General features: G+C 36.3%; 1 protein-coding gene across 6 annotated transcripts; it reads left to right on the forward strand.

Annotated features, from left to right (window-relative positions):
* The first annotated feature begins 12,034 nt into the window (after positions 1 to 12,034).
* Positions 12,035 to 58,025, forward strand: ZBTB21 (zinc finger and BTB domain containing 21). 6 transcript variants are annotated; one of them, XM_027843579.1, is made up of 5 exons: positions 12,035 to 12,125; positions 26,970 to 27,021; positions 30,118 to 30,177; positions 33,066 to 33,113; positions 54,436 to 58,025. In XM_027843579.1, the coding sequence occupies exon 5, from the start codon at positions 54,449 to 54,451 to the stop codon at positions 57,605 to 57,607; it is 3,159 nt and encodes a 1,052-aa protein (XP_027699380.1). In that variant the 5' UTR covers positions 12,035 to 12,125; positions 26,970 to 27,021; positions 30,118 to 30,177; positions 33,066 to 33,113; positions 54,436 to 54,448; the 3' UTR covers positions 57,608 to 58,025. The 6 variants fall into 6 exon arrangements, with proteins under 6 accessions (XP_027699380.1, XP_027699382.1, XP_027699381.1 ...); XM_027843581.1 differs by having other exon boundaries at positions 12,035 to 12,121; XM_027843580.1 differs by lacking the exon at positions 33,066 to 33,113.
* Positions 58,026 to 72,089: the final 14,064 nt, after the last annotated feature.

A 72,089-nucleotide genomic window follows, 5' to 3' on the forward strand; every position in this document is an offset into this window, starting at 1 on the left:
ACAGAGAGTTGGACACAACTGAAAAACAAGTGCATCTTTTATTCTCTGTCATAGAGTTAAAGCTTTGACTGTACCTATTTTAAATAATTTTTGTTATTGTCTTATAGACCTTGTCCTCTGACCCCCTTTTTCTCTAAGAAATACCAATTCCTGTAGGTGATAGAGAGGATCCTATCCCCTGGTAGGATTCTTCATGTGTCCCTGATTATGTTATTGCCTTCCCCTCAGTCATTTTATCCCATTTGTCTTAAAATCTTCTCCCTGCATCCATGCCCCATCACTCTTCTGGTGTCAACTGCTTTCAGCTCTGATTCCTTTTCTTCTGAGTCTGAATGAGTGGTCTCTCTTGGCCCAGCAGATAATAATCATTGTAAGATTCTCGTTTATCTCTTCCCCAAAGAAGAATTCATCAGTGGTCTTTCCTTCCACCACTGAAATAAGATGCCACTTTCTGTTTCATTCCCTCCCTTGCCTCCTCACTCATTCTCCTATATACTCTCTTCCTCCTGAGAGACTACAGAAATTATTGTTAGCCATTAATTTGATTAGGTTACATTTGATATTCTCCTGTTCTTCCTTCCCCCTGACTTTTGTGTGCTCTCCTATTCTGTAATTTTGTTGTTGTTGTTGAGTCATTTTTCAGTTGTGTCCAACTCTTCACAACCCCATTTGGGTTTTCTTGGCAAAGATGTTGGAATGGTTTGCCATTTCCTTTTCCAGCTCATTTTACAGAAGAGGAACTGAAGCAAACCCCATTAAGTGACTTGCCCAGGGTAACACAGTTAGTAAATGTCTGAGGCTAGGTTTGAATTCATGAAGATAAATCTTCCTGATTCTAAGGCCAGTGCTCTATGTACCGTACCACCTACCTGCTCTAGTTATTCCCATAAAAATAAAACAAAACAAAACAAAAAACACCCACAGATTTTCATGTAGGTGTGGTATCATGAGTTTTCAGGCCTGTTTCTCCACCATCAACTTTTATTTGATTTCTGCTTTCATTCTCATCACTTTGTGTGCATTTCAAAAGAAATCTGTATTTGGTACCTCATATTTCTATTATCTGGAGCATCTGTGAAAAAAATAATTTCTTCAGATCTGGTTTTCTTTTTAGGAATGTTCTGCACACTTTTTTTTTTTTTTACTTAAATCTCCATCTTCTTTTATTTATGGTTAGATTTAGACTTTCAGGGTAGGTCATCTTGGGCTAAATTTTGACCTTTACTCTTCAGAATATTCCATTTCTTTATATTTGAAGGCATTTCTAACTCATTCACTTGGAGAATTTGTTGTTTTTCATTGGAACTCTTAAATTTAACCCTTTGTATCTTGAAGTTTGTGGCATAGTGTTTTGTGTTGTTTTGGTTTTCTAAAGATGATCTATGGATTCTTTCAACTTTATTTTCTGTGTTCAAAACTTCTGGGCAGTTTTCTTATATTCTTGCTTATGTTATAATGTTTAGGTTTTTTTTTTTTTTTAACTTGTCATGATCTTCTGGGAGAACTATATGTCTTAGATTGTCTCTGCATTCTGTCTTTGACACCAGTATGTTTACTTGTATGGATATTGTGCTCTCTTTTAATGTTAGTGATTTTTGTTTCTCTTCTTCCAGATTGTCCTTCACTTCTGTGTATTTATATTCCCAATCAGTTATACTCTCTTTTGTTTCTTTGGTGAGACTTGCTATCATGGATTCAGATTTTTCTATTCTCCAATTAATGTTGTTGTGCAGACCATAAATTCTCTTTTAATCACTCGGCAACAGTGTGTTGTGATTTCATGTTCTCCTCAGATTCCAAGGGGTACATGAATTTTCCTTTCAGGATTCTTATTTATCTTTGTCTTTGTTCAAAAGGGGCACAATGATGTTCCCAACTATTATGCTCTATATTTATCCCTGTAATCCAATTAATATTTCCTATAAATACACTGATGCTATGCCATGAAGTGCATATATATTAAGTGCATATGTGGCAGGCAAAAACTAGCCTATCAGAGCTGAAGAGCCCAGTAAATGGAGTTCAGTTTCTAAGTGAATAGATGAGGATCCAAGTAGAGGATGAAAAGGTAGGTGAAGCTTGAAGTGACTGCCCTGGCAAAATAAGGCAAAAGTTAACTTTTCAGAGGTGAAGGAGTAGGATTGGATTCCAGGTTACCAAACAGGAGGTTATCATCTTCCCAGAGGGCAGCATGGCTGAAGCAGACAAGAAGTAGAATGGAGATCTAGGTATTGGCAAATAAGGCAAAAGCTGATTTATAAGAGTAAAGAGACATATTGTCTGAGTTCAAGTTACCAGCTGACTAGTAGTAGTACAAATTGAAGTAGCATGGCTGTTGCAGCTTGAACCCAATGGCAGAGTCCAAGTGACTGAGAGTTGACAGTACAAATATATTTGGCACCATGATTATTGTAAACCAAAAACAGCATGAAGGCCTGGGCTTCAGCATATGGAGCTAAAAACTAACCTATCAGAGCTAAAAGTCTGAGGGATGATTTCCAGGTAATGAGGTGTCCAAGTACAGGGAGCATGGTTAGAGTAGCTTCAGGTAGCTCAACCCATTTTCCATCTACAACTCTGGTCTAACCCCATGGAATAAGATTCCTCTCCCAGGAAGAGCTGATCACTAGAAACCTCCCCATTATGCAGTTTAACTCAACTTTGGATACTCAACAATTCTCTCAGCCTCCTCTCCCTTCTCCCTTCATCCAAAGCCTTTCATATTTATGGAGGGCTGGACCTGAATTTGCAGCTCATGCCACTTTCCATCTGAAAAAGTCTCAACTCTGAGGTAAAGGTGTCCCTTAGCACCTTCCTCCTTGTTCCTCCATCTCTCTTCACCTGGGCTTTCCAGCTTCCTTTTGTGTGTTGTCTTCCAGCACTAGATGTAAGCTCCTTGAGGGCATGGACTGTTTTTTTAAAAATTTATATCCCCAGTGCTTAACACAGTGCCTGACAAATGGCAGTCACTTAATAAATGTTTACTGAATTGAATAGAGTGAGCCTGAAAAGTAGAGGAAGCCTGGTCCTGGGAGACAAAGTGAAAAATCAGAGACAAAGGACCTTGTGGTCTGAGTATAGGTGTCATGCCTGGAGCAAGTGGGAAGCGCAGAGGAAGCCTGGGCACTGACACATATAGCAAAAACTAACCAGTCAGAGATGAAAGACTCATGGGAAATAGAAAGACAAGCATTTATTAAGCTACTTTTGTTGTAATTGTTGTTCAGGTTGTTCAGTTATGTCTGGCTCTTTGTGACCCTTGGCAAAGATACTAAATGGTTTGCCATTTCCTTCTCCAGTGGACTAAGGCAAACAGGGTTAAGTGACTTGCCCAGGTTCACACAGCTAGTGTATGTCTGAGACTGGATTTGAACTCAGGTCTTCCTGACTCCAGACCCAGCACTCTATCCACTGAGCTATTTACCTGCCTCTACTTATTATGCTGCCAACTATGTGTCAGGCACTGCACTAAGTACTTTTTTTTTTTTTTTTACAAATAGTTTATCCTCACAACAATCCTGGGATGTAGATGCTATCATTATCCCTATTTTACCACTAAGGAATCTGAAGTACACAGAGATTAAGTGAATTGTCAGGGTCACACAGCTAGTATATGTGTATGCGATTTGAACTCAGGTATTCTTAATTTCAGGCCCATTGCTCTATCCACTAAACCACATAGGGGCGATTTCCAGGTACTAGTTGCAAAATTTTATTCTAAGTAGAGGTGGCATTGGTGGTATGTGCTGCAAAGTGTTATGAATGACTGGTTACCAGCCAGAATAGGCAAAAACTGGGGAGATGATGATCTGAATAGGTGTCATGAATTGATTCTGCGGAAGTGATTTGGTGGACTGGACCACATCAAGTAAGAGAAAAATTGAATCAGTATGAGCTGAGGGACACAGGTAGAATCTAGGTTACCAAAAGGGAAGGGTTGGTACCAGTAAAGATAGCATTGTTAAAATGATCCAGAAAAGTAAAGAGGCACGGAAAGATAAAAGAGACCAGGAAAGATACAACAGAAAGTGATCTATCAGAAATGAAGTTGCCAAGGTCAAATTCCAAACTTTCAGTGGGTCCAAGTAGAGATGGAATGGCTGGAGACAGTCCAGAAATATATTGTAGACCCAAGCTCCAGCAACATAAAGCAAAAGCTTACCTATTAAAGCTAAGGGAACTAGGAGAAGAATCCAGTTTACCAGAGGAGTGGTTATGAGCTGAATACATGATGGCCGATTAGATAAGGTCAGAAGGGGCTTAAAGGACTTGACTCTATCAAGATAAAACAAAATTAGGCTAAGAAAGTGAGGAAGTGAGGGGCAGAGTTCAAGTTAACAGTGGGAAAAAAAAACATCCAGTAGAGACATCATGGTTGGATATATGGTGGTAAAAGAAGTGGAGACCTGGGTCCCAACAAGATAAGAAGATGATGATCTAATTTGATATGGAATGGCTAGAGAAAGACAGGAAGTGGAGTGTAGGCCTGAGCTCCAGCAAGACAAAGTAAAAGCTGACCTATCAGAGCCAAGGGATCTAGTGGAGATCTGATGGTCTGTATAGAAGCAGCATGACTGGAGGGGGCCAGGAGATGGCATAGGGTATTGATAAGGCAAAAACTGACATATCAGACCAAACAGACTCCTGGGTTAGAGTTTACAGTTTGAGTGAAGGATGCTTGACTGGAATAGGCAGTAAATAATGTGGAGGCATAGGCTATGTCAAGATGAGGCAAAAACTGACATATAAGGCCTGAGAGAGCCAGGTGTGGAATACAGATTACCAGTGTAGAGGTCTCAACAGCTGTCCCAATCAGAGCTGAGGGAATGAATGTCAGAATCCAAGGTTCAGATGGGGAAGTGATGGTCAGATAAAAGGTACCATGGCTTAGTGATCAAGGAAGTAGAATGGAGATCTAGACTCTGCCAAGATACAGTGAAAGACAACCTGCCACTGAGAGAGACCCAGGGGCAAAGTTCAGATTTTCAGTGAGGAAGTAACAGTCTAAGCAGAAGCAGTATGGCCAAAATAGTCCTGGAGGCTTGAAAAAGGTAAAAATTTGACTATTGGATATAAGAGACCTAAGGAAGAATTCAGGTTAACAGTGGCAAAGTAATGCTCTGAGTACAGGCAGAGGGGTGTGGGGTGGGCCTAAAAGTTGAGTGGAGGAATGGGCCGTCAGTGGCTGAACTATCACAGGTGAGGTACCTAGCCTAGAGTCCAGTTTAAAAGGTAGGGAGGTGACAGCCTGAATAGAGGTGGTACAGTGTGAAGCGAGCAGAGAAGTAGTGTGGAGGCTTGGGTTCAAGCAAAATAAGGGACCTAGTTGCAGAGGTCAGATTACCAATGGAGAGGAGATAATCTGAGTAGAGATGGTATGTCTAGAATAAGAGACAGGATAGCTCAATTTTAGTCTAAGATGATGAAATAGTTCAACTAAAAACCAAGATATCTAATTTCATTACTGTTCTTCTAGGATTCTAATCCATTAGGGATTAGACCACTTCACTCACATTAGATTGTTTCTTATAGGAAGATTCTGCAAGAAAAATTCAGATGATTTTTTAGGAACCTATATATGTAAGTTCTCTGAGAATAACACATAGTCTCTGGTTTATGCTCATTTGGTTTATATTGCTCTAAAATGATTACTCTGTTTCAAACTAAGGAAAAGAAATGTATCAAGAAGAAATCTAGATTCTTAATTCCAATAGTTTCCCTAGGATGCTGATCTGCTAGGAAATGAAGAGCTCCGGTTCATATTAGCTTGTTATCTATCAGAGGAATCCCAACAAATCAGCAGGAAAAATACGAGAAGGCAGACATGCAACTATTATGATGGAAATTTCCTGTGTAAAATACATAAGCTAGAATAATCTAAATTACTTTTATTTGACTTGAATTGCTTTCAATAAAAAAAATTTTAAATTAAAGGTTATGACATTTTTAAATTAGGAAAAGATATATTTGATTCTACTACAGTTCTTGCAGAACACTGATCCAAACTGTTAGATTCCTGCCTATCAGAAGAAAACTTAAAATCTTTCAGGAAAAACATAACCCAATCTTTAAGAGCTGTGGAAAGTGTGGTTGGGGATATTGCTTCTGCATATCACTCATCAGGGTGTAGACACCTATGTGACAGCACACTTGAGAGCACTGGAGTCAGTTTAAATTGGGATTGATGTCTGTGAGAAATAGCTATTTTTCATTTTCACAAAAGTCCCTAAAAAATGCAATCTAGGGGTTAGGTGGAAGTTGAACAAAGGAAGCCATAAATTGGAATACAAAAATGCTATTGGTAGGTGAATAGACTAACTGGCCTGAAAACTGGGTTCTGAGGTTAGGTATAGATTAACATCAAAACGGGTGTTCCCAAATGAGAGCCTGGATCCCTGAATTGTGGGGAGTGGGAGATGTAATTAGGTGCAGAGACTCAACTGGGGAAATTAGGTGCTTTGGATAAGCTGTAACCTCTATAGTACCCAGACAATGGGGAAACGGGAGAGAAATTAGAATGGGGAATAGGGAATAAAAAGGTGTGTATATGTTAGAAAAGTGTGCTCCCACATGTGGGATGCCCGGTCATCCCAGGCCATTAATAATGTTTCTTCCTGGTTCAAACAATGGCTTTGTGGAATTCATGGTAAAGCTAACAGAACCAACATATGGAACTAGGAATTTGGGAAAATCCTCAAATTAAATATGTGGTGCACAAATGAACTGACTGAATCTCATTTGATGTCAAAGGGTTTTGATATGAAGGGGAGAAGAGAAAATTCATAAAGAATGTTTTTAAAAACACACTTGCCATTTTTCAGCATTAGCTAATTTAAACAAATCAGTGTGAATTTGCCTTAGTTGTGCATCATAGTTTCTCATTGTTATCCTCAAACATTCCCTCCATGTTCAAAACTGATCTCAATTATTTACATTATATTTTCAAGCAAAAATAAATTTCCAAGTCAAGCCTCTTGTCTGAAATGCAAATTCATTTGTATTTGAGGAACTTGCACTCCAAACGGTTTTTGTGAATTTGAGGGATGGGCATCTCATTTTATCATATAGTCTAGAAGCTTTTAAGGAAGTTTACAAGGCAGTTTTCCAGTTTGTAATGTCCCAAATAGATAAGAAAAACTCTCTGCATTTCATATTAAATAACTTTGGTGCATCTGTTCTGTCAAATTCCAATAAATTACAGTCTATTATAAGAAAGAGACAAACAAAATTAGGGTGCATGTGTCCACGTTTTAATTTATCTCAAGCTGGCTTAACATGCATTGCATGGGCGTTCAATACAAAACTGGGCCCCCCTAGGAGGGCCAGTTCACAACTGACTCAATTTGTGATTTGGGGGTACAGGGTTATATGCCCTTCAAAGAGCAGGTGTTTCTAGTGGGTGCCAATCAACACTGATTGATCAACACACTGATATTAAATTGGGCACCTAATTTCCCCACATGAGTCTCTGTCCCTAATTACATCTCCCACTCCCCACAATTCAGGGACCCAGGCTCTTCTTTGGGAACACCCCTTTTGATGTTAATCTATACCTAACCTCAGAACCAGTTTATTCACCTACCAATAGCGTTTTCCCATTCTAATTTATGGCTTCCTTTGTTCAACTTTCACCTAACCCCTAGATTGCATTTTTCAGGGGAGTTTTGGGAAAATGAAAAACAGCTATTTCTCACAGACCTCAATCCCAATTAAAATGATGTCTTGATTACTTGACTTAGGTCACTTATTCCTGACCTGTTCTATTACACCACCTACAGTCTCGTCTCGGGCTATCTAGGCAGAAGAATCTGTCTCCAACCAAACTGGAGCAAATTCAGGCCTGGGTTGGAGTTTGACCGGGATAAGATTATCAGTCATGTTCTTGTGAAGAACTTTAGAGAAGTGGCACTGGCTGGGGGAAGCTCTGACAATCATTTTTCACAGGTCTTATGCAGAATCTTATTCTCATGAGCATTTACAATAAAAAGCTGAAATTATTCTAATTAGTAGTAACTATAATAATTCAATGAATTCAATGCAAAACTTATTAAATTTTTTTGTATAAAAACCTAAGAAAGTCAATTGTTTTAATCAGAAAATAATAAATGTATATTGATTTAATATTAATTTAGTTGTCAAAGAAAATGCCTAGATCCTGTATAATACATTGTTGGTGAAGCTGTAAATTGGTCTAATCATTCTGGAAAGAATTTTGGAACTATACTCTGGTTCCAAATTTACTAACCTGCATACTCTTTGACTCAGTGATAGCACTACTAAGTCTATACTCCAAAAAGATTTTTTTAAAAAAGCACAAACAGGGGCAGCTAGGTGGTGCAGTGGAATAGAGCACTGGCCCTGAAGTCAGGAGGATCTGAGTTCAAATCTGGCTTCAGACCAAACACTTGACACTTACTAGCTGTGTGACCCTGGGCAAGTCACTTAACCCCAATTGCCTGAAAAAAAATAAAATAAATAAAAAAGCACAAACAAACCTATATGTATTAAAATATTTTTAGTAACTCTTGTGGCAAAAAACTGGAAAACTAAGGAGATGCCCATCACTTGGAGAATGGTGGGAGAAATTATGGTATATGAATGAATGGTATACTATTGTGCTAAAAGATTACTGCTGTTTGTCCCTCATTCTTGAAGAGGGCGACGACATCAAGGAAGTGATGCCATGACATGCAAGTGAATTGGATTTAAGTGAGAGAGGGCTCTGCAAAGTCACCAGCCATCTGGGTCCAGTGGCCAGATGTGGATCAGGACAATTGGAGATGGCCCAGGATGCAGTGGGGTACCTTGGTCTTTTCAAACTAAAGTCTTCAGAATGTCTCAGTTTTACTGAGGCAATGTCTATTCAGTGATTAAAGTTTAATAAAAATGAGGCAAAGAATGGCCTCTGGAAAAAAAATAGATCTGGGAGAGGAAGACCCTCAGGGTTTCTGGCCAAAACAGAAACAATTGTTATTTACATTCATTCTGAGCCAATCAGGGCCCAAGCAGTGACTAAGTAGGGCTTGCTCTGGGGCTGGAGTGATCTGGGGTTAAGGCTGGTCTTTAAGAGAAAAAATCAAAACAACAATAACAAAAAAAGTTTCAGAGATTAAAATTTACATTCCCTATGGGCAGAGCACTTACCCAAAAGAGGACCATGATGTCAGGGAAATTGACTGTTCTAAAAAGAAAAGAGGAAGGGGTTAGGTGCTGAATGAAATGAGCAGAATCAGGAAAATAATTCATACAATAACAACTCTGATCAGTGCAATGACCAATGTTGATTCCAGAAGACTGTGATCAAACCTGCTACCTATTTTCTGATAGAAAAGTGATGGGCTTAGGGTATACACTATGACATATTCTTGATATGGCCAAAGGAGAATTAGTTTTGCTTTATTATGCTTATTTGTTACAAGGGCTTTGTTGTTCTTTTTTCTTTTTCCAATGGGAGAGGGAAAGGAAATGTGAGTGGGAAAGAAAATTGATCTTTCTTAATTGAAAAAATAAATTTTAAAAATTCAGCTTTTAAAAAAGTAGTAATTAATTGCATTGGCTAGGCAGAAATGAGCCAATCCAGAATGTTAGCAAAATAACTTTGTAATATATCCTTAATTTTTTACACATTTTTACATTCAGCAAGTACGTAAGAGTTATGAATATAATATTTCCATGATATATTAGCAAAGTGCTTTGCTTTCATTTACTAATTTTCAACATGCAGATCATTAAAATTCTAATATTTTCATGCTGAGGAATAGTTGTAGTAAGGAAAATTGTTTTTTAAAGGGAAATGGCTAAAGTGGAATCTACCCTCCTTAGTTGCAGTATATACACATATTCAAAGCAATTAAACCTTTCTCATGATACACTCGATTGCAGATGTATAATCAAACACCCTGTAGATGTTAAATTTCCTTGTCTTCTGCCCATCTTTAACATCCATAACATCTCTTGCATCCTAATCTTTCTTTCTACTCACACAAGTATCATCTTAACTCAGGCCCACATCACCTCTAACCCAGATTATTGCTATTCCTCCTAACTGGACTCCTTGCCTTAAGTTCCCTCAATTCAGTCTATCTTTAACATTGATACCAAAGTGATTTTCCTTAAGCACAGATCTGACTATATGACTTGCCTATTCCATAAGTGCCAGTGGTCTCTATTTCCTCTAGAATAAAATAGAGTAAAAATGCCTCTGTCCCCAACTTGCCCCAACCTATTGTACATTCTTCTTTTTTCCTCCACCCCCAATCCTGCCAAATCAGCCTTCTCTGTTTTCCACACATTTCATTTCCCAACTGCTGTACCTACCCTTTGCCTCCAAAGCACCTTACTCCCCTATGCCTCACTGAATCCCTCACTTTTTTCCAGACTCAACTCAAATACCACCTTTCAGGTGAAGCCTTATTTGATCCGCCAACTTCCAGTGACCTCCCTTCTCCAATTCCTTTGCATTTTATTACTTTGTGTTGGCACATTGCAGAGCACTGGACCTGAATTTACGATAGATTGGAGTTCAAATTCAAAACTTCAGACACTTAATAGGTAGGGGGCACAATGGATCGAGTACCAGGCTTTCTGGAGTAAGGAATATTTCCTCTTCCAAAGTTCAAATCTGGCCTCAGATACTTACTAGCTGTGTGACCCTGGGCAAGTCATTTAACCTCTACCTCAGTTTCCTCATCTGGAAAATGGGGATAATACTAGTACCTACCTCCCAGGGTTGTAGTGAGAACAAAATGAGATATTTGTAAATCATTTCACAATCCTTAAAGCAATGTATAAAATTGAGTTGTCATAATTACTACTTGTGTCCTAGTTGTCTCCCCTTAGCCATAGGGACTGTTTCAACGATTACGTTTGTAACAGTGGCAATGTATTGTAGACTTGTACAAATCACTTAACACCTCAGTGCTCTAATGCTAATTCTCCAAGATTATTAATTGAAGGTATGCTTTACTTGCACTGGTAGAGAGAATTGCTACAGTATGCCTGCCAAGTACTTAATAAGAACTTTTTGGTTAACTACCCATTCAGGTTAGTCTCATTCTAATCTTTGAACAAACCCGAAAATATTCCTATAAAGGTTTGAATATTTTTGTGTAGGAGGTAACCTAGAAAGTTGTCAACCCGTGCAATCTAACAAGAACTGGAAATCTTTCCTTCTCCCACCCCAATCCACCCTTCACGGGGGTGGGGGCAGTGGGACACGGTAGCTGTACTTTACTCTGTGGTTCAGGAAGTGCATCTGCATGTTACACGTACTCAGGCTGCTCAAAACTATTCTGAAAGCCTCAGATTTCTCAGTTTTTCTTTTTAAACAGCCTGAGAGGCTTCATCTGTTTTTGGTGTGGGGCAAGGGAGAGGACCTCTAGGAGCAGCTTTTCCACTCCAGTAGGATCATAGATTTAAAGCTGGAAGGGACCTCGAAGGTCACTTCCCCCCCCCCGCCCTTTTTTAAACAGATGAGAAAACTGAGGTTGTGAGACCTTGTTTAAAGTGGCAGGGAAAGGATTTGAACCCAGGTCTTCGTGTTTCCGTCTGACACAATATTCAATATATCGTACCGTGGGTCCAGCTGCTTATCAGGAAAAGAGCAAAAGTTACCCCAATCCTCCAGAAGGAGAGCGCGGCCTTTTTCCGCTTTGAAAAACGGGTTCAGGGGCGGAAGCCGCGGGGGAAGGGGAGATAGGGGAGGATACACGGACCCAAAACGTGCAGCAAGCAGCGGCAGGAGGAGGAGGGCGAGGGCCAGGGCCAGGGCCAGGGTCCAGCCACTAACTTCAGCACACGCTGCCCCCTCTCGTCTCTTTCCTCAAGTTTAGGAAACTCCAGCACGGACCGTTTCCAGTGCCCCGACCCCCCTCATCCCCCGCCCCCAATCCCTCAAATCCTAAGGCTGCGAGCCAAGGGGCCTTAGCCACAGTCCCCTTCCCTCCCCCCGGGCGTGCGGCGGCCAATGGGAACGCTGCGCACGTGACGAGCTCTGCCTGCGATGACCTCATCCCTGGTGTGGGATGACGTCAAATTCAAGATGGATGGAATCACAGCGGCGGCGGCGCCCGCGAGCTAAGCGTCAGCGGACCTAGGCCTGTGGTCCGACTCCGAGCTAAGGGTCGGTGAGTAACCGCCAAATCTCTCGCTCTCTGAAAACTTCTGGGGTCTGTAGTCGGTATTAGCCTCCCAGTAAAACACGGCCTTTCCTGACGTAACTCTGAGGTGATCTCTCTCCTCTTTCTCCCCCCCCACCAGAGGGTTGCGGTCCCTCAGTGCGCGTGCGTCCTGTTCTGGGTCACGCTGCGCATGCCCGTTGTCCTCTCACACTCGATTTTTGTCTCCGTGCTGCGCACGTTCTGTACTATTAACCTCGTTCTCCTTACTGCGCATGCTCTGTTCCCTGACTGAGTTTATACTTTTTTTTTTTTTTTTTTTTTTTAACGAAGGCCGTTAACTAACATTCCCTCACCCTCTCCACCTTGTTTAAATGAACGCAAGAGCGTTCAGATGTCAGCGCGCGTCCTTTGCGTAGAGCAGTTGAAACGCCGTCATGTAAAGAGCGCGTGGTCCCGTTCAGGGCTAGAGTTAATGTGTAATTGTGTCACCGCCTCCTCCCTAAACCACGGTCCTCTGCGGGGTTGGGCTATGGGGGCGTGGGAGAGAACCTGGGAAATAACAAGCATGCGCCCAGGCCCGGAGCTGGGACTCCTTGCCCCGGCTCCCGGTTTCATCTCCCTCCTCAGCTGCTGCTTAGCCCGCCCTGGTCCTGAGGCTGCTGGGTAGGGCTGCCTCCGTCCTCCGGGGCCGTCCGAGGCCGCCCCCGCCCTCCCCCCCAGAGGGAACCCGCTTCGTTGTAAAGACCTCAGACACCCCAAATCCCGTGGTATCCCCGGCGCCCCGAGCGAAACACCTCCTCCGTCTAAGCAGTTCCAAATCCCGGAAAAAGAGACACCTTCAGACTCTGCTGAGAGGGATGCCTGTCTCTTGTTTAAATTCCCAGAGCCTAGAATTTTATTCCCTGGAGAATCAGAGGAGAATATTTGTAAAGCGTTTAGCATAATGCCCCATAGCAGGCTCTTAATAAATGCTCGTTCCCCTCCCTTGCTGCCTCAGGGAGGGAGTGGGGGGGCGGGAGGAGAGAGAGAGAGAGAGAGAGAGAGGAGTGTGAGTGTGTGTGTGTGGAGAGACAGAGAGGAGTGTGTGTGTGTGTGTGTGGAGAGACAGAGAGGAGTGTGTGTGTGTGAGACAGAGGAGTATGTGTGTGGAGAGACAGGAGCGTGTGTGTGTGTGTGTGTGGAGAGACAGGAGTGTGTGTGTGGAGAGACAGAGAGGAGAGTGTGTGTGGAGAGACAGAGAGAGAGGAGTGTGAGTATGTGTGTGGAGAGACAGAGACAGAGGAGGTGTGAGTGTGAGGGAGATCTGAGACACACAGATTTCCTACTGAGGGCCAAAGTAAAGTAAACCTCAGATACAAGGTGTATCAAAAGTACTTATTCCTAAACGACAGGCGAGTATTTGGTTGGGTTGATGCAGACATCACCCTGCAGTCTGACTCTGCAGCCTCACAAGGAAGTGGTCCACAGGATTCCCCCAGGAGCCGCAGTTCTGGCAGGTCCCACATAGGGGAACAGTAATGCAGTGCCTCTGCCATTGGTAGATTATCTCCTTGGGGTATGAAGATCAGCCTGGCAAAGTTTGGAGGGGCTCTTGAAGAAGTTGGTCACAAGGCAGTGAAATTTTTAGCTCCTGCAGCCATTGATGGTTTATGGTTTCTGTAAGTGTGGTGAAATCAAAGGAAATCAAAGATCCTTGAAACAATTAGGTATTATATCTGGAATTGTTAGAGCCTACCTTAGTTTCAACATAGGATGTTTAAGATGGAGATAATATAGGAATCTATTTTTAAGGGAAAAAAATTTTTTTAAAGGTCTAAAATACAGAAAAGCAATGAAATAAATCACCTACATTATGTAAGGATTGTGGAAGGAAACTCCTTATGTCTTTTTATTAAGTTTATAGTTTAAATTTTCTGATATCTGATATCTGCAATCAGAACAGGAAAGATGAAGGTGAGGATTTGACTTTGAGTAAGGAATCTAAATATCAAGGGCTTCAGATTTCCCAGGACAATTATGATGAATTCATTGTTGTTGTTTTTTTAATATAATATCTTGACTTTGGCCATCAAATCAATGCCCAAATCTTCAGAAGTTTATGTAAAGAGTTACAATTAAATTAGTTCAGTTCTTTGGTGGGTTTTTTTGGGGGGGATTATTTTATTACTTGGAGGCAGTTTTTCACCAAAACTTGATTTTACTTCTATTAATGCTTAAATAGTTATGAGTATAGTAGCAGTCAGTTTAGAAATAATGCTTGTAAGTTGTAAGCTTATTTATAGTTTGTGATCACAGCCAATTTAAGCACACAGAAAAAATCAGTATCTTAATTTTAAGTACTTTCATGTACTGCTTTTCAGGAAATGGACATATTTGGGTTTTTTTCCTGCCTTTTCACTAATGATATTAGGCAATGTTAGGAAATACAGTGATTAGCATTATTGGCTATAATGAAGGCCTCATACATGTGGGTCAGTATTTTAAAATTTCACTCCACTAATGGTTGCTGGGGGAAGGGAACCTACCATTTCCTCCTAGATTTTGTGATAGAGGACAGGAAAGTTGACTTAGACCTTATAATTGTGGAGAGCAAAATTTTTTAAATTATTATTAATTTATTTTGCTTTAACAGCAATCACTTCCATAAGCTTTTGGGTTTTAAATTTTTCTCCCCCTCCTTCCCAACCTTAATCCCCAAGACGGCTCACAATCTAATATAGGCTATACATATACATTCCTATTAAACATATTTTCACCTTAGTGATATTGTAAGTAAGAATTAGAACCAATAGGAGGAACCACCGGAAAGAGGAAACAAAACACACCAGAAGAAAAAAAATAGCAAATAGAATGCTTTGATCTGCATTTCAAACTCCATAGTTCTTTCTTTGGATGTGGATAGCATTTTCCATTATGAGGCCTTTGGAGATGTCTTAGATCCTTGTATTGCTGAGAAGGGCTAAGTCTATCAATATTAGTCATTGCACAATGTGGCTATTATTGTGTACAGCATTCTCCTGGTTCTGCTCATTTCACTCAGCATCAGTCCATACAAGTCTTTCCAGGTTTTTCTGAAGTCAGCCTGCTCATCATTTCATATAGCACAATAGTACTCCATTACATTCATGTACCACAACTTGTTCAGCCATTCCCCAATTGATGAGCATCTTCTCAATTTCCAATTCTTTGCCACCACAGAAAGAGCTGCTATAAATATTTTTGTACACGGGGTCCATTTCCTATTTGTATGATCTCTTTGAGATACAGCCCTAGAAGTAGTATTGCTGGGTCAAAGGGTATGCACATTTTTATAGCCCTTTGGGCATAGTTCCAAATTGCTGGGAGAGCAAGTGTTAAAAGATTCAGAGGAAGCATAGGAGGACCTCTTGGTCCAAAATTCCAAAGGGCAAGGCAGCCCAGGATGGATAAAGAATTTTTCAAGAAGGAAATTCTGAAGATACAAAGAAAAGCAGTTCCCATCAAGAGAAAAAAGGGAATTGTCTTAAGCAGGAATTCTTAATTTTTCTTGTGTTATCAATCTTTTTGGCTGTCTAGTGAAGCCTAATTTTATTGTGTTTTGTCACCTACATTCATAATTGAAGGAAAATTTAAATTTCAGTTAGAAGTTAGTAAAAATAAAAATGTGATTATTATTGCCCATTAAAGTTTACCAACCCCAGATTAAAACCTGTGGTCCAAAGGGACCTATGTGGATGTAGAAGGAACTCATAGTATCAGTTAAAAGTGGCACAGTGAACAGTGTGGTTCAACTCACACCTGTGGCCTAGGCCTCCATTTCCTCATCTGTAAAACAGAAAAGTTAGACTAAATATCTCTTCCATCTCTAAATTTATAATACTTTGTATAAATTCACTCTCCAATTCAAACATTTATTAAGTGCCTACACTGTACTAGGTATTGTTCTAGGTTATGAGAATAAAAAAGATAAACACAAAACAAACCCTGTCTTCTAGGAGTTTGCCTTCTGCTTGGAGAGAAACCATGTACACCGATAAGTAAATATAGAATATATGTAAAATACACATAAAGTAACATTCACTGGGAGGTCATTAGCAACTGTGGCAATAGAGATACGCCTCCCATATGAGGAGATACTGAGTTGAATTTGAAGGAAGCTAGAGATTGTATGAAGAAGTAGGGTGGGTATACGTTTAAGATATGAACACAGACATAGGAGGTGGAATGTTGTGTATGATGACCAGCAGGCAGGTCAGTTTCAACCAACTAATTTAGTATTTTAAAAAGACACATAGCATGGAAAACAAGGTCAGGTAACAGAGGACAAATACATAAATGCTTAGTAAAATCCTATGAAAATAGTGTTAGAAATACTAAAGCTTGAATGAACTGTGGCTGGTAAGGAAAATTAAGAAGAAAAAACATTTGAATATAACAATAAAAGAAAAGATAGGACTGCTGCTCAACTTGGATGAGACAATGATAACTGACAAGGGGGAAGGCAGAGCTGTTTACTTCTATTTTCTCTGCTAAAGAGAATGTTCTTTGATTTAGAAAAGACAAATATGTGTAGACTAATAAAGAGTTAAAACCCTGTAAAAGTAAGGAGACTAGTAAGAAAGTACTTCTTTTTTTTTGGGTGAGGCAATAGGGATTAAGTGACTTGCCTGGAGTCACACAGCTAGTGAGTATCATGTGCCTGAGGCTGGATTTGTACTCAGGTCCTCCTTACTCCAGGGCAGGTGTTCTATCCACTGTGCCACCTAGCTGCCTCTAAGAAAGTACTTCTTAACTAGTTCAAATCAAATGGCCCTGATGAACTACATCCTTAGGTACTGAAGGAACTGATAGATATGATTGTTGAACTAGAAAGAACCTTAATATTAAAGATCATACTGTTAAAAAATTAGCAGAGGAGCAGGTCATATACTTCTCACAGCTATGGGTAGGAGCTTTATTCTTTTTTTTTAATGATATTTTCCCAGTTATATGTAAAGACAGTTTTAACATATATATGTATTTTCCATTAACATTATTTTTAATTAAATCTAAAGATAGTTTTCAACATTCATTTTTTATAAGATTTTGAGTTCCAAATTTTTCTCCTTCTCTCCTATCTTTCCCCCTCCCCAAGGCAGCAAGCAATCTGATATAGGTTATAAATGCGCAATCATGTTAAACATATTTCCACATTAATCATGTTGTGAAACAAATCAGAAAAAAAGAAAAGCCATGAGAAAGAAAAAAACAAAAAAAAATGAAAATAGTCTGCTTCAATCTGCATTCAGACTCCATAGTTCTTTCTCTGGAGGTGGAGAGCGTTTTCCATCATAAGTCGTTTGAAATTATCTTGGATCCTTGCATTGCTGAGAAGAGCCGAGTCTATCATAGTTGATCATCGCACAGTGTTGCTGTTTAACATGTATTTTAAACAAATTTTGAGCTCCAAATTTTTTCTCTCCTTCCTTCATCTCTCCCTTCCCTGAGACAATAAGCAATTTGATATAGATTATACATTTTCAATCATGTAAGACATATTACCATATTAGTCATGTTGTGAAAGAAGACGCAGATCCATATGAAAAAGAACCATGAAAAAAATACAGAAAGTGAAAAATAGTATGCTTTGACCTGCATTCAGATGCCATCGATTCTTTCTCTGGGGATGGGTAGGATTTTTCACCATGACTTTTTTGGAATTGTCTTGGATCATTGTATTGCTTATAAGAACTAAGTCATTTCATAGTTGATCATAGTGCAGTAGCTGAGAATAGCTAAGTCATTCACAGTTGATCATGGTACAGTGTTGCTGTTACTGTGTACAATGTTCTGCTGGTTCTGCTCCCTTCACTGCATCAGTTCATATAAGTCTGTTCAGGTTTTTCTGAAACCATTCATCTCATCATTTTTTATAGTACAATAATGTTCCATTACAGTCATATACTACAGCTTGTTTAGCCATTCCCCAATTGATGGACATCCCCTCATTTTCTGCTTCTTTGACACTACAAAAACAGCTTCTATAAATATCTTTTTGTACAAATAGGTCCTTTCCCCCCCACTCCCTACCCCCTTTGTAAAAAAAAATCTCTTTGGGATACAGATCTAGTAGTAGTATTGCTGGGTCAAAGGGTATGCACAATTTGATTGCCCTTTGGACATAGTTCCAAATTGCTCTGCAGAACAGTTGGATCAGTTCACAACTCCAGTAGCGGTGCATCAGTGTCTCAATTTTCCCATATCCCTTTGAACTTTTATTATTTTCCTTTTCTGTCATATTAGCCAATCTGATAGGTGTGAGGTGGTAACTCAGAGTTGTTTTAATTTGCATTCCTCTAATCAATAGTGATTTAGAGCATTTTTTCATATGATTATAAATAGCTTTGATTTTTTTATTTGAAAACTTCCTGTTCATAACCTTTGACAGTTTATCAATTGGGGAATGATTTGTATTCTTATAAATTTGACTCAGTTCTCTATGTATTTAAGACATGAAGCCTTTATCATAAACACGTGCTGTAAAAATTGTTTACCAGCTTTTTGCTTTTCTTCTTGGTTGCATTGGTTTTGTTTGTGCACAACCTTTTAAAATTAATATAATCAAAATTGTCCATTTTACATCATGTAATGCTCTCTTTCTCTTGCTTGGTTATAAATTCTTCCCTTCTCCATAGATCTGAGAGGTAACCAGTTCCATGATTTCTTATTTCAAGTAGTTTTTTACTTGATTCTCTAGGATTCTCTAAGTATATCATCATATCATCTGCAAAGCGTGATAGCTTTGTTTCTTCTTTCCATCTACTAATACCTTCAATTTCTTTTTTTTCTCTTATTGCTAAAGCTAATGTTTCCAGTACAATATTGAACGGCAGTGGTGATAATGAACGTCCTTATTTCCCCCCCAATCTTATTGGAAATGCTTCTAGCTTGTCCCTATTACATATGATGCTTGCTGAAGATTTTAGGTAGATGCTATTTATTATTTTAAGGAAGACTTCATTTATTCTTATGCTCTCTAATTTTTTAATAGGAATGGGTGTTGTATTTTGTCAAAAGCTTTTTCTGCATCTATTGAGATGATCATGTGGTTTCTGTTAGTTTTGTTGTTGATACGATCAATTATGCTGATAGTTTTCCTAATATTGAACCAGCCCTTCATTCCTGGTATAAATCCTACCTGGTCATAGTGTATTATTCTTGTGATAAGTTGCTGTAATCTATTTGCTAATATTTTATTTAAAATTTTTGCATTTGTATTCATTAGGGAAATTGATCTATAATTTTCTTTTTCTGTTTTGACTCTTCCCAGTTTAGGTAGTAGCACCATATTTGTATCATAAAACCTTGATTTCTTGATATGCTTATGGTATTACCCTTTATGTTTAAATCATTGCTAATTTTGATCTTATATTGGTATACATTGTAAGATGTTCTATACTTAGTTTCTGCCATACTGTTTTCTAGTTTTCCCAGCAGTTTTTGTTAAATAGTTCTTGTCCCAAAAGCTGGGATCTTTGGGTTTCTAAAACACTAGATTACTATGGTCATTTATAGGTGCTTTATTCGTAACCAAACAAAGGATAGAGGCAATTACAAAAGATAAAATAGTTAACTTTGATTAAATGAAACTGTGAAAAGCTTCTACAGAGACAGAATTAATGCCTCTAGGAAAAGAAAAGGAAGCAGTTAAATGGGGAAAAGAATCTTTGTCATCAAATTTCTCTAATAGGTTTGGTATCCAATATAATATAAACAATTAACGTGTGTATGTGTATGTATATGCACACACACATATAAATATATGACCAAAAGCCATTTGCCAGTAGATAAGTGGAAAAGGGATATGAACAGTTCTCAAAAGAATGTGAAACTTTAACAATGATATGAAATGCTTTCAGTCACATATAATAATAGAAATGCAAATCAAAACAATGTTGAGGTTTCACTTCACATCCTGCGAATTGGCAAAGCTGACAAAATGTGGGAATAGTCCATGCTTAGCATTGTGAGTATACTACCTCCACAGATTCAGATTATAACCCATTTATTAGAAACTTTTGAGTTTTGGTTAATGGAAGAATTGTTTTTGTTATTGTTTTTTCTTTTAACATAATTTTTTAAAAAATTAACAGTAATCATTGACTCCTGAATATGTACTGTGTACAGGACTGAGTGATGTGGGAGAGATGTTATAGGAGATATGATCTCTGCTTGAAGAGCTTATAGCCTAGGGAGTATAAACAGATGGTTATTGAACATCTGTAATGTACCAAGGCGCTGTGTTAACTGCTGTGGGAATGACAAGTTTTGGAGACAGACTCTACTATGTTTTAAGAATATATAATCTTACTAGAAAGATGTGTCATCTTTTTATTAAAAATAATATCACAAAGTACAAGTGAGAAGCACCAAATAAGTGATCTCCAGAAGTGCTTGGGGATTTCAGAAAAAAAGAGAGCTCTCTGTGGAATGGAGCTAGGGTACTATTAATTTTTTGTTTCTCTTTTACCTTAATTTATATAGATGCAGATGTGTATAGATATCCATTTTATATAGCCATATTTATATATTTTGCCCATATGTGGATACACATAAATATATATATACAAATATGGCCAATAAGGAAATATGTTTTGCAAGACTTCACATATTGATATCATTGCTTGTCTTCTCAAGGGATAGAAGAGGGGCAAGAGGGAGGAAGAATATTTGGTACTTAAAATTTTTTTAAATGAATGTTAATTTTTTACATGTAATTGGGAAATATTTAATCAAATAAATAAAAATATATTTTAAAAACCAAATGTACGCAGAAAGCTATCACCTGTAACAAAGAATGAGAAAAAAAAATTTTTTTTAGCAAAACTGACCAGCCCATCTCATTTTGATGTGTTATGCACACCCATAGTTTCCTACAGCTAAGAAGGGAAGGAGATATATTTTTTCATCTCTTCTTCAGTGCTAAGCTTGGTAAAACACAGTAAAAAGTTTTGGTTTTGAGTTTTTTGTTCCTTCCATTTACTTTATTTAATTGTAATGTATATTTTCCTTTCTGCTTATTTTACTTTGCATCATTTCATAGAATTCTATCTATGCTTCTTTACTTTTCATATTCACTATTTCTTTTTAAAAAATTTATATATGTGTATATGTATGTATGCACACACACACACATATATTTTAAATCAGCCAAAATCTGCCTTCTCTCCTTCCTACCTTAAATACCACCGTCCCCATTGAGAACAAAAGAAAAACAAAACCCCCATCAAAAATATGCACAGGCAAGCAAAACAAGTGCATTGCCCCTCTCCAAAATAATTAAATGTCATATTCTGCACTCTGAGTCTCTCACCTCTCTATCATAAGGTGAGTGGTATGTTTTAACTTTAGTCCTCTGGAATCATGGTTGGCCATTTCAATGACTGGAGCTCCTAAGTCTTAAAATTGTTTTTCTTTACCATGTTGTTGTCATTATATAAATTGTTCTGCTGGTTTCATTCACTTCATTCCACATCAATTCATGTAGGTCTTCCCCAGCTTTCTCATGAAACCATCTCTTTCATAATTTCTTTCAACAATAGAATTCCATCACATTTATATGCCGTAACTGGTTCGGCCATTATATAGATATTCCCTTAGATTATCGTTCTTTGCCATCTCCAAAAGAACTATGAATATTTTTTATGTATCCTTAGAGTTTGTTTTACTTAGGACTTATCCCTCCCTTAATCTACCCTACATCTATTTCCCCATTCCCCCTTCTCCCATTTCCTTCCTATTTTACTGTTGAATGAAATTTACTTCTACACCCAGCTCTGTGTGTGTGTGTGTATGTGTGTATGTGTGTGTATATTTGTGTATGTGTGTGTGTATGTGTATTCTTCCCTCCATTACCAGTTCAGATGAGAATGAGGTACTCTTAAGGTGAGCAAGACATAGCAAAACTATTCCCAGGCCTTCTAATTATACTCCTTCTATGATTTCTGATGATGACAGAATTCAAAAATTCAGAGAGGAGTCATGTTTCATCTCCTCATATTTGAATGTAAGCAGTTTATCTTTGTTTCATCTTTTATTATTCATTCATGTTTACTATTGTAAGTTTCTCTTAACTCCTATGTTTGAACTTGGAAGTTTCAGTGCAGCTCTAGTCTTTTCATCATGAATGCTTGGAAATCCTCTATTTCATTAAAGGTTCATTTTCCGATCTAGCATTATACTCAGTTTTGCCAAGTAAGTTATTATTGGCTGTATGATTATATCCTTTGCCTTGCAGACTGCCGTATTCCAAGTTCTCAGCTCTTTTATTGTGGTGGCTGCTAAATCTTATGTGGCTTCTTGGTACTTTCTGGATGCTTGCCATATTCATTAATTCATCCATTCTGGGTTTTTTTTAATTCATTTATTTATTTAACCTGGGAACTCTGGATTTTGGCTCTAATGTACCTGGGAGTTTTCATTTCAGGAGATGTCTAATTATATTGCGCTTTGCCCTCTGGCTGTAAGAGGCTGTAAGTTTTCTTTGAAGATTTCTTTAAATATGATGTCTCTCTCCCTTTTTTTGGTCATGGTGTTTAAGTAATTCAGTTCTTAATTTTTTCCTGTTGATCTGTTTTCTTCCACTTTTTCAGTCTTTAATATTTCTTGTTGTCTCCTGGAATCATTTACTTTCATTTCGTCCATTCTGATTTTTCAGAGACTTTGTTACTTTTGCAAGGATTTGTAACTTTGTGCCAAGTTGTTAATTTCCTTTCCAATTCTTTCTTCTGTACCTCCCAATTCTTCTCCAAAATTTTCCTTGAGCATTCTTATTTCATTTATAAAAGCATTTTTTACCTCTAAAAAAGAGTTGACCTCTTAAAAAAAACTTTTGGTTTATCTCTTCCAGGAATTCTAGTTGAATTTGTTCACAAGTTGTGTTTTTTTCAGAGGCTTGCTTGTGGATATATTGGAATGATTCTTTTCTTCTTTATTTCTGTTCTAGAAACCCTTGCCACTGTAATTGTTCATTCTTTCAGCCAGCTTCTTGGCCTCAGATTTGATATTAGCGCTAGGCTTAGAACACTTCTGTAGGGAAAGACTGGGCTGGTTCTGGTGCTGCTTTCTTGGGATATTGAGTATTGTGTTATTCAAGGATCTTAGGGACAGACTAAGGACCTGTAAGTTTTCAGTGTTTCCCATTATGATCCGACTGCTTTCCTCTTGGTCTGAGTTCTGCAAGTTTCTGATCTCACTTTCAGTCTGATTAACAGTATGCTGCTGTTTGACTCGGCCCCTATCAGCCAACTTGAAAACTGCTGTCCAGAGTGAAAGAGTTGTAGATTTGCCTCTGGTTTGAGATTCCTACCCTGGCTGTTCCTTTGTCAGCTTCAGACTGTGGCTAGATGCTGAAACTGAGACCTTACTCTTTTCAGAGCCCTGTCCAACGTTGACATCCCATGTTTTGTTCTTTGCCAGTTTATTTAAGCATTTTAAAATGTTTTCATTGATCTATTTTGTTTTTTATGTCAGCGTTTTTTTCCCAGAATCTGCCCTTTTTTCCCAGAACGCTTTCCCTTTATAACAAATAATATTTTTTAAATTAAAAAAAAGAACTAAAGAAAAAGGGAAAAAATCAGCACAACTGATCAATATTTTGAAAAAAGTCCAAAACCATGTGCAATGTGCAATACCATGTACAATGTGCAATACCTCCCACTTCCTCAAATGATTAGTTTGGGATTGGCCTCTCATATCTCTTCTTTCAAGCTGTGCTTATTCTTTATAATTTTATAAGATTCATATTTTATTTTGTGCATATGTGGATCTTTCCACTTACCTTGTAGTTATTGTCATATTGTTTGTTTTACTCATTGTTTTCTTGATTCTTCTTACTCAATTCTTTATGAGTTCATAGAGATTTTTTCACATTTCTCTATATTCATCATATTCACCATTTCTTATAGCACCAAAATACTCCCATTAAATTCATATCATAATTTCTCTAGCCATTATTTAATCTATGAGCATCTGCTTTGTTTCCAATAATTTGATATCACCAAAAATGCTATTATAAATATTTTGGTATAGATGGGGACTTTCTTATCAATGGTTTCCTTGAGGTGTAAAACTAGTAATAAAATCTCTGGGTCAAAGGGACCTTTTCACCACTTCACTTTTCAATTTCGTGTAATCAAAGTTATCTGATGCTTCTATTTTTTGTTAGGTTAAGAATACCTCTTCTACCAGTTGTTGTAACTGGTATATGATCTGCTACTATTCCAATTTTTTTAATAGTATTAACTTTAATATTAAGTTCACATATCCATTTATAGTGTTTTGTAGAATATCATGTAAGGTGTTTGTTGGTCTAAGTCTAATTTTTACCAGACTTCTTTATTGTTTGACCAGAAGGTTTTTTTAAGCAAATAGGGAGAACTTTTCTAAATAATTTGTTTTCCGCTTTATCAGATACTGAGTTATTACCTTACATTGTTTTTTTATTTTTCCTTATCTAGTCTGTTCTTTTGATCTACCCTCTATTTTTTAACTAGTAATAGATAGTTTGGATTACATACTGCTTTATGATATGGATTGAAGTCTAGAAAGTGCTAATCAACCTTTGTGTTTATCTCTTTTCCTCCTTTCCTTTGACAATCTAGATTTTTGTTTTTCCAAATATATTTTATTATTATTTCATTAAGTTCTATAAAGTATCCTTTTGATAATTTGGTTGGTATGTCTTTGAAAGTACAAACTTTGGCACTATTTTAATTTTTTATTATATTGGCACTGGCCCAGCCACAAGCATTGAATATTCCTCTAGCAATTTTAGTTGTTCTTTGTTTCTTTAAGTAACACTTTGTAAGTAAATCTGTGTGTCTTTTGTGTATTTTGGTAGATTGACCCCAAGATACTTTATGCATTTTGTAGTTATTTGGAATGGGATTTCTTTTTCTTTTATTGCCTCTTGAATTTTATTTATTACATAGAAATGTAGTCAATTTTTGAAGGTTGATTTGGTAGCCTGAAATTTAGCTGAAGCTCCCAGTTGTTTTAATTAGCATCTTTCTTGATTCTCTAGGATTTTTCAAGTATACTATCATATTATCTATCAGCCAACAGGGATAGTTTTATCTCTTCTTTACCTGTCTTTTTGGGTGTAATTTCTTTCTTTTGGTTTACTGCTATTGCTAGAATTTCCACAACTATAATCAAATAATAGTAGGGATAGTAGACATCCTTGCTTTACTTCTGTATTTATTGGAAAAGGTTCTAGTGTATCCCCATTTCCTGTGATACTTGCTTTTCGTTTTTGAAGTCCCTCTATTCCTATACTTTGTAGTTTTTTGTTTTTTGTTTTTTTTAACAAAAATGAGTGTTGTACTTTGTCAAGGGCTTTTTCTGTATTTATTGAAATAAATACATCAGGAGTCAATAGTAAGCATTAAATGCCCACCATGTTCCAGGCACTTTATTAATTGTTGGGGATAAAAATATAACAAAGAAAGATGGTCCCTGACCTCAAGGAGCAAAAAGAAAGCAGAAAAGGGGGTTAGGAGGAGATGCCTGTTGGGACCTTCATGGAAAAGTCAAGGAAGTCCAAAACAAGTGCTACTGGAGAAGTTAAAGCAGTCCAAAATGAGTGCAGCCAGGGGTGGGAAATGAGATGTCTCTCATTTCCCCCCTCCATAGATGGAGGAGTTTTGACTGTCTTACAATCAAGGGGGCAGAAAGCATTGATGAGGTATAAGTAACAAGGCTGATTCAACCTTTCAAGATCATGAGATTTCTCAGTGATGAGTTTACTAGGGGCTTGGTGGAGAAGTCAGAAATCTAAAATGAGTGTAACTCCGGTGGGAAATAAGATGTCTGGATAGGTTAATCATGACTTTGGATGTTTTTGTTTTTAATATGATTTATTATATTGATTGTTTTCCTAATGTTGAAGCATTCTTTCATTGCTGATATTACTCTGACTTGGCTGTAATGAATTATTTCTTGGATAAATTGCTGTAGTCTGTTTGACAGAATTGTTTAAAAAATTTTAATTGGTATTCATTAATGATATTGTCTGTAGTTTTCCTTCTGTGTTTTATCCTTCCCTAGTTTTTAGTTATTAGGATTGTGTTTGTTACAGAAAAGGATTCTTTATAGGATACTTTTTTAATTAAAAAAAAATGTGTGGTGTGGATACTATTTGTCCTTTAAAAGTTTGATTGAATTCTCCTTGTGAATTCATCAGGACTAGCAAGGTTTTTTGGTTTGTTTTTTTTGGTTTGTCTTTTTTGTTTTTTTGTTTTTTGGCTAGGCAGTGGGGTTAATTGACTTGCCCAGGGTCACACAGCTAGTAAGTGTTTGTTATGTGTCTGAGGTCAGATTTGAACTTAGGTCCTCCTGAATTCAGGGTCAGTGCTCTATCCACTGCGCCACCTAGCTGCCCGTTTTGTTTTTTTTAGTAGTGCCTTTGCAGCTATTTAAATTTCCTTTTCTGAGATAGGGTTATTTAAGATCTTTGTTTCATCTTGTGTCAGCATAGGAATTTTTAGATTTGAAGATGTTCCTCTGTTCCTTTTTTTTTTCCCCAATTTTGTTAGCCTAGGGTGTATCTGTGCATAATCTGTTATGATTTATTTCTCCCGATTCTTCTTATAATTTCATCTTATTTGCTATTTTATTGATTATATTTCCTGCCTTCTAATTTTTAGTCAGATTGGCTTAACATACATCATTTTATCAGTCTTTTTTAAAGAACCAGCTTTGTTTCTCTAATTTTCAACATGTCCTCCTTTGTGCATATTTTAGGTTTATTTGTTAGCTTTAGAATTTTTTAAACTGCAAATTCAGTTAATTAATCCTCTCTTTTTCTATCTTCTTAATATATATTTATAGGGATATGGTTTTTTTCCCTGAGGACCTCTTTTGCTGCATCACAGAAATTTTGGTATGTTTCATCATTATCATTTTCTTTCACATAATTATTAATTGTTTCTATGATTTGTTCTTTGACTCAGGTATTATTTGGGATTTTATTATTGAGTGTGAGTCTCATTTTGGGTCTTTGTCTTTTTTTTTCAAGTCTCTGAATCAGTTACTCTGTTTATTGTGCTAAGGATGTGTTTACTATTTCTACCATTTTACATTTGTTTGCACTGTCTCTGTGGCTGAATACGTGGTCAATTTTCATAAAAAGTTCTATATGATGCTAAGAAATGTGTATAATTGCAGTCCCATTTAAAAGATGCGTAAGCTATTATCTCTAGTTTTTCCAGCAATTTGTTTAATTCTGTATTTTTTCTTTAGTTTATTTTTATGTTAGATGTATCCAAAAATGAGAGAGGGACACTGAAATCTCCTGGCATTACCGTGTTACTGTCTTTGTATTCTTGTAGCTCCATTACTGTTTTCTTTATAAATTTAGATACCAAGGTATTTGGAGCATGTAAGTTTAATACTAATAGTGGTTGCTGTCTTTGGCTCCTTTCAGCATAATGTAGATAATGTAGTTTCCTCATTTATTTCCCATTTCCGCCCCCTTTTTTCTGAATATTTGTTTTTGGTTTGATTGTATGTTGCAACTCCTGGCTTTTTGGATTCACTTAATGCATAGCAACATTTTTTTTCCATTTCCTCATTTTTATTCTATGTGTACCTTTGTTTTTAAAATGTGTTTCTTATAAGCAACAGATTCTGGGGTTTTGTTTTCTTATCCAGACAGTCATTTTGAAAAATTGGATTGTTTAATCCATTCACATTTTAAGATGTGAGAATTAGGTTTATATTTTCATCCATTTATTTCTAATTTTTTTAAGTAATGGTTTTTTCTCTTGTATTATGGAAACAGTACTGTGTCTCTTTAGTTATTTTAGCTTAATCTTTTTCATTTCTTTTCCTTTTTTTTTTTTTTTTTAAGACAGTTGGGGTTAAGTGACTTGTCCAGGATCACATCACAGAGCTAGCAAGTGTCAAGTGTTTGGTCTGAGGCCACATTTGAACTCAGGTCCTCCAGACTTCATATCCACTGCGCCACCTAGCTGCTCCCCAGCTCAATCTTTTTCAATGTGACCCTACTGATACTGTCCCTTCCCCTCACCCTTGAGCTCTACCCCTTTCCCATTTGTTACTCCTTACCCTTTGAAGTTTTGATTATTTGTTTATTTTATCTGTTTATTTAAATATTCTTTTATTTTTTCTCTCTCAATTATATAGGATTAATATAGAATTAAGTAGAATTCCCCTTCTCTGCTTCCCTTCGATTTCTTTTTGTTGGTTAATTTTAAAAATTTCATTTTCTGCACCTTTTTCTTTCCCTTACTCTCCTCATTATTTATCTTCCCTTTCTTTTCATTCTAGAATTATATTCTTTGATTTGTGGCCCTTATCCTTACTTAGTTCTTAATCTTTGTATTCCTCATGGAATTAAAACTTTTAATATACCTATTTTGAGTTGTCCTTTATAAACGTTTTGCTTTTGCTTTCTTGAGTTGGTCCCTTTTTTCTCGTGTGCCTCACTCTTCAAAAAATACCAATTCCTGCAGGTAATAGAAAGGATATTGACTTTTGGTAGGATTCTTCCTTTGTCTCTGATTATGCAGTTCATTAATGACCTTTGCCCTTCTCTTAGCCGTTTTTCCCCTTCCATTTGCCTTGATCTTCCCTGAGTCCATGCTCTCAACTCTTCTGCATGTTGGTTGCTCGCAGGGGCTCTGATTCCCCTTTTCCTGGAGCATGATGAGTGGTCTGTAGAAGGTACCAAATCTCTGCAGATAATAACCTTTGTAAGGTCCTTATCTCTTTTTATACAAGATCTTTCTTTACCCATAAGAACATTCATCAGTGGTATCCCCCTCCCACCATTTAATAACATTTCTCCTTTTCTTTTCCCAGTTTTAATCTCTCCTTTTCCTTTACTTCTTCTCCTTTAGTCTCTTTTCCCCAAGAGACTACAGGAATTATTTTCCCTTCATTAACAGTCTTTGACTTGATTAAGGCACATCACATACTATTTGCTATCTTCTTTCCCTCCTTGTTTTTACACACCCTCACATTTTGTAATTTAGTCCCACAAAAAATATTGATGCACTTGTAGATAGGGTATTGTGCAGGCCAGTCCATGATGACTGTGGCCTGTTTCTCTACTCTCACTTGTATTTGATTTCTGCTTTCACCCTTGTCTCTTTGTGTATATTTCAAAAGAAGTCTCTTAATGGCCTTTGTTATTATTTTGTTATTGTTGTCCCTTTTGTTCTGTTAGTTTACTCTTCTTGAATTTTCTGTTATTTAGGGCATTTGTGAAGCAAATAATTCTTTTCTTGTTTGGTTTTCTTTCTATTAATTTTTTAAATGCCTCTATTTTTGAGGTCCATCTTTTTTCGCATATGGTTAAGCTCAGATTTGCAGAGTAAGTCACCTTGAGCTGCATGTTGAGGTCCATTGCTCTTCAGAACACATTATTCCATAATGTCCTGTGTTTACTAGATGCTGTAGAAGAATCTTTTGTTACTTAAATTTCCTTTCCTTTTTATTTGAAAGTCCTTCTCCTGGTCTCTTGCAGAATCTGTCATTTCTCAAAATAATTTTAAAATTTAACCACGATATGTCTTAGAGTTTGCAGCCTTGGATTTTTTTTTTTTTCTGGAGACAGCCTTTGGATTCTTTTGATTAGCATTTTACTTGTGTGTGCTGAAGTTCTGGACAGTATTTCTTGTGTTTTCTGAGTTATGCTGTTCAGGTTTCTTGACTTGTCATGTTCTTTTAGGAGACCTGTAATTCTTAAGTTGTCTTTATGCTTCCTCTCTTTGAGATCAATATGTTTTGTTTGTATGAAAAGCATACTTTTTTTTAATGTTACTGCTTTTTTCTTCTCTTCTTCCTGATTGTTTTTCACTTCTATGTATTTGCATTCCTAATGAGTTGTCTTATGTGTATTTTGTGAGATATGGCATTACAGAGTAAAGTTTTTCCGTTCTGCCAATTATTTCCATTTTGCAACCCATAAATTCTGCTCAAATAATTCTAACTTCTCTTTTGAACTACTCAGGAACAGCATTCTGTGGTTTCGTGCTCTCTTCAAAATCTACTGGGTCCCCTGCTTCACCAGGTATTCAATCATTTTCTTTTATTTTGCACTATTTATTTATAGATGCCAGAACTCATTTACTGGAACTGGAGGCCTTTATTTCCTTATTCTGTTAATGTTTTCTCTGTCAGTTTATCTTTTTATATTCAAGGTCATTTTCTTCCTCCTGAGATTTTTTAGTAATTTTAGTCTTTTTTCCTTATTTTCTCCAGTTGTTCTCCTCCTGAGTCCCTCCCCTCTGATGCTAGTTTCCCTGGAGGCTGGTTTCTGAAGCATCACAGCCTCTTGCCACACTGGGAAACTCATGGATCAGTAGCCTTGGTCTCTGCCCCAACTGACTTCTGGGAGGACAAAACTGGCCCCAGCTGGATGCTGGGCTCTTTCTCCCTCTAGTTTAGTGGATTGCCTCATAGCTCTCCACACATATATCCTGTCCTTATGCCCTCTGTTCCTCAGTTGTCTGGCCCAGTGGCATGGAACCCTGCTACACTGCTACTATTACAGCCTAAGCAAATGTCTATCGTTTGGAGTTTGTGTCTCTCCAGCCCTGGGAATTGGGTGGGTTCAGGTGTACAATTGAGCTATATTTTCCGTGCAGATTCTGGATCTGCGCTTCTTTCCTCCACTCTGGCCAGGTACAGAAGGTTGTCATGGTGTTGGCTATTTTGGCCTGAACAAGTTTCTGCCATTTAGAGTTGGCATCTCTGAGGCACTGGGAGGAGAGAGGAGGCCTGAGTGGAATTCTATTGCAAGCCTATATGTTGGGTCAGGTGCAGCCTTGCTAGTGGAAGTGTGGTAGGAGTTGGGGAAGAGGGGTGCAGGGCTGAGTGAGTTCAAGTTAGGTATTTGTTCATAAAGGTTTTATCTTTTTCGGGTTCTTGGTATCCTAGATTGTGGAGACTGCTAAAATTGTTTTATCTCCAGCACAGATTTTCTATTTTAGAGAGGCTTGAGAGTTAATGAGGATTAGACAAATTGATTCCATCTAATTGCAGCTGAACGTTTAAAATAGGCAGTATTTGAATGGGAGAATGGACTTCCAGAATGGGAGAATGACATGAACAGAAGACAGAATTGTAAAGGTGTGTTTGGGGAACACTTGGGAGTATAGGTTTTAAGTATGAAAATAGTGAGAAGGAAGGTAAAAAATAAGTTAGGAGCAAATTGTAGAGTGCCTTTAATGTCAAGCCTTTAATTACTTTACTGTTCTTTAATTTATGGGTAGTGGATATCCATTTTTGACCTGAGGAGTGACCTGATAGTATATATTCATTTTAAAAATAATTTTGTTCATTCATTTTTACAAGTATTTATTGTATCTCTTCAGTCCCCCACCTCTAATGAATAATTTTTTTTAATAATGAACATTTTCATAACAAATATGTATAATTCCTCAAAACAAATTCCCACATTAGCTATGTTCAAAAGTATGTCTCAGTCTGCATTTTAAGTCCTTCACTTCTGGCAGGATGTGGATAACATGTTTCATTTTAATTTGTCTGGAATCATGGCTTATCAGTGTATTGATTATCGTTCTGAAGTCTTTCAGAATTGTTTTTCTTTATTATGTTATATAAATTGTTCTCCTAGTTCTGCTCATTTCATTCTGCTTCTGTTCATAGAAGTCTTCCCAATTTTTTCTAAAACTGTCCATTTTGTCAATTTTTAATGGTTCAATACTTCATTATATTCATTTCAATAATTTGTTTGGTCAGTTCCCAATAGGTAAGCTCCCTCTTAATTTCCAGGTTTGTTTGTTTTTTTTGCTGCAGTAGGCATTGATTTTGTCAAATAGTGATTTTTGCCCAAGTAGTTAGAAACTTTGGGTTTATCGAGCACTAGGTTACTGTGCTCATTTTTTCCCTGTATATTGTGTACCTACTCTGTTTCACTGATAAGCCTCTCTATTTCTTACCCAGTACCAAATTGTTTTGATGATTACAGCTTCGTAATATAGTCATTGCTTAACATTCATGGGGATTAGGGGTGCAGGACCCCACGAATGTGAAAACCTCCGTGTAGGCTCCACCCCACACATTTATTTTTAATAATTTTGATCATACTTATTTAACACAAAAACAAGTAAAACAATGTACTTCATCCATAAAAAAGTTGCAGTTTCTGCATGAGATTAGTGTCTTATACACTATGCAGAATCTTTGCAGCCTCCAATGTAGCTTCAGCAAATGCTTCACAGATTTCATGCAAGATACAAAGATCATTGTGGGATGAATAACATGACTGAGTCTGGATGGTAGAGAGACAAAGAGGATGTGTTCCCCAAAAGTACACAACATGTTTTTTAGCGCACTGAAACTTTTAACAAAATTTAACTATTCATAATACATTTATTTATATTTTTTATAAATTTATTTATAAAAATCTTTATATTTTTATAAATTTATTTATATACTTTATAAATAAATTTATTGCTACTTATAGTAGTAAATGATAAAATAGATTAATAACATACAATATGCATTCTTGACTTGATAAATTGTTTTTACATTTGTACTTTGTCTAATGATCTTCCACAGTATGCTGTAAATCTCCAAAAATTTCCATTTAATTAGTTATGGCCAGCCTGCTAATAAACAAAACCACAAATGTGAAACCTGCAAATGCCAAGGAATAACTGTAGTTTGAGATCTGGTACTGGTAGGCTTCCATTTTCCATTCTCCCTCTCCCCCCCCTTTTTTTTTCATTTATTTTATTGTTATTCTTTACCTTTTGTTCTTCTATGTGAATTTGGTTATTATTTTTTCCAACTCTATAAAGTAATTCATTGATAATTTGATTGGAATGCTACTGAATAAGCAAATTAGTTTAGGAAGTATTGTCATTTTTATTATATTGGCTTGGCCTACTCATGAGCAATTAATACTTGGCCTTTTCTGTTGTTTTTCAGTGGCACAACAATTGAAGTTCTAAGACTACTAATAGAATTACAGTTATCGTGAGTCCTTTAAGTATATTTTTATATCATATAGAAAATACTTGAAAGTCAATTATATATGTCCTAGTTCCCAAGTAGAAATAGTTTAATCTTGTTACTTTTCCCAAAAATGAAGTTTCTCGTCATTGTTGTTCAATCGTGTCTGACTCTGTGATGCCATTTTTAGTTTTCTTGACAAGTATACTGGAGTACTTTGCCATTTCCTTCTCCAACTCATTTTACAGATGAGAAAATTGAGGCAAACATGTTAAATAAGTTGTTCAAGGTTACATAGCTAGTAAGTGTTTGAGGCTAGATTTGAGCCCAGGAAGATGAAACTTCCTCGTTCCAAGCCCAGTGCTCTATCCACTGTATCACCTAGCTGCCCTCAAGTGAAATTTATTAATCTATTAAAAATGAAAACTTTTTTAAAAGATACACATCACATCTTTATCCTTTCTTCCCTTTGAGGATATGTATTATACATGAATATATAACTGTTAAACCAATGAGTAAGGAGGTGGCAAGTCTAAGAACTAATTGCCTTAGTCACTTGCATAAGGAAGTTGAGACAAGTAGTGGTCACAAATTCAGAAAAATAAAAGCAATAGAATCCATTATACTTGGCTCCCCATCATAATATTTCAGACAAGCTCTCCTTAGTCATGTACATTCTTGTAGCTCCTTTTGCAAAGCTAATAAGATTTTTTGACCGTACCAAGGCTGAAGGTCCATAGAATATGGCAAGTCCCCCCAGATCTTTCTCTAAAGCTAATTAATTGTTGTTATTATTCATTTTAAGGTAAAGTATGCAGTTTTTAAAAACCATAACAAGAAAAGTCTCTAATAAGTGACAGCTCAAATTCATGATTTCATAGCATTCAGATTGAAAGAGGAGTTAACCTTATAATAATACAGTCAAATTACCCAATTAACAGCATTTCTTATACCATGGTTTCTCAAAAATCATAATGGGAGAAATTATAAGTATAATGCCAACATGAAACAGTATTGTTAGACATAGACACAACAGTTATTGCCTCTCAAGTAACACTAATCTAGTTGAATATATTTCTGAATTAGCATTAAGAAATCATTTTGTTGTCTTTCAGTTTAAGCATTCTGTACTTCAGAGACCAGTACAGATTAGTTTTGATCCAATTATAGAAATTCAGTTATAAAGGTGGCCAAAAGTATTACCATTTAGGACATAGATTAACTGCTGTAAATAATAATTTTTCCCGATTTATCAAAATCTACCATAAATAATTTTTAAAAAATTTTAAAGGAGTTTTGTATTTCAGTTATCTCCAGTGATCTCACTATGATTTAACTTTGATTGCACTTAAAATTTTCATACCCTCAAACAGTCAGAGGAAGTGCCTGTTTATTGGGATGATGAATTTAGCCTTAGAATGGCAGTAATTACAGACATCAGGGAGAGACAATTTGGGTATGAAGTCTCAATTAATTTAAGCATGTACAATATTTCAAAATCAAAAGATTCTCCCTGGGATCAAGGATGTATTTGTGCTCTGTGTGTGTGTGTGTGTGTGTGTGTGTGTGTGTGTGTGTGGTTAAACTGTTTAAAATAAATGTATCTTTTTTAAAACAGAGTTTAACCAGAACAGAGTTTTTATATCAGGACTAAGTTCTCCATACTTTTTTTTTTTTGAGCTACTGACAATTATTACAAACCAGAATTATCAGGTTTTTCTTAATTTTAAATTTTTTAAATTTTTAGCCAGTTAGGGTTAAGTGACTTGCCCAGGGTAACACAGCTAGTAAGTTCAAGTGTATGGTCGAAGGCTGGATTTGAACTTTGGTCTTTCTGACTTCAGGGCCAGCGCTCTATTCACTGCATCACCTAGCTGCCCCTGAACCAGAATTATCAGAAGCAGACCAGAGTTACCAGAACCTGAGGGATCCCCCAACGATCAGTGACTATTCAAGTTAGAACTGCATCATCAGATTTATATCATTAGTGATAGGGATTGTGGTGACCTCTTGAGATTTACATCAGACCAGACTGGGACTACTCAGGATTTGCACAGAGAGGGTAGCCAAGTTAATATAGTAATTACAAATGACAGACAAACATTCAGATACATACACAAAACACAACCTCTGCAATTTTTCTAGATAGTACTGCAGCTTTACCAGTCTATCTCTTTTTCCTGCACATAAATCTCCTGAAGCAAAATCTACCTTGTGTATACTGGACTGGAAAACTTGATCTTTATTGAACCTAGTCTGTCTCATCTGGAGTAATTGAGATGAAAATTATCTGAGGCTCCACTGATAAAGTATTGCTATCAGTCATAGGAGAAAGAATTATTTTCCTTTATGTCATAGATAATAAAGCATTAGTTATATAGATAGTCCTCAACTTCCAAATGGGTTGTGTTCCAGAAGTTTACCCTTAAGTTTGTTTCTTAGACGTTGGAATTTTTTTTGCTTTAAAATCAATGCTATAAATAGTGGGCTCCCAATCTAAGCCATAAAAGTTTATTTAACACATAATGGAACTGAATTGCATTACCATTAAGACTAATTTGAGTTTTGGATGCTGGGAGCAGATGACAGGAGAAGGAAAGAGTGCTTTCTTCCCCATTCATGGTTATAGGGTTAGCCCAAGAATAACTTGAAATAGAGTGTATGTTTGTACCTTTTTTTATGCACCCCATCTACTTCCAAGAGACTTTTTCTCTGGCTTTCAGTATCATTGTTGCATCCCTAATTTCCTTCCCCACCATTGCTGCACCCTACCCAGGCCCGACCATTTGCAAAGTGTTTCTGTACTCCAGAATTGTTTCTCCTATAACTACTTCCCCAAATTAATACTTCTCTTTCCAAAATGCAGTTGATCTCAGTTTAGTGTTAAGAAAGTAATTGTTTACTTTATACTAAGGAGTAAATGACTAATTGTCCTTCAGTCCTTTCAGAAGTGTTTGCATTTTTGATTGTGAAACAAAAAAGTGAAAAATTGCAGGAGATTGATTGAAAAGTGCTACTATATAGGTCCTGTATAAGGGTGTGCCTATGGGCATCTGTTCTTTTAAAGTGCTTTTCTTTTTATAGCTTTCTTCCTCATTTTATTTCTGAATTTTCTAAAAGCTCCAAGTATGTTTCCAGTGGTTAGATGATAAAAGATAAGGGAGTTGTTTAGGGTAGAGTAAAAGTAGTTGTTTGCATATATAGGTCATTTGTAAATTATAGACTTGCTGTAATTCCTAATTAAATTAAGTAAAGCTGAAGATACCTATCATTGTTTTTATTGTGTCTGAAACTGAAGAATTCATTATAGAGAGTAATTCCAGAAGAATTGCACTTTGCATTAAATGAGGATTGAGGAATTGAAGAAGCACCAGAATTTGAGAATTTGATCTGTTCATTGGTCAGCGGTGAATAGTCTATAATTAGAAGTTTTGATTCTCCTTTCTAGCTAAATACTTATTACAATTATTATTTTTTCACTCGGATTAATTTGAATTCAGAAGGTACAGTAATTACAAAAGCTGGCACCTGCTGAGTAGTTAAAATGTAGATTAGAAGTGGACCACTATGAAAGAACTTTTTCTTTTCTTTTTTAAGGTTTTTAGGTTTAAATTTAGGGATTATTATTTTTTTAAGGTTAAACTTAAGTTTAAGGGAAGAGTAAGGGTCATGCCACGAATGTAGTGACTGACACAGTCTTATAAATGCGTATTAGGTAGCTTGGAAGGTGAATATTTGGGGGATAGAGAATGGAAAGGAAAAGATGTTTGGTTTGTATCTGACTGTACAATTCTGGCTAATAATAAACTACTCACATTTATATATCTACCTAAATTTTACAGAATGTTTTCATTAGTCAAACTCTGTGGAGTAGGATTACAAATATTATGCCTATTGATTTACTTCACAATCATATTGCTAGTGTTAGAAGTCGCAACTTTAGTTTGATCTTCTGACTCAAGTACAGACTACACACTATACTGCCACTGGCCATTTCGTTAGCATACCTAGTACTATCTGACTGTCAGAGACAATGTGTATTACTATTCAATCCCAGCCCTAAATAGTTTTGCTGCATTACTCACCATTTCTCTCCAAAGATTTAAAACGAGAATTATGTGGCATTTGAAGTGAAGGAGGTAATTTGTAGCAATAGCAAGAATACTGTTATCTGGAGCAGAGCAGATGAAAAAGAGGCTGTTTGGCCAAGGAAGAGCAAAGAGTTAAATAGCTTGGGTAGTGGGTAGGGAGAGTGGTAAGTGGCATGTTAGAGGATGTTATTTTCTTCCTTCTTCCCGTTCCCCTTCCTATCTTACCCAGGCTGGAATGTAGCCATTCTCATAAACCCTTGCATGGAAATTTTAACCTGCTCAGTTTTCTGTTTATTTGTTTGTTTTTTGACTTGGGCTGGCTGAGTCCTCTTTAGGCAACTAATGGCCCTTCTCTTCTAGAGGTTCACTATATTTCTTCCAAATAGGTACCCAGTCATCTTTAGCCCTATCACAATGCAAAACTCCTGAACTCAAACACCCCTAGTAGATTGTTATTATCTTGAGGAATGCAAAAGATACTTCCCCCCCCAGCTTATCAATATTTCTTTAAAAATAGTCTTTTAAAGTTTGAAATTTCATGTGACAAAATAATTTACTGTGTAATAAACTACAAATATATTTTATAAAAAGACAACTTTGTCACCAGAATGGTGATACTTATAGCTAATAATAACTTGTTTTTCTATTTTGATTTAAAGCTTTTATTCAGTTTTATGAGCTTGTATTGAATATACCAGCATCATATATTTATACAGTATACATACAGGGATTGCTCATTTAAGACCTAGTAGATGCGCTTAGCACTAAAGCGCCATTTAACATCACTTCAGACTGGTAGGGATTTAGGGACATCTTTATGAATATAAATTAGTATTGTGAGTAATGGTACTAGAGGTTTGTTGATTTATTTGGAAAGAACAGGAAAAATCAAGTGGATGAAGAATATGTATTGCCTAGGTAACCTATTGAGTTAATCCATCGGTAGATATATCTTGCACAGATATTGACTACAGGTGTACAATGAACTGGGCTCATAAATTTTCTTTAACTTGAATTTCATTCTGTATTATGAACTTAATCATCAATAGACATTAAAATGTAAACATATAGTGAACAAAAAAAGATTGTAAATGAGACCATGAACTTCTATTACATACAATTTTTAAAGAATGATAAATTTAATACAATAACAAAATTGCCTGGTTTGTTTTATCTTTGTTTTCTTCTTTGTACTTTTAAAATTTTTAATCATTGATTTTTTTCTTATTTATTGTTTATGCATTTGTATTGTATAAAAGTATAGTCAAGAAAAACAATTTAATACATTGGTCATATCTGACAGTGTGTGTCTCATTATGTACCTCTAGTCCATTAGTCGTTTTCTGCAGTTTTTTCAGAATTATTTCCGTGATTGCCCAAGAAATTGTCTTCATGGTTCTGTTCATTTCATTATGTATCAGCTCGTACAAGACTTCTCAGGTTTCTCCGAATCTATCATTCGTCATTTCCTTGGCACAGTAAAATTCCATTACATTTGTATTGGATCTATAGTTGAATAGAAAGAGAGACTGCTGTCTTGATTTTGTGAAATTGAGCAGCGTTTTCAGTGATTCCAAGCTGCTTCTTGCTTCAAAAGTCCATCTTTTAAATAATAGTGTGTTTCTGGTGATTCTGTATGGCTGTGAATCATGGAATACTGTGATGTATAAATAATTACAATTGAAGAAGGCCCAAAGGGCAACATTGTAAGTAGATTAGAACATATTATCAACAATGGTATGTACCAAATAAATGGTATATAAAACATTGTGTGGTAAGGAGTTTTTATAACTTGAAAAGCAAATGAGCTGGTGTTGTAGCTGGAATGAGGGAGAACAGTAGCCTGAATACTGTATTTCACTCTAAATGATTCATGAAGTTGACCTGAAATATCACCGCAGTCAGTACAGAGGCAAGACAATTAGACACCAAATTGGAAATCCTAAAAATCAAAAGAGAGATTAATAAAATTGAAAGTAAGAAAATCATTGAGCTAATAAATAAAACTAGGAACTAGTTTTATGGAAAAGCTAATAAAGTAGGTAAACAACTAGTTAATTTTATTAAAAAGAAAAGAAAAGAAGAAAACCAAGTTACCAGTATCAAAAATGAAAAGGGTAAATTCACCACCAATGAGGAGGAAATTAAAACAATTATTAGGAGCTATTTTGCCAAATTATGTGCCAGTAAAGCTAGCAGTCTGAGTGAAATGGATGAACGTTTATAAAAATATAAATTGCCCAGATTAACAGAAGAGGAAACAGAATACTTAAATAAATAACCCTATCTTAGAAAAAGAAATTGAACAAGCCATGCATGGGCTCCCTAAGAAAAAATACCTAGAACCAGATAGATTCACAAATGAATTCTACCAAACATTTGAAGAACAATTAATTCCAATATTGTAGAGAGGCAAGCCTGGGGGCAGCCCTAGCTTTGGGAGCTTTAGCCTCACTGAGAAAGATAGAGGATTGGACAGCTGATCAAGGAACATTGCATGGCCCTGCACTGTCTCTGGATGCCAAACCCAGGTGACCAGACATGGTCCCAGGCTGTGGCTGTGGGCAGGGAGGAGAGAGCACATGCCAAGTGCATGTGGTTGCAGAGGGCAGGGACCCTGCTGGCTGTGGGCACTTGCAGGAGAGTGAAGTCCTTGATTTTAGTTCCAGGACAGAGGGGTGAACTGAAGCTTGTAGCTGCAAGAGGGACTGCAAGGAGCAAGTGTGTTTGTGGTGACAGCATTGCTGGGGTCCTGATTTGTGGCTCTGAGGCAGAGAGAAATACCTGAAGTCAGACCCTCAAATAGAACTCGGAAAACAACAGCACAAAAAACTTGAAGTCTGAGATATTATCCCCCAATCTGACTTTAACACAAAGTTAACAGAAAAAATAAGCTGCTAAAAATAATAAAACAAAAATGAGTAAGCAAAAGAGAAAGAACCCAGGGGCAACTAGGTGGCGCAGGGGATAGAGCACCAGCCCTGGAGTCAGGAGGACAGGAGTTCAAATCCGGCCTCAGACACTTAACACTTACTAGCTCTGTGACCTTAGGCAAGTCACTTAACCCCATTGCCTAGCCAAAAAAAAAAAAAATCAAGAAAGTTGGAAAAAGGGATCCAAAAACTTATTGAAGAAAATAACTCAAAAATTAGAATTGGGTAAGAGGAAGTTAATGATTTCATAGGACACCAAGAAATAATAATTACATAATTAATATTTAAATAATTAATCATTTATTATTTTATATATTATATATTAAACAATTTTAAATAAATAAAAAGAATGAAAAAATAGAAGAGAATGTGAAACATCTCATTAGAAAAACAACTTACCTAGAGGACATATTGAGGAGAGACAATGTAAGAATTGTTAGACTACATGAAAGTTGTGATAAAAAAAAAAAGTCTAGACAATATACTTCAAGAGATCAAGAAAAATTGCCCTGAAGTTTTAGAATGAGAGGATAAAATAGAAATAGAAAGAAATCTGATCACCACCTGAAAAAGATCCCAAGGTAACTTAAAGAAATATCTTAGTTAAGTTTTGAAGCTCCCAGGTCAAGGAGAAAATACTGTAAGCAACTTAAAAAAAAACCCAACAATTTAAATACTGTGGAACTATAGTCAGTATGACACAGGATTTAGTAGCTTCTACATTAAAAGGCCAAAGGGCATGGAACAGTAAATTCCAAAGAGCAAAGGAGCTGGGCTTGCACCAAGAATAACCCAGCAAAGCTGTGTATTATGCTGAATAGAAAAAAAATGAATATTTAATGAACTAAAGGACTTTCAGGTATTTGTGAAGAAGAGACCATAACTGAATGGAAATTTGACTTACTAGCCTCAGGAGAAACATAAGGTAAACATTAAAAACAATTATAAAGGACTTAGAATGTTTACTTCTTAAGTTATCTTTAACTCTTAAAGATATTATTATTACTTGAGTAGTTAGGCTTGGGATTGAATTGATTATGATGGGATGATCCTAAAAAATAAAATTGGGTAGGGAGATGTAAAATGGAGGAATTATTTCATACAAATGAGGAATGAATGGAAGAGCTGTTAAAGTAAAGGCAGGAGATGAAATCAGAACAATTATCAAGAGTAGTTTTATCCAATTATATGCCAATAGATTTAACAATTTAAGTGAAATGGAAAAATATTTGCAAAAATATAAATTGTCTAGATTAACAAGAGGAAATAGAATTTTTAAATAAGCCTATTTAGAAAAAGAACAGGCCTTAAATGAGCTTCCTAAGAAAAAAAGCATTAAGACCAGATGGATTTACATGTGAATTTCATCAGACATTTAAAGATCAACTAATTCCAATATTAAATTATTTGGAATAATAGGCAAAGAAAGGGTCCTGTCAAACTCCTTTTATAAAACAGATATGGTGCTGATACCTAAACCAGGAAGAGTAAAAACAAAAAAAAAATTATAGACCAATTTCATTAATGAATGTGGATGCAAAAATTCTAAATAAAATACTAGCCAGGAGACTACAACGATATATCATAAAGATTATACATGGTGACGAAATGGAATTTATACTAGGAATGCAGGGATGATATCAACATAAAGAAAACTATTAACATAATTGATTATATCAATAAAAAGTAACAAAATCACATGATTATGTCAGTAGATGCAGAAAAAACTTTTGACAAAATACAACACTCATTCCTATTTAAAAACACTTGAAAGTGTAGGTAGAAATGGATTTTTCCTTGGAATGATAAGCATCTACCTAGAACCATTAGCAAGCATTATTTGTAACGGGGATAAGCCAGAAACCATCCTAATAAGATCAGGAGTGAAGCAAGGATGACCATTATCACCAGTATTATTCAATATTATATTAGAAATTCTAGCAGGAGCAATAAGAGAAGAAAAATTGAAGGAAACCGAATGGACAATAAGGTAATGAAACTCTTTTTGTAGACGATATGATGTGTTTGGAAAATCCTAGAGATTCAGCTAAAAAGTTAGTTGAAACAGTTTTAGCAAAGTGGCCAGATATAAACTAAACTCATATAAATCAATATTTCTGTATATCACCAACAAAACCCTGCAAGAGATCCCCATTTTAAATGACTCTATACAGTACAAAATACCTTACCCCGGAACTACATGAACATACTTGTTTAAAAAAAAAACTATACAAATAAAAATCAGATTTAAATAACTGGAGAAATATTAATTGTTCATGGGTAGCCAGAACCAATATGATGAAAAAGACAGTTCTACCTAATCTACTTATTCAATGCTATCCCAATTAAATTACCAAAAAAAAAATTTTATCGAGTTAGGAAAAATAACAAAATTCATTTGAAAGAACAAAAGGTAAAGATTATCAAATGAATTCATTTTTAAAAAAAAGAAACATGTAAAGGAAGGTGGTTTAGCAGTGCCAGATCTTAAACTATATCATAAGATAATTATCAATACTATCTGCTACTGGCTAAGAAAGAAAGGTGGATTACATATGTAAAGATTTAAGCTTTGGAGATAAGAATTCGCTATTTAGTAAAAATTGTTGGGAAAACTAGAAAGCAGTATGACAGAAACTGGGTAGAGATCAGTATCTTATACCATTTACCAAGATAAGGTCAAATGATGTAGCTATAAAGGGAGATATGAGAACAACGTATGCATTACATATCAGACTTATCAACAGGAGAAGAATTTTGAATAAAGAGATGGAAGGCATTGTGAGATGTAAAATGGATAATTTTGATTACGTTAAAAAGGTTTTCTACAAATAAAATCAATCTAGCAGAAGGAAAATAGAAAATTGGGTTGGGGGGAGATTTTGTAGACAGTTTCTCAGATAAAGATCTCCTATCTCAAATATATAGAGAACTTCGTCAAATGTTTGAGAATATGAGTTATTGTTCCCCAGTTGATAAATGGTCAAAGGATATGAACAGTTTTTCAATGAAGAAATCAAAACTATGTGTAGTCATATGAAAAAATGTTCCGAATCATTATTGATTAGAGAAACTCAAATTAAAACAACTTTGAGATACCATCTCATACCTAGAAAATTGGCTAAAATGATAGAAGAGGGAAATAACAAATGTTGAAGGGGATGTGGAAAAATTGGTACACACTGTTGGTGGAGCTGTGAATTGATCCAACCATTTTATTCTGGAATTATGGAACCTGGAATTATGCCCAAAGAATTATAAAACTTTGACTCAGCAATACTACTATTAGGTCTATTTCCTAAAATGAGCAGATTAAAAGGAAAAGAACCTATATGTTTTAAAATATTTATAGCAGCTCTCTTTGTGGTGGCAAAGAACTATAAATTGCCAGCATGCCTATCAATTGGGGAATGGCTGAACAAAGTGTGGTATATAATTGTGATGGACTACTACTGTGCTGTAAGAAATGATGAGCTAGTTATATTTTAGAAAAACATGGAAAGATTTACATGAAACAGTGAAAAGTAAAATGAGTGTAATCAAGAGAATGTTATATATGATAACAGCAATATTGTTCAAAGAATAATTGTGAACAACCAAGTTATTTTAAGTACTATAAGTACTCATATGAAGTACAAAGGACCTATGGAGGAAGATACTATCCACCTCAGAGAGGGGGAAAAAAAAACCCTGATAAATATAATATGCACAGTATAGTTTTACATATATTATAAATGTGTCAAGTGGTGGCCTTCTCTATTCCAGACTGGGGAGGGAGGGAAGGAGACAGTTTGGAACTTAAAATGTAACAACAAAAAAAAGATTTTAATTTAATTTAAAAAAATAGAAATGCCTCTGAACTCCTTTCTTTAATTTTAGAATTGTTCTATCCTTCCTTACCTCTATCTTGTAGGATTGCTAATTTCCTTTAAAAAAAAAGTGTCAACTATTATACATAACATTTCCTCATTTTCTCCTCCCACTTCTTCCCCCCAGCCCTTCAGTTAGTGCTTTTCTACCCCTTGAAATTACATTGTATATTTTTGTATTTACTTATCTATGTGCACATTAAATTCTTCCAATAGAATGGAAGTTCCATTAGTGCAGTTACTGTTTCATTTTCATCTTTGTATGCCAAGGGAACAAAGTAAATACTTAATAAATGTTTATTGAATTGAATTATACATTGGGCCTAAGCTAAAAAAATTCATTGGGGATAGTAATGATAGTGATGAAAAAAAAAAGAAAAGTGTCAACAAAATACCTAGAAATACACAGACTATAGCAGAAGGAAGACAAAGAAGGGCAGTATTGGTATTGTTGTATTAAGGGTAATGTTACTTAAAAAATAATAAGCTGAATGTGGAAGATGCACAATTTTAAATGTATCTTTTTTTGTCCTTTGTATACTTAAATGTTCATGCTTGATAATTGTCAAGTTCCTAATAAGATATTTTTTTAAAAATAATCAATTTAATGGAGATAAATTTAAAATCCTGCTTTAGAGCTTAAAAAATCAACTGCACAAGTACAATGGCAGTGGGGAGGCATGTCTACACAGCAGTTTTTCTGAAGAAGAAATTGTTATAGTGTATTACCCTAATATGAGCCAGTGGTATCATATGGAAGCCAAAAAAGTTCATTCAGAAGTAGACGACTTTAAGAAATGATGCCTATTTTGCAACATAGGAGACTACATTTTGAGTGATGTTTATTGCATGACACATTTTAGGAAGGACTTAGAAAAGCTGGAGAGAATAAGAGGGCTGAGAGAGTGTGACTCAGATGTTGGGGAGAGTGGATACCTTGCCTGTTGATGATAGGTTGAAAGGATTGAGGCAGTTTTTTCTGGGGAAGGCAAAGGCTCAGTGTGGGAGACATGGGATAGGGGTTGGGAAGAGGACAGGGTATAATAACTGTTTCTAAGTATTGAAGACTATACAGACAGATTAGTTTTGTTCTGGCTTTACAGACTCTGGATCAATGGATGGAAATTTCAGGGAGATAGATTTAGGAAGTTTTCCCTTAAATTAAAACGTAAAATAATACTTCTCGTAGATGGTCTTCAACTATTTGATGAAGAAAGCCCAAATGACTACCTAGTGGTGTTATAGGAGATTCCTGTTCACTTATAGGTTGAACTATATGACCTCTGACGTACCTTCCAACTTAGATTCTATGATTTGAGAATCTGTGCTTTTTTTTTTAAGCACACAACAAACCCCTTAATAGATACCAGAGTATGTCACATATATCTACAATGAAAGTCTGTGCAAGGCCCATTTCTCTTTCTTCTCATGTGTCACTTTTACATATTCAGAACATTTTAGGTCCCATTAATTCCTTATAATTAGGATGAGAGCTGGACTGAAGTTAATCCTATATAAAACAGAAAAATAGATTTGCTTAGGAAGCACTTCTCAAAATCTCATCTGTGAAATTTCAGTCGTTTAGATAGCACCATCCTTGTATTCTATTCTTATTTGATTCTTGTCCTTGTCCTCACTTAAATCTACTACAGAGAATCTATCCAGTGTGGTAGAGGCCTTCCTCTGTTTACTTTTGGACATTCTGTGGCTACTGTTGAAGCATTTGAGCTATTTCCCTATTATCCCCCTCATTCTAGCTATATTATTGGGCCTCCTCTTTTTCCTATAATGGATTTCCTAGATAATATCTTACACACAATTCATTATTGGTAGTATCCTTCAACTTGCGTAAACCTATTGTGCATCTATTCATTGCCCTTTCAATAACCTATAATTTTAATTTCTTAGAAATTGTGGTGTACTAATTAAGGTACAGTCTCATGACGTGACAAGAGGAATTTCATTAAAAAGATGGGCTTTTATAATAAGGGAACAACTTGAAATCTTTGAAAGCAGTGAAAGATTTTCCAGTGTAGCCTGTTGTTGCTATTAATTCTGGACATAGGCAATTTTCATTTTTGTTGCCTGACCAAAGCATACTAATTGTTAACTTAATGGGCTCCTCATTCAACCATGTGCCATCATCTAGACAATTGGTAGCCTCCCTTTAAGTTGTTATTTTCTTTAGAATTTTTTGGGGTCTCCTTTAGCAAACTGTTGAATTGGTTTTTTGTGATTTTCTTGCATCACTTTCATTTCTCTTCCCAATTTTTCTTCTCCTTCTCTTACTTGATTTCAAAATCCTTTTTGAGCTGTTCCATGGCCTGAGACTAATTCGTATTTTTCTTGGAAGCTTGAATGTAGGAGCTTTGACTTTGTTGTCTTCTTCTGGTTCTATGTTTTGATCTTTTGTCACCAAAGTAAGATTCTGTAGTCTGAGTATTTTTCCGCTGTTTGCTTTTTCCCCTAGCCAATTACTTGAGTTTTAAACTCTTTGTTAAGGTAAGGCTGTGCTTCCAGTGTGGAGGGTGTATTGTCTCAAGCTTCAGGGATTTTGTGCAGCTGTTTTCAGAGATATTTCTAGGGACTAGTAAATTTTCAGTTCTTCCAAGGTGGTATGATCTAAGGAGTACTCATCTCCTGGCCTGTGCTCTGCTCTGAGTAACCACAAGCACTCTTTTCTGCCTTGGAACTGTGAGGAGGATTCCCTCTCCACTGCCACCACAAGCTCCACCACTCCAGTGCTCCTCCTTGTCCCAAGACCGTCACCCAGGACTGCGTCCGAGATCCATGCACAGGCAAAGCAAGAGAATCCTGCCTCAGTGCCAGCAAAGAAATCCCTGCAATCCCCCTCTGATCAGCTGCTTGATCCCTCCACCATCTGTGGGCCAGGAGCTCTGAAAGTAGCTGCTGCCACAGCCAAGGCCCCAAGGCCCCAGACTGCGCTTCTCTCTCCCAGATTGACAGACCTTTCCTACTGACTTTCTAAATTGTCTTTGGTGTTTGTGGATTGAGAAGTCTGGAAACCACCACAGCTGCTAGTGATTCAGTCCCCTGAGGCCTGCTCCAGGTTTTCTGGGGCCCAGTCTGTGCTAGTGTGTTTTGCACTGGACTGCACTCCTCTCCCAGACTGGTGCAACAGACTTTTTCTGTTGACTTTCCAGGTTGTCTTGGGCTGGAATGTTTCAATCTGTCATTTTGTGGGTACTGCTGCTCTAGAATTTGTTTAGAGTCATTTTTTACAGGTATTTAGAGGGGCTTGGGGGAGAGATCAAGCAAGTCCCTGCTTTTATTCGGCCATCCTGGCTCTGCCCCCTTTGGCCTTTATTTTGTGAATTGTTAACCTGATCTCTGTTGAGAAGTCATAATCTCATTAAAGAGGCCTTGTGGTGTTCTGGGGCTTCATGCTATCATCAAGTGTCATGAGATTTCATCATCTATAGGAAATCCCTCTTCCATTTGGCTTCTGCAAAGACATTTGGTTTTTGGAGAGTTCTTTTATACCTTTTATAATCAAGCAGTGGCAATTTTTTTTTGTTTTTGTTTTGCACTTTTCAGACAACTTTGTGATGGAAGATGTGGTTTGCTATACTGAGTGGGTACAACATGGACATTCATCAAAGGAGGCTGAGGAGCAGTCTAATGGTAGGAGGAGAATGAGGAGAGAGTAGTGCCAAAAATACCTAGAAAGAGGAGGGTATCAAATTGAAGAGGGCGATTGATACCAGCTACAGAGAGATCAAAAAGGATGAGGATTAAGAAAAAGGCTATAGATTTAGCAGTTAAGAGATATTTGGTAACTTTTGAAAAACCAGTTTTGATTGAATAATGAGGTTGGAGGACTGTAGATAAGAAAAGAGTGAGAGGAAAGGAAGTGGGGGCACTTACTGGAGACTATTTCATGGAGGATTTTAGCCATATGTCAGTTAAGGATAATACTCGTTTAAAATTTGTTCATAACAAAGTAAGGAGAGACATAGAATGATCGTTATTGAGGATGGATGAGTCAAGTAAGGGTTTTTGAGGATGGGAAAGATATGGGTGTGTTTGTAGGCAATAAAGAAGCAGCCCGTAGACCGGAAGAGATTGAAGATAAGTACATGACTTGAGCAGCTAGGTGGTACAGTGAATAGAGCACTGGGTCTGGAGTCAGAAGACCTGAGCTCAAATTCAGCTTCAGACACTTACTAGCTGTGTGACCCTGGACAAGTCCCTTAGCCCTGGTTGCCTCAGTTTGTTCATTGGTCAAATGAACTAGAGAAGGAAATGACAAAACACTCCAGTATTTTTGCCAAGAAAACCCCAAATGGGGTCACAGAGTCAGACATAACTAAGACAGCTGAACAACAATAGCAACATGTGAGTTGGGGTGACAGAGGGATCAGTCTACTAGAGAAGACAAGATGGAATGGAATCACTTGTGCATAGAGACTTGGTAAGGAGAATGGCTACTTCTTATAAGATAGGGTGAAGTAGTCAATAGTAATGGAAGACATCAGAGTGATGTGAGGTGAGTAGTTGGAGACAAGAGGGAACTCTCAGTGAATGGATTCTTCTTCAGTGAAATGTGCATGAAATGTGCATTAATCAGCTGATAAAGCGGTGGGAGGAGGAACTATGTGAAACTTGAGAAAGGATGAAAAAATTTAAAATAGGCTGTGGTGAGTAGGACAATGAATTGATTAGGGCCCTTGCCTTGTCACAGTGATGGCCCATTTTAGATTATGTAACACAAATTTGTAGTGGATCCAGTCAGAACATTTTCATGTTTCTCTCCAGCTTTGTTCAGCATCATGTGAACAGGAGGGAAGGCAGGTGGTGGTGGGATTTAGCAGGGCTAGATCTTCAGTAGGCTAAAGGGGCAAATAATTCAAGGGAACAGGACAGTGTAGAGTTGAATTGGTCAAAGGGTCAAGATAAGGAAGATAAGGATGAGAAGAGAAGAATGTAGCTAGTGCAGGGGTGATGGCCGGAGAAAGAATTGAGGGGTAAAGAAATTGGAGATCATGATGAGGATGAAGAACAGGGTTTGGAGTTGAAAGGTGAAAGGAAAGGTGGAATGACAACAGATTATGAATAGACAATTAGAGTTCGTGAATGTGGATGTGGAACACGTGTGGGTGTAGGCAAGATCAAAGAATGCCATCTTTTGTGTGCAGCTATGGTAGAATAGAGGAATAGGTCATGGAAAATGATTAAGTTTAGAACTTGGGAGGTTATGGTGTTTCAGGGAATATCTGTCTATCTATCTGTCTGTCTATTGAACTTCCCTATTTTGAATGTAGGAGTTGGGGAGGACTTTGATTTAGGCATTTAAACTTATTATGTAAAGAAGGAGAATGTCTTGGAGATTGGTGGACAGCCACCAGAATCTTGATTGGGTGATAAATATGGATTGAATGGTCCTTGGTTATAGAGTGATGATGGAAGAAGTCGAGGTTAGAAGTAAGAATGGAGAGTATTCTCCCAAGAAGACAAATAAGTCTGAGCACATATTTAATCCATGAATATCCTTGGGATACTCTGGTTTAGGATTCTAAGTTTTCTGCTGTCATTTTCCCCTCTGCATCTCTTCATTGTTTCTTGAATCAGTACTACTAATGATCTTCCACTGTATTTCTTTGTTACAAATTTATAGGACAAATTTTAAACTAGCATTATCCTTAACTGACATATCTCTCAGTGGGGAAAGCAGATCAAACATTTTATGGCTGTGTCAGATTTAGAATTCTTTTGACACCTCATTGTCATTTTTTATATCAATTAAATTTCTATAAGAAGTAGTATAAGCACATGTTATCTTCCTTTATCCTCTTCCCAATTTTTAGCATTATTAGTGTGATATTACGTAGTACCAAGACAGTACGTATGCTTTCCGTCTATTATGCCTATTTGACTGACCACACCTCCGTTTTCTAGGCATACTTCTCTCCAGTAATACCTTTTATTCTCCTTTGTGCACAGTGTTTATCCTGGGCAATATGCTCACTATGGACCTCTCTGTTTTTGTTTTTCATTACACGTACTCTAAGGAATCAAAATTGTAATATTCCATTACATGTAACCATAAAACATCCCCTAAAAATACTAGAGTTTAAAAAAAAGGTGAGAAACTTGGAGTTATTGAAAATACTGTCTGGTTTTCCAAATATGATCTAGAGCACCCTTTTCTGCCTGCTCAGTCTGAGTCCATTTTGTTGTGCATCTGCAGTGTCTAAGATATGCATGCATACACACACACAAACACACACACACACACACACACACACACAAACTAACTCTTTGGGGTGTCCATTGAATTGCATATTATAGTCTGGACAATAGGCATTCTTTGCTATTTTACCAGTAACTGTTGGAGATGTTAGATGCCTTCTACGTAACAGGAAGGTCAGGTAAAAGTAAAAGTTTATTTTTGGTTTATTTTTACTTTCCCAAACTAGTGGTAGTAATGTAGTCTCCAGAATCATTTTGGATAGCTCTTTCCACTTCAATCCTCTCTACCTGTTTCTTTGATCCACTGACACTGGCCACCTGGCTGTTTCACAAACAAGACATTTCATCTCTTGGCTCTGGTCATTTTCTCTGGCTGTCCCTCATGCCTGGAATGCTCTTAACGCCCCTATTCCACTCACTAACTTTCCTGACTTCCTTAAAATCTCAACTAAAATCCCATCTTTTACTGGAAGCCTCTTCAACCCCTCTTAATTCTACTGCATTCCCTCTGTTAACTATTTTCTATTTATCGTATACACACACACACACACACACACAAACACACACAGATATACATACTACATATGTACATACATAGATACATACATGTGTTTACATATTATCTCTCCCATTAGATTGTGAGCTTCTTGAGGGTGAAGACTGTCTTCTTTTGCCTCTTTTTGTATCACCAGGGCTTAGCACAATGCCTGGCACATAGTAGGTACTTAATAAATGTTTATTGATTGAGTGATTGATTCCCTTGTTACAAATCCCCTTTGGTGATGATATAGATCTCTAGGCAGGGCATCAAGCATCCAGTATAGGGTCTGGCACCCTTTATCCTATAAGTAATAAGGAACAGATGGGAAGACTGTGGTCCCTCAGTGGCAGTTGCCTGTGAAAATTTACAGGGAGATCATCTGACAGGCCAGATCTGAATTCTTCAAGGTGAGTCTGGTCTCCTTATATATAGCACTAGGGTATTCAGTGTTAATGGCTCAGGTGGAGGAATTGACTACTAGGCTGGCTCGGTACAGATAATCCTTTGTATCCAGTCTTTGGGTACAAAGAGAGGTCCTGCTGCTGGCTAGCTATGGCCAGTCAACATTGTAATCTAACATTTACTGTACCCTTAATAGGTTACAGACTTAAGCTGGATATTAAGTGTTTATTTTCCATACTTATGACCTGGTAAGTTTGGATTCCTGGGTACAAGTTTTAAGCCTATGCTCTAGGACTGTCATGGAATCTCTCATGAGTTTTACTAGGATTTATTTGTTCAGTTGAGTCCAATTCTTCATGATCCCTTGGACCATAGCATGCCAATACTGTCCATGGGGTTTTCTTGGCAAAGATGTAGAGTGGTTTGCCATTCCCTTCTCCAGTGGATTGAGACAAACAGAAGTTAAGTGATTTGTCCAGCTAGTAATTGTCTGAGGCCAGATTTGAACTCAGGTCTTCTTGACTTCAGGCCCAATGCTATATTGACTGAGTAATCTAGCTGCACCACTAGGACTTAACCTTGCCTTTATAATGGGCCATCAGCTCCTATAACTTATTCTTTTGGTTTTTGCTTTGGGGATAGTTAAGCTAAATTCTTGAGTGATTATTGATCTCGTTTAGGAGGCTAGTGTTATAGAACTTGATAAAATTAGCTGATCATCATCCATAAACAAGAACATCTGGAGGACTTCACCATTTTTCTATCTTATACCTCCCATGGTGTTAATAATCAGAGGATTGTCAAAGGAAATTCTCCAGTGAATCTATCAAGGACTCTTGTACAATTTTCACATACTTCACATAAACCTTGTAAGAGGAAAAATTTTTAAAGCTGTATTTATGGTAAAAAAAAAAAAAAAGGAAGTACAGTAGGATGGTGTATTCTCTGTGACTTTTATTGTGTTTTGTGGTGGTGAAGATATCCGACCTAATACAGGTACCTTGTATATAGGTGCTTGATAAATGCTTGTTGGATTAGATTGCTATGGAATGTAGCTATCAAATATAATTTGAAAAAGCTTGCGTGTTGCCTTTTGACATTTTCATCAAGGATGGCTTGATGAGGTTATGTAAAGGATGGTGTGTCAAGTGTTCTCACAAAGATTTTATAGAGATAAAAAGTTAGGCATGTGGCTTACTAGTTATGGATACTTTCTTAATTGCTTTGTTTCCATAGTCTTCCTTTCTTTCAGGCATTTTGAAAATAGATTGTAAAATTTCTTCCAAATTGTGTCACATTTCCCATAGACTTCTAATTTCATCTGGTCTGTCTGCTTTTGACCTCTTTTTCTTTTGGTGCCATTTCTAGTTCTTCTTAAAGTGTGTAGAGTTCAGCTGTGGTTCTATTGTTATTAGTGGGCAGAATTGTTACAGAAATTCCACTTATATTGTTTCACATTCTAAGCATGATCTAGTCTAACTGGATTTCGCATCAGACTCTGCAAGCATAATTTTCTTTCTATAACATGTCTTGCTGTTTGGAGTCAGTACTTGTACTGCCACTTTACTTTTCCATAAGATTTTGAAAATGAATTTATATTACTAAATCAGTGTTGCTGTTGCTATGCTAGTAAATTATTGCTAATAAAATTATTACTGCTAAATTACTATTATTGCTTTATTGCTAAATCTTGCTATATTATATATGAAATAATATTTTACTATAATATACTAAATAATATATTTAATATAAAATTTGCAATGTAATATATAATAATGTGATATTCTACATATATAATATTTAGTATATTATAGTATAATTTTATATATATACATATACTAAATAATGCTGTATTGCTTAGTTTAGTGAATAAGATGGAGTGCTTACCCTTGAGGTACCTAGAACCTAGAAATAGATTTTGTTGTACTCATTGGGATGTCTTTATATCAATTCAATTTCCATAGGAAATAGTTTACATTGATTTCAATTCCTTTATCCATTTTCAGTGTCATCTAATTTAAATAGCTCATATTGGAGCTATTTTAATATCTTATTTTTATCCTAGTTTTTTGTCAATTTTAATTTTTGATCTAATTCATTGACAGTTTGACTACTCGCAGCTTATTCCAGAATGAACCAGATGTGTTTAAACAATAATTTCCAGTCTGTAATGGTGTAGTCAGTTTTCCATTTTTGTGATTTTTCTGAGTCCTTGCCAGGTCCAATCTCTTTCAACTCTCCTCAATCACATTTTACACTGTATTTTTGTTTTTGCCTCCTCTCCTATATTTTCTTTGCATTGAAATCACTGGAAGGTGTTTTTTGAGTTCTTCACAGGGTTTCTCTATTTCATTTTCTTCAGCAGAACAGATGTCTCAAAACCTAGTTATCTTCATAGTAAACCTTTTGCTTATTTTCATTAAGAGTACTACAAAACAGGATGATCAAATTTCCCATAAAATTATATTTTTTAGTCTTTGGACACACGATAAAGTCAACTCTGCATATCCCTTTTATCTTCCTCTTGTAGGAGAGCTTATGAACCATTCTTCATTTAGCTGCAACTCCCTTATTTTCTGGTTTCATTTATAGAGAAAAAAATCAATGTTGCTATGATGCAGTTCCACTATTAGTAAGTCACTGAATAAAGATTTGGCTTTTAGAATATAAACAGGTTAAGTTTGTAGACCTTTAAAAACCTTTGATTCTTCATCCCCCTTCCCTCTTTCTTCTACAACTTTGCCACTGTCATTGCAGAAGAAAAAGGGCCTTGTGTAAGATTAGAGCCAATTTTACCTTTGTTTCATAATCCAAAGAATTTGTCACTTAGTGACCAGCTTCTTTGTACTTATCTAAAAAAAACACATATAGTACAGTTTGCATGGTACTGCCATCCTTTTAGAACCTAGGGTCAACTCAGTACCAGGATGAGGGTTAGGAATAGAACTTTTGTGGAAGACAAAACTACATTTCTTAAATGGTATAGTTCAGATTTTTTTTTCTAATTTAGGTAGGTTTTTCTCCTCTATGATAAATTCATGAAGAATATTATTGGGCATATTTTTAAAGGAATTTTATTCAATAAAAGCCTTATTTATTATAAAACCCTTTTAGTCTCTAGTTCAAGGAATCTCTCTGTCTGAAAATACTTGTTAAACCTTTGTTATACCTTTCTTTTAAATAATTCTTTAGTATTAGTGATTAATTAGAATGTAATTTATTCACATCAAGAAACATGACATTTTGTACATGTGTTTTCAATGTTATTTAAGATTGTTCATACAATTTTTTTTTCAGATAAACCCAAACAATGGAGGGACTTCTGCATTATATAAATCCAGCACATGCCATTTCTCTCCTAAGCGCTCTAAATGAGGAGCGTCTCAAAGGACAGCTCTGTGATGTTCTTCTAATAGTGGGAGACCAAAAATTTCGAGCTCATAAAAACGTCTTGGCTGCCAGCAGTGAATATTTTCAGACTTTATTCACAAATAAAGAAAATGAGTCCCAAACAGTATTTCAACTTGACTTCTGTGAACCAGACACTTTTGATAATGTATTAAATTATATTTACTCTTCATCTTTATTTGTAGAGAAAAGCAGCCTTGCTGCTGTGCAAGAACTTGGCTACAGTCTTGGTATTTCTTTCCTTACTAACATTGTTTCCAAGACACCGCAAATCTCTTTTCCAGCGTGTCCCAATAAGAAAAAAATATTTCAAGAAGGAGATGAAAGTAGCTCTCAAAAAAGAAGTGTTATTGTTTGTCAGAGCAGAATTGAAGCACAGGGAAAGAATGCTAGTCAAATTCAGCATGACCTAAGCCATGCTTCAAAGCCTTCACCTAGCATTGCAGTCAAGAATACTAGTAGACCACATGTAACAAAACCAATTGAACCACTTCACAATTTGTCATTAAATGAAGGAAGGTGGCCAAAAGAAAGTTCATTGGGTTATCCCAAGCTTATTGAGCCTTCTGGATCTTTGGATGATCAGTGTAGAAGTGGTTTGGTAAAAAGAAATACACTGTTACCTTCAAAACCCCTACAGGACAGAGAAACTTCAGATGATAAACAAGGAATATGTAGTCAGCCTTTAAGAGAGAAAGCTATAGAAATGGCTTTGAAAAAACCCCAGCCACCTGTTTTATCTCTTTGTAGCTCATCAGAGGCTCCGTATCTGTTACAAGAAACTGGCAAAGGAAGCAGTCAAGGGGAGGATAGAAATTTACTGTACTACTCAAAATTAGGATTAGTGATCCCATCTAGTGGACCAGGTCCTAGAAACCAAAGTATCGACGGAAGTGGCCCACTTGTTAAGAGTCTTCTCCGACGGTCATTATCAGTGGATAGTCAGGTTCCTATGTATTCTTCAGTTAGTTTGAAAACTTCACAAGGACCATCCTCAATAACAAATGATGCACCAGAGAAAACATTTAGTGCTGCATCTCAAAAGTCATCTTTGAAAGAGTCTACTGAAAAAACAGTACTAGTTGACCAGACACAGGTCATACACCCACATCGCCTTAGGTCCTTCAGTGCCTCTCAGTCATCAGAACGGGAGATAGCCTCACCTGTTACAGAGGTACGAATAAAAGCTGAGCCTAGCAGTCCACTTTCAGATCCTTCTGAAATAATCAGGGTCACTATAGGAGATGCAGCAGCATCAGTCAATAAAAACTTCTCTTTTAAGATAGAAGATGATCCAGGTCACCTAAGTAGAGTCATAGCAAAAAGGAGATTTCAAGCTGACCGAAGGTTACCATTTAAAAAACTGAAGGTAAATGAGCATGGTTCTCTTGGATCAGAGGATAATTTTGAAGAAAACTCAAGCCCTACTCACCTAGATGCTGAGTTCCCAGATTCAGATTTTAGTAAAGATGAATATAGTGAGTTGGAGGAAACTAGACCAAATAGAAAATTTAAATGCAAGCATTGCCTTAAAATTTTTAGATCCACAGCAGGTCTTCATCGTCATGTTAATATGTACCATAACCCAGAAAAACCTTATGCTTGTGATATTTGTCACAAGCGATTTCATACAAACTTCAAAGTCTGGACACATTGTCAGACACAGCATGGAATTGTGAAGAATCCATCACCAGCTTCTAGTTCACATGCTGTCTTGGATGAGAAATTCCAAAGAAAATTGATTGACATAGTCAGAGAGAGAGAAATTAAAAAAGCCCTGATTATTAAATTAAGGCGTGGCAAATCAGGTTTTCAGGGACAAACCAGTTCACAAGCACAGCAAGTCATCAAAAGGAACTTAAGATCCAGAGCCAAAGGAGCATACATTTGTACTTACTGTGGGAAAGCATACCGTTTTCTTTCTCAGTTTAAACAACACATAAAAATGCACCCAGGAGAAAAAGCACTAGGAGTAAATAAAATTACCAAACAAAAAGAACACGTTCCTCCTGAAAGTTCAGTAGAAAAGGAGACTTATCAGTGCCACCTCTGCAATGCTAAGCTCTCCTCTCTTTTAGAACAAGGAAACCATGAACGATTGTGCAGAAATGCTACAGTTTGCCCTTATTGCAGCCTTAGATTTTTTTCCCCAGAACTGAAGCATGAACATGAAAGTAAATGTGAGTATAAAAAGCTGACTTGTCTTGAATGTATGCGTACTTTTAAATCTTCTTTTAGTATTTGGCGCCACCAAGTTGAAGTTCATAATCAGAATACCATGGCTCCACCAGAAAACTTTTCTCTTCCTATTGGTGACCACAATGGTGATGTTACTAGTACTTCAAAACTGCAGCCCCAGTCTGAGGTAAATAAAGTAAACCATTTTGTTACCACAAAAGAAGATGGAGTATTCAGTGATTCTTCAGAACAAATTAATTTTGATTCGGAAGACTCTTCATGTCTCCCTGAAGACCTAAGTGTTTCTAAACAACTTAAAATTCAGATCAAGGAAGAGCCCGTAGAAGATACTCAAGATGATGCATCTGGAGCTAATTTAGCTTCAAAAGATGGAGTATGTAATAAAGACTCTGGTGTATGGCCCTGTGAAAAGTGTGGGAAAATGTTTACTGTGCATAAACAGTTAGAGCGTCACCAGGAGCTTTTGTGCTCTGTGAAACCATTTATTTGCCATGTGTGCAACAAAGCTTTTCGTACTAACTTTCGTCTGTGGAGCCATTTCCAGTCCCATATGTCCCAGACTACGGAAGAATCTGTACATAAAGATCCTGAGTCATGCCCCCCAGCTCACTCCCCATCACCACCACCTCTGCCTCCACCATTGCCCAAAATTCAGCCTTTAGAACCTGATAGCCCTACGGGTTTGTCTGAGAGTACATCTACTACTGAGAAACTATTTGTTCCCCACGAGTCAGACACACTCTTTTATCATGCCCCACCCCTTTCAGCAATCACATTTAAAAGGCAATATATGTGTAAGCTTTGTCATAGGACATTTAAGACTGCATTTAGTCTTTGGAGTCATGAACAAACACACAATTAACAATTAAGAGACTCATCTGTTAAGAAATTGGAAATTATTTCCAGAATATTTAAGAAGTTCAACCTAAAGATTCAAACAAGGGGTAAGAGACAAAAATGGCAAAAAATAAAGGTTAGAACTTATTGGATTTTAGGATGAATTAAACTAACTGCTGTTAGAAGATAGAATTCTAAATAGAAAAGTATTGTGGTCTGGGATCTAATAGCAGAATAATTTAAATTTTATTAACTTTGGAATTTTATCTTATCTTTATTGTATGTGTAGTTCTTCATTCCATGAAGTCACTATGATTTTCAAATCTTGGCTGCTAACAGTGAGTTGAAATTAGCAGAATACTATAACCGACTTCTTGTTTCGATTATATTGAACACTCATATATTCTGTTGAAGCTCCATTAAATACTTGCCACATTCTTAAATATTTGTCATGTTCTTGAAGTTAAGTTTATAGGGAAGAAATGGTTTAGTATTTTGTTGTGTTGATTTAGATTTTAGTATCCTTTAACAATAAGTATAAATCTCAATTTTCAGGAGTTATCCTGACATTTAATAGAAAGATTTTTATATCTTAGGGTCATGTGGAATTTTTTTTTTATTATTATATTATTCTTGTGCAAAATTTTAATGAAGCAAAGCCAACGTAGTAATAGTAATACTTGAGTTGATATGAAACTGAGAAACTACCAGTCATTAAGTACTGTTATTAACAGTGGTTAAATGATAAAGAAAACTTGGGAAATTAAAATGTACTGCTTAATAAGAGGATTTAACAGTTTACAATAGCTTCAGTAATTGTAATAAAACAGTACTCCACTATGTTGTAATGTAAACTATAGCATTCAAATACAAATAACATTTGAATGGATTTTCAAAGTTTTGTGTTTCTCATAGTTTACACTTTATGTTTTTTAAGATGGAATGTATTAGAACTTGAAATACTGAACCAGATAGTTAAGATAAAAAGGAACATCATACACGTGGCACTAATTTTTCATTATAATACTAATTGTACTTTTGAACAAAAAGTTGGGATATGCACATAGCTATCAAATAACATGAGGTAGATAGACTCTATATTTTAAAATAACATCATATATGCTATAATTCAAAGTTGAGGGAAAAGCACCAGACTTTACATTTTTCTAGAATGGCATATATAATATATATACATATGTATTTTCTGTCCACTTAGTTTTTGTGATTTGTGTTAAAGTTCTGTGCTTTGGGGGTTATCCTTTTCAAAAGGTAGTAATAATAGTGGAAAGATGTAAAAAAAAAAATTTGTTAAAAATGAGGGCAAAGGTCCAAAGTTAGTTTTTGTCAGAGTAGAGTGGAATAATATGAAAGTATTGAATTAATCCTTGTAAAGATAATATGAATTAAATATCAGAGTTTTTAAAAGTATATTCTTTTTGGCAGGTAGGGGGAAGAAACTCCCTTGACTAGAAAAGGATTTGCTATTGCTCTAGTAGAGCACTACACCTTTCTTAACTATATTTACTCATATTCCAGACCAATAGAGAGAAAATATTAGTATTGCAATTCTTTTATTATAATACATGGAAACACCTTTTTGTGAAAAATGTAAGTGAATTTGTACACTTCTTAATCTTCTGAAATTTTGTCTTTTACTCCCATATGAAGAGCTATTCTACATCATTTTAAAAATCTGAAACAATATTCATAATTGTATCCTGTTTTTTCCTTACTGATTTTTGTAAACTTAGGAAAGCTAACTGTCATCTTTACTTTTACTTGAGAGAGGAAATATATGCATCAGAAAGATAAAATTGGGAAATATAGTATCTTTTTTTTTTTTAATTATAGAGGCTTTGGTGTTTATTAGTGTTTCTTCTATAGTGTGATGTAACTCAAATCTTGAACCCTTGGAAGAGATTACATACTTTTGTTGTCAAAAAGAAGATACTTTCTGGAAATCATTATTGCCTGCATAATTATTAATCAGATTAATTTCATCTGGAATAATGCATTAATGAAGTATCTTTGGACTGTAGGATTATATATCACAAGTTTAATTATTATGCTTGGTTTTTGAACATTTTTAAGTATTATTTTTAAAAATCAGTTACAGTTTTTTAAAAATCTAAATGCAGTCAGTAAGTATGTGTTAACATTAAAGTAAAATTTCTAATTTTGAGGGTGTTTTGTCTTGTGTTTTTAAATTAATGTTCGTATCCATTCAAGGAACACAAGATCTCCAAATAAAGTTTTGAATCTGAAATATTTACATGGCAGTTAATGTTTTTTCTGTTCTTTTTTTCTTTAATATAGGATCTCTAATGCCATTTGGACATGAAAGTGTTTATTTTGTTGAATAAGAATTGAAATATGCTTCCATTCATGTGACCTTAGTAAATTTTCTTGCATAAAACAACAGAAATGTTAGTTGCTTTTATTATTTTGTAATGAGCTTTTAAGAAATTTTTGTTAATGTCAGCATTTCCACATCAAGGAACAAATTGATAGCTACAAATAAATTATCTTTATTTCTGCAGCTCCTTATAACTATTCAAGTTGTCTACCTTATTCAGAAATGTATTTATAGGAAGATCACAAAAATGTTGTTGTTTTTTTTGTTTTGTTTTGTTTTGTTTTTTTCACAAAAATGTTTTAATGTATACTTTGTTAATGTGAGAATTTAGGTATTGAGTACCTATTTTCTTACATTAAAAAAATTAACATAAAGGCTGTACATTCTTATCAAAATAAGCAATGGAAAAATTATATATTACATATTTCAGAGTTGGAAACATGAGCTTTAATATTAATTGAGTGTTTTTCTTTAAAATTAGTTTTTATACATTTTTGGTTGAATGGAACCATACAAAGGGACAGCAGTAGTTTTAGCTGTATTTTTGTCTAAAAAAATAGATAATTTTGTCTTTAGACATTACATTTAGGGAAGCAATGCATAGCACTTTCATATTTCAGAAACATAATTATAGACTTTGTTCCTAAATGTACCACAACATAATGAATACTATAATTTTGCATGTAACATTAATTGGTGCTTGTAAGAGTAATTTATGTGGAACAAAAGTTTAGTGTAACCATTAGTGGAGAATTGACTTGGGAGGTAAGAGGAAATATAGTAAAGAACTAAAATGTTCTGAAAATAATCTGCCATTCTGTTTTCCACTAAATTCAGCCATTTTATTTTTTCAATGCAGTCTGTGTGTATCATCTGCACTGGTACTTGTGTGAGTGTAATTATTTAGATTACTTAGATTTTTCCTACCAAAAGGACTTAGAAGTAAAGCAAAACAGGTTCCTATATTTTTCATGTTATTAATTGATTATTAGCTTTTAATGTCTTGCTGAAACATATTTGTAAAAGTGAAAGATGCCATGGAATTGAATCAGTTTGAGATAACAGCCTTATCTGTAAAACGCTAAATATTGTTAAGCCTAAAGTTTTTAAAAATAGGTTTTTCTTGTACTCTTTTTAGATTTGTTATTTGGAGCATTTTTTTTTGTTTTGCCTAAATTTAATATACCAGTTTGATGTTTATATTTATGTTTGTGTCCTGAGTTATTGTGGTATTCTACCAGAATAAGGAGGGGGAGAGACAAATAATGGATTTTGGAGTAAGAAAAAATATTTATATCAGATTTTGTAAAACTTAAAAATACAGACTGAATTGATGATATTCCTTGAAAATAACAGAATTCAGTAACATTTAATCTTATTCATTGATATGTATACCAGAATTTCCAGCAAGCTATTCTGATACTGATGCCCTAGTTTTCAAGTGGTGATGCTTCTTCCTTTTGACGTCAACCACTTGAAGTTGCTTTAAAATTCTGATTAAAATGGTTGTGAAGGGAAGGAAAAAAAGAGCTGTTTTATAGTCCTGCATATTTTGTAGCTATATCTTCATACAGTAAATCATTGTTGAATTTTATTTATGAATAAATAAGTTTTTTTAAATTTCTAACTAAAAATTTGTCTTTTAATCTAATAATTCATTGCTTCATTGGTTCATCTACCAAATCTAAACAGCCCTGACCACTCCCTTTAGGTGATCCTTTTTATGTCCTTAGGTGACAGGAAGGCTTGTCAGTATGGCTAGAGACCACCAGGAAACTGTTTCAAAGGAGGTACAACTTGAGCCTTGACCCCACAGGCCAGTCAAGTCTGGGGACAGCTTTATTATTTGTTAGGAAAAAAGAAATTTAGTCTAACCCATTTTGTGAGGGAAGAGGAATCCTGAGAGATATTGGTCCTATCACAGACTGGAAACACAGCTGGGGTTAGTTTCTTTCCTTGTATTTTACTCTGGGCATGGGCTCTGATTAAAGTCCCACACAGCCACCCTTGCAAACTGAAGATACTCAGTTTTAGAGAACTGTGCAAGCATAGTAACCTAGCTTATAAGCGAGGTAAACAAAGAAGCTCATAAAGATATGAATAAAAGTGAGTGAAAACCTAAAGAAAAGCCAGAGGACTATGAACAAATAATATTTTGAAAAAAAATTAGAACTCTGGTCAAAAAGAGTATGCAAAAAACCTCCTAAATGGCCAAAAATATTAGCTGATTCAAACACTTATTAAGTACCCCCTATCTAAAGAGCAATGTGCTAGTCACTGGGGAAAGATACAAAGTTTAAGAAAGACATCATTGTGCCTCATAGAGCTCGTAGCCTAGTATTAATGACAATAAAATAACAATTACAGAATGAAGTTTTAGTATAAGATCAATAACTTCTTTACAAGTCTTGTCTATTACAAGTTATCTTTTTAAAGAGTTGTCACTTCCACCACCCCTTGTCACATTATTAACCCATCAGCAATTCTCAATTAGCAGACCATCCCTTTAATGACCTACTACAAAGTATTTAGGTTACTATTAACTAGTTCTCCACTTGACCTAATATCTGTGAGAAGTAGCCACTACATTGAGATATCATGAAATTGGGCAACCCTGAAATTCACGAATTCACTACAGATATGCTAGACTCCAATGGACTAATCTATAAACTATGTATCTTGACTGTTTTATATCCCTATTTCCCCATCATCTCCAGGTCGCCTGGGCATATAGGCAGTCAATAACTGAGTTTTAACAAAACTACCGAGAGCTAGAATTCCTCATTTTGTCTTCCTGAATGACAAGATTTTGAATTAGGATTTATTAGCACACATTTGTATGAGCCAAATTAAAATCTAATGTTCATAGTTGCATTCTCAGCCACATCTCCAAACACTGATTAACTTTTTCTACAGGAAAAGTTTCACATAGTATGGCTTGGTTTACTTAAGCGTTTTTCTTCCCAAACCATTTACTATGAAGCCAAGGAATGTAAATAGTGTAAGTCCAACATTTTAAATGTCTTTATTATGAAAACAAAACAAAAAGATGAAGCTTAGTACTGAATCACTCGGACTTTTGTCTCCTCATAGTTCAAAATGTTTACTCTCGTAAATGGCCAATATTCTCTTACATCTGCAGTTGGAGTTGACACATTCAACTGCAACACAATCTTTGTGGCCTTAGCCTTTAAAAAAAAAAATTTATATTTGTTTGACCACCGCAGTCGCTGTGCTTCCAGTTATAGGGCCTTTCCCTCTGAGCATTTGTGAAGCTGATTAGCTTCTTGCAGTATGCTCTGTCAGTTTTGATTTACCACCTTGGTAGCAGTATTGTCAACATGAAGAGAGGGTAAAAAATAAAATTCCTAAACCTGGAATGCATTTAGGTCCCAAGTCATACACTTTTAATGCAGAATAAAAAAAACAAACATTAGGGTACAGAACTTGAAAGACACGACTGATAATCTCTCCAAAGATGGCTTTGAGAAAATAGCTGGTTCAGAATGTAAAAATTATAGGACAAATGACATCACAGGGTGATGGCTTGACTCGTAATTGAATTGGATTTAAGTGAGGCAGTGCTGCATAAAGTTGTCAGCTTCACTCTCTTCCAGAGTCATCCAGCGGCAAAATAAAAGTCAAGATGGCTGGCTGTGGTCTGGGATGCAGTGTGTATGACCCTGATATCTTCAGTTTTTGGCCAGGCTTTAAGTGCTCCCCAGGTCCTTGAGCCACCTTCATGGGCATTGGAACAAATTGTTCTCATCCACCCATTCCACTAGAAGTCTTCACATGCTTTGGGGTAAACATTCCCCTAACTCCCCTACAGGTTTGAGGCGTAATGGTTATCATCACTTGGTTTAGCACATTTCCTAAGACAGTTTATTACTGGGATGTGGCCACTGCACATTATGCTGACAGTTTCTGGTAATTAATAATTTATTAATTAGGTTAGCCAACAACCAATAAATTGGTGGTCAGTGGTTTTTTTCACTAACCAAAGACACTAAGGGAGACCCTGAAACACCTTAAATACCTTCTGAAAAGGAATTCCCCCCTGGCCAGTGAAAATCAACTTTGATTGGTGGACATTTAATGAGGAGATGGGCTAAAAGTCCTCAGCTCCTGCTGAGAATGTGGCCTGAACATGAGATTCCTGCCTCCAACATGCTGGGCAGGGGAAGCCATTTCCATCCGGACCTCTGGCTGGTTTTCTCCTTCATGAGCTGGGTAATGCTAAACACTAATGGAGGAGATCAAGGACAGGAGTTCCTTTCCTTAGGGTAAGGGCTCATCCAGCCTGGATTCTGTTTATACCCTAACTCAAAACTGACAAGCATGTTCCTTGAAGGCTTGGAGCAATGTCATCAGGCAGCATGTCCTTCAGAAACTAACCTTAATAGTAGTTGGGCCTTTATAGAAAATAGAAAAAAATGTGGAACATGATTAATAATTAGTTATTAACATAATAGTACCTTGACTAGGGACAAGAAGTCTATTCTCAGCAGGAATTCATGACCAGGATGTGATTCCTGTAGGTGCTTGCCCAAGCTCAGGTACCACCTGGGGTTGGTTTGGGCCTGTTCTGTGATTTAGCTGAAGCGTTTAGAGCTCATCCAAAGGATGAGGGCAAAGGACTATTGTTATGCCAAACTCAGGGCACAGCTTGCTTACTGGACCTTAGCCTTGGAAAACAAGGTGTCTCCTAATAATTAGAAAAGAGGAGTGAAAAAAGGAGTAGTCTTGGAGTGGGGGCCCTGACAGATATAAAAAGCCATATCTGATCTTGATGGTAGTGGTGATAAGTCTAGGGGAAAGAGTATTGTTTGTTTTAGTGATCTTGGAGTCGGAAGCCATAAGTTTGAGCCCGAGCTCTGACATTTGTTGTGTGACCATGCGAGTTTCTTCATCTCTCCAAGCCTCAGTTTCCTTATAACAAGAAAAATACATGTACTCTGATCTACCCTGTAGCTTGTCTTAGGAAAAGTGTTAGGTTAACCTTAAATCATTATAGAAATGAGAGTTGCTATTATTATTACAAAGACTCCCATTACTGAAACAAATGGATACATGGGCCATATATTTTGCAATTTTTCCTCACACTTCAACCAAGCGTTTATGGTTAAAATTCTGAAGTGTCCATCTAAGTGATAGATGTCTAAACATTGGGAGGGTCGTTTAAGAGATAATGTCATTGGAATGGAACTGTCTCAGGAAATACTACTTCCTGGATGTTACTGTAAATGGGAAAAACCTCGGATACCAGGAGCTGGCATGTCAATGCAGAAATGAGGAGAGAATTTATGGCAAAATTTCCCTCATTTTCAGATGCCTTCTTATTCTTTATTTTATTTTAATTTTTGCTGTAAATTTTGCAGAAAGTAGTCTGTCCCAAACCAGGGCATGCAGGGAATCCTGCTCACTATTTTCCTTCACTCAAAGGCCTCCCCCTTCTTCCAGCCTCTCCCTCCTCAGCAGGGTCCCTGTTCTTTTTTTTTTTTTCCTCTGACACATTATTTTACGTCTTATATTAAAGTCTTCCTAAAATGATGGGCTTTTTGTCATAGTACTGGCAGGTGAATAGATGTGGCTTCTTGGAGCCACAGGTGAGAGTTGATTACCAGGTATATTGTTTATTCTTCATTCTTGAAAAGGACCAATGAAGTCTTGACTTGCAAGTGAGGCAGAGCTATGCAAAGTCATCAGCCTCACTCTGTCCTCCAGAGTCATCAGAGTTCAGTGACAAGAAATAGGTCAGGTTGACTGGTGATGGCCCTGGATGCAGTTGGAGACCTTGACCTTTTTAAGCTAAGGTCTTTCCCAGGTCTCAGTTTGTCTGAGGTAATACTCATTCAGTATTTAAAGGCTAGGTAAAAATTAAGGCAAAGTATGCCTACTTTGCCTTCACTGGGAGGGGAAGACCCTCAGAGTTTCTGGCCAGAACAAAAATAATTGCTATGTCTATTCACTCTGAGCCATCAAAACCCAAACAATGAGCAAATGAGGTGTAGGCTGGGACCTGTTGGTGGTCAACCAGTGAAATCCAGAGTAATTTGAGTTTAAGGCATGGTCAAGTTGCTCCATTTAAATCCCAGTGGGCTTTATCAAAGCCTGATTTTCCAGAGCTAAATTTCAAGAAATAATAAATGAAAACCACATGAGACAAAAGAGTTTGTCCCAGTTTTAAAAAAAGATAGAATAATTAAGTAGAGAAGAAAAATTAGTCCCCAATACCTTGCAAAGTATAAGTGACCAAAATTTATATTCCTGTGGACAGAGTACCCACATATAAGGTTGTGACTCCCCACATAGAGAGAGGGATAAGAAAAAGAGGGAGAGGGAGAAGAGAGGGAGGAGAAGGAAATAGCTGCATTGCCCAATTGGAACTGGCCAAAGGTGGATGAACAGCTCTGAAGAGGGCTCGGCAAGCTCTCATACCAGAGGCCTTGAACACCCCATACACCCTGAATGTAGAGGCAGTTCGGCAGAAAAGGAGCAAAACGCAACAACTTTAAATGAATGCATGAATTCTGTACAAACTAAAGCAACTTACCTCAAAAAAGGATATGCAAAGATAGCTTGAAAATTAGAGGTCTCCCAAAAGAACATGACAAATTAAGAATCCCTGAAAGTCATTCTACAGGAAATAATACAAGAAAACTGCTCAGATCTTTTGGAGAAAGTCAACAAGGTACCAACTGAATCCTCAAATTGCCACCAGAGGAAAAAAAAAACAAACTTTAAACTTCCCGCATGTAGTGCTTAATTTCATAGTTTCAGTAACGAAGTATACATTTTGCAATCAGCCAGGAGAAATTATTTCAGATGTGGGTAAATAATTAGGTGTGACTAAGCAATCCTGTTATCTCTGTTTCTGGGGAGGTTGAGGTTCATGGATTGTTTGAGGTCAGGAGTTCTGAGCTGAAGACGATTTGGTGTCCACACAAAGACTAGAACTAGTATGTTGAACCCTCAGGAGCAGGAAGTCACAAAGCTTCCAAAGGAGGAGAAAACCAACTCGGGTCAGAAACAGAGAGGTCGAAAGCTTCTATGCCATTCAGTAATGGGATTTGGGTCTGTATCCCAGTGTGGTTAAGATAGGAAGACCCAGTCTCAAAGGGAAAAGAAAAAGAAAGTGCAAGTGAATGCCATTTTGAACAAACCAGGATCATTCCACAGTCATGACAGATCAAAAAGGAGAGTGTAATCATATGTTCCCCAAAGCAAGAGAACTCAAGCTTCAATGTTAATCATTAATTAAAAAAAAAAATTTAAAAAGATGGACCTCCAACAAAAGGAAATACTTCAGGCATTCTTTAAAAAAAAAATCCACAGGTAAGCAGAATATTTAAATTGCAAACACACTAAAGAGGAAGAGGAATGCAAAAAAATAAATACACTTCTCAAGAACAAACTAAATAATAAAATCTATTCTCTAAAAGACTGTTTAGGGATTTTTTTTTAGAAAAAGTAATTGATTTCAGGGGAGGAGATGGATATTCAGCAAAATAGGGGACTTCCATACCTTCCTGATAAAAAGACCAGAGCTCAATAGAAAATTTGGTCTTCAAATTCAAGACTCAAGAGAGACATAAAAAGGTAAACCGGACAGAAAGAAACAACATGTTATTAATAGGGGCAAACTGTTTACATCCCTACAAGGGAAGATGACACTTTAGTAACTCTTGAGAACTGTATCGTTGGAGCAGCTAGGTAGCACAGTGGCTAGAGCACCAGCCCTGGATTCAGAAGGACCTGAGCTCAAATCTGGCCTCAGACACATAACACTCACTAACTGTGTGACCCTGGGCAAGTCACTTAACCCCATTGCCTAGCCAAAAAAAAAAAAAGAATAGAGAAATGTATTGTTATTACACCGTGTTAAAGACATATACATAAAGGGGGTGGGTATAAATTGACTTTGATGTAATAATGAAAAAAATCTAATCAAGTGGATTAAATGGATCTAAGTAAGTGAATTAATCTGATCTAACTAAGAAAATGTACTGAGAGAAAAGGAAAGGAGGAGGCAGACAAGGGTAAATTGCATCACAGGAAAAGGCACAAAAACCTATTACAGCAGAGGGAAAGAAGGGAGGGAGATGAGCATTGTTTGAACCTTACTCTCATCAGATTTGGCTCAAGAAAGGAATAATATAATCAGTTAGGCATAGAAATCTAACATGCCCGATAGGCAGTAGGAGGGAAAAGGGGAAAGAAAAGAGGCTAATAGAAAGGAGGTGGGACTGAGGGAGGTGGTGGTGAAAAGCAAAACATTAGTGAGGGGGGAAAAGAAGAAAGGAGAAAGAAAAGCATAAATGGGGGAGTGGGGCAAAGATGAAGAGAAAGACACAGATAGCAATCATAATTGTGAATGTGATATATGAATGTAATGGAATACTATTGTGCTATAAGAAATGATGAACAGGCAGACTTCAGATAAACCTGGAAAGACTTGTGTGGTTTGATGCTGAGTGAAGTGAGCAGAACCAGGAGAATGTTGTACACAGTAACAGCCACATTGAGTGATGACTGACTTTGATAGACTTAACCCCTCTCAGCAATACAAGGATCTAAGACATCTCCAAAAGCCTCATGATGGAAAATGCTATCCACATCCAAAGAAAGAACTATGGAGTTTGAATGCAGATCAAAGCATACTATTTGCTATTTTTTTCTTGTTGTGTTTTGTTTCCTCTTTCTGGTGGCTCCTCCTATTGGTTATAATTCTTACTTACAACATCATTAATGTGAAAATATGTTTAAAAGGAATGTGTATGCCTATTAAATGTAATAGCCTATATTAGTTTGTCCGATGTCTTGGGAAGGGAGGTAGGGAGGGAGGGGGAGAAAAATTTGAAACTCAAAAGCTTATGGAAGTGATTGTTGATAAATTAAAATAAATTAATAAAAATTTTTTTTAAAAAAGTGATTGAACCAACAGATGAAGAAGTAATAAAGAAGGATCATTAAAGAACAAAGAGGACCTCAAAGACTGAAAATTTACAGAGACCTCAGAGAACCAGGAGTAGAAAAAGAAGAAAATCTGAAATATTGCTCCATGGACCAAATTCCATGATCCTCCATAAGTGGATATTTCAAGGAAGAGATAATAGTTGAAAAATACACAAGTGGAGAGAGAAGAGATTAAGAAAGGAGCTGGAAATTCACTCCCAGTTAGAGCATATCTGAATGGGGGCAAGGCATGGTGGAGCAGAGGGGAGATTGAGAGAGACCTGTAAGAGAATAGAATAAAAGCAGTGAAAAGGAATAGGATTGGGGAATAAGAGATGTTTTGCCTAGAAAGGAAAAGAGTAGGATGGAGTTGTGTATGCCTGTGGTAAGAGACAGGTTTCATCTGGGGAATTTTCACATTGGGAGACCACATTTACAAAGAAAGTACTGAACTGTGCCCTAAGAGAAAGGATATAAAATCTCAGACAGTTTCCAATATGGTGGTGGAAACTTAAAATCAGACAGGATAACCTGCCTGTAGAAATGGTGGGGGATGATGATAAAAGCAGTGGGTAGAATTGGGCTTCATTACTTAGGATACAGGGACGCTTCCTTTATGAATTGATATTTCCAAAATGAGGCACAGCCAGAAAAAACAAAAAGATTGGGGTAGGGGAGATGGAGTAAGATACAATAACAAAGAAATGGGATAGAAGGGTGGATTCAAATTTGATGCTCCAGAAATTACCCTAGGGATACAGAGTAAAGAAGGAAATCTATGAACTGGAGAACAAAAATCAGATGACTAGAAAACAAGAGAAAGAGGACAAAGCAAAGGAAAATTTCTTGGAAAATGGTGCAGCAAAAAAAAAATATTCTGAGCTATATACTTAATTGGTCATAGAATGATGAAGGGCAAAATAGGGTGTGAAATATAAATAGAAAATTCATTATTTAAGTAAAATCAAAAAATGGGATAGGGCACATAAAAGTCGATGGCAGAAGATTAATTGATCTAATAACTTCATCAGTTACAGAATATAAAATACATCAACACAAATCAATACTCCTTATGTTACCGAAATACAGCAAAAGGCAGAATGAGAAAAAGTCAAAATAGCTACAGAAGTGAATCTCTTAAGATATATCCAGAAACTACTAGTAAACCAATACTAACACACTCTTAGCAGATAATTGAAGGAATTGTGATTGTTCATAGGTAGATTAAGCTAATATATTAAATATCACAATATATCAAAAGGGAAAATGGCACCTAAATTAATTTGCTTTTTCAGTGCAATACAAATCAGACTACCAAAGGATTACTTTATAGCACTAAATTTATATGGGGAAGAAAAGACCAAGAATTTCAAGGAATGATACCAACAGCAAAAAACATGGTTTGCCCATAAGTACCAGTCCTCAGTCTATACTACAAAGAAGAAATGATTACACTAATTTTATACTGATTTTAAAAATAGCTCAGTCAGTAGAACATATTAGGTAATACAGTGTTCTGAAGCAAGTGAACACAATAGCATGGATTTCCATAAACTCAAAGAGCTCAGTTACTCTCAGTCAGCTAGCATTTATTATGCATTTATTATGTGCCAGGGACTGTGTTAAGCACTGGTGACACAGAGAAATGCAACGAATAGTTCTCTCTCTGAAGGAGCTCACAATCTACTGGGGGAGATAAAATGCAGACAATTATGTACATTCAAAATATAGACAGGATAAATTGGAAATAATCAACAGAGGGAAGGCAGTAACATTAAATAATATCAAGAAAGGCCTCTTGTAAAAGGGGAGATTTTATCTGGGATCAGGCAGCAGAGATGAGGAAGGAGAACATTACAGGCACGTAAGACTGAAAGTGCCTACTATTGAGACATGGAATGTCTTGTTCAAGGAATGGCAAAAGAGTACCACTGGATCACATGGTGAGGAGTAAATTTTAAGAAGAATAGAAAGGTAAGAGAGGGCTGGGTTATGAGGGACATTAAAAGCCAAAAAAGAGGATTTTATATTTGTCCCTGGAAATGATAGCCACAGGAGGTTATTTAATAGAGGAGTAGCGTGATCAAACCTGTACTTCAAATAGTTCAATTTGATATCTAAATAGAAGATGGGGAGAGACGAGACAGAGCCCAAACAGCATGCTATTTCAATAAATAGTTCAGATGATAAGAGCTTGCACCAGCATAGTAGCAGTGTTAGAAGAGAGAAAAGGTCATATATGAAAGATATCATTAAGGTCGAATTGACAGGCCTTACCTATAGATTGGATGTGGACAGCAAGAGTGAGGAGTCAAAGTTGACACCTAGATTGTGAGCCTGGGTGAGGACAAAGATCCTTTGACAGTAATAGTAGGTAGGAAGGATTTTTGGGGGAAAGAATGTAGTTCTGAACATGTTGAATATACATATACATATATACACATGTTACATATGTGCATACATACAAACATACTCAACATGTTCAGAACTGGATATATATTATATATATATGTATATATACACACTACACACACACACACACACACACACACACACACACACACATCTATAATATCCAGTTTGAGATGTCCAGTGGGCAGTTGGGAATATAAGGCTGGAGGTCAGGAGAAACAGTAGACCTGAGAATCTTTAGCATAGAGATTAATAATTGAATCCATGGGAGCTAATGAGGTCACCCAGTAAAAACAGTATAGAGAGAAAAGAGAAGAAGGCTCCAGACAGAGCCTTGGGAACACTCATGGTTATTAGGCATTTCATTAAAGGAGAATGAGAAGGAGCAGTCTTAGAGGTAGGAAAATCAGGAGATAATAGTGTCATGAAAACCTTAGAAGAGAATATCAATAAGAGGGTGATTGATAATGTCAAAGACCTAGAGATGTCAAAGATTAGGACTAAGAAAAGACCATGAGATCTTGCCATTAAGAGATCATTGGCAACTTTGGAGAGGATGGCAAGATAATTAAGAGTCAGGAAAAGAAGTGGAGGCACCTATTATAGTTGGCTTTCTCAAGGAGTTTAGCCATAAAAGGGAGGAAAGGCACAGGATGTTAGCTAGCCTCAAGTGAGAGGGTTTTTGAGGATGAAGGAAACATGAGTAGACATTAGGGAAGCAGAAAGGAAGAGATTGAAGATACTTGAGTGAGTAGGATGATAGTGGGAGCAATCTGCTGGA

The sequence above is a fragment of the Vombatus ursinus genome, unplaced genomic scaffold (genome assembly GCF_900497805.2).
Source record: "Vombatus ursinus unplaced genomic scaffold, bare-nosed wombat genome assembly UNPS02014924.1, whole genome shotgun sequence".
In the NCBI taxonomy this organism is placed as follows: domain Eukaryota; kingdom Metazoa; phylum Chordata; class Mammalia; order Diprotodontia; family Vombatidae; genus Vombatus; species Vombatus ursinus.

Bases quoted from the DNA above. Each gene is read 5' to 3' on its own strand.
- ZBTB21 (XM_027843579.1), top strand. From the start codon at position 54,449: ATGGAGGGACTTCTGCATTATATAAATCCAGCACATGCCATTTCTCTC.